Genomic DNA, 62291 nt, shown 5'->3' on the forward strand with positions numbered 1-62291 from the left:
TGGGCCTACTCATGTGATTAAGGTAAGGCACATGCTTAAATGTGTCTCAGCCCCTCTTATTGTATTTGAGCTCTAAAAGGTGAGTGGAGGGAGCCAGACAACCCCTGTGCCTTGTACTCCCTGAGCACAAGAGGGCCAAGAAGGTGTCAGAACTGGCAGTATCCCTAGCTCCCCTGTCCAATCAGTTTTACTGACAAAAGTGCAGTGTAGACATAACCTCAGACCCTCTCTGACAGCCTGCTGCAGCACCCCTCCATGAACACTGGCAACAATTTCTAAAGCCACTGACGCAGCCCTTAGTTTCTAGTGTACTTGGGCTGAAGAATGTAACTACAGTAACTCTACAGTTACTTTCAATATAATCAGCCCATCCAAAACAATTTTTCAATCAACAAATAGATCAGTATTTCAAGCAGGCTACACCAGGGGCAAGATAAATTCACCCCACAGTTTAATAATCAAACCATAACAACAACAAGTGGGTATTCAATATAGAGAATCCTTTAGCATTACATTTTGCACTCCTGAGCTGGTAGAGGGATGATCATCTGTGTATCAATATTATTCTATACATTATTTGATTATTTAAATAATCATTTAAAATTATAACTTGGTTTTATTTTACCATAGATCTGTTATGGACACAACTCACCGGAGACTGACATGCGTGTACTAAATCCTGAGCTCCCATTATGACATCATCAGCTACTATGATTTAGGCAATCAGAGCTGAAAGCACGTGTGGTTCCAAGCCCTTGTTACAGGAAAATAAGCATGGTTAGATTCATTTCAAGCGATGCTTTTACTCTAATCTTTCCCTTCTTAAGGGCTTATTCTGCACTACTCTGCCAAGTGGGGCTGGGAGAACACAAGAACAGCCATACTGGGTCAGATCAAAGGTCCATCAAGCCCAGCATCCTGTCCTCTGACAGTGGTCAATGGCAGGTGCTCCAAAGGGAATGAACAGACAGGTTATCATCAAGTGATCCATGCCCTGTCACCCAATCCCAGCTTCTGGCAAACAGAGGCTAGGGACTCCATTCCTGCCCATCCTGGCTAATAGCCATTGATGGACCTATCTTTCATGAATCTATCTAGCTCCCTTTTGATAAGGTCTGCTGATGGTGGGATTTGCCATAGCCCTCAGGGGGAAATCCTGGCCCCACTGAAGTCAATGAGAGTTTTGTTATTGACTTCAATGGTATCACAATTTCACCCTTGGTGCTGGCTTAACTCAGCTCCAGGGGAAGTCAACAGGAGTTTTAATCATTGACAGAACTGTGCTTCCATGGAAGTCTATGTTGAAAATTCCACCCTGAGTGCCCTCAACAACCCTTTGATTCCCAATGGGAAGTGAGAATGCTCAGAACCGGACAAGACCCAGCTCTTAATCTGTCCCATTATTTTATACATAAGAAAAGCAAGATTCAAGTAGGACACAAAGACCCAAAACCCTGTCTTATGATTTTTAGTTACAAGATAAACAACCTGTACCCCCTAAATAGGTATTTCCATTTGTGAAAACAGCAGAGGGTATTCTCATTTATAAGTCTACACAGATAATGAAAATATTTCTGTTTTCTTACACAAACACAAGACCAATATGGGTAGGAGTAAATATATTGAAATTATAAACAACTTTCTCACCTAGAGTACATTCCTTCGGCATGGTCTGGTGTCATAAACAGATAGTTAAGGGTTAATGCCTCTTTTACCTGTAAAGGGTTAAAAAGTTCACCTAGCCTAGCTGACACCTGACCAGAGGACCAATAAGGGGACAAGACACTTTCAAATCTTGGTGGAGGGAAGTCTTTTGTTTGTGTTCTTTGTTTGGGGGTTGTTCGTGCTCGGGACTGAGAGGGACCAGACATCAATCCAGGCTCTCCAAATCTTTCTGAATCAGTCTCTCATGTTTCAAACTTGTAAGTAATAGCCAGGCAAGGCGTGTTAGTCTTATTTTTGTTTTCTCAACTTGTAAATGTTCCTTTTTGCTGAGAGGATTTTACCTCTGTTTGCTGTAACTTTGAACCTAAGGCTAGAGGGGGTTCCTCTGGGCTATATGAATCTGATTACCCTGTAAAGTATTTTCCATCCTGATTTTACAGAGATAATTTTTACCTTTCTTTCTTTAATTAAAAGCTTTCTTTTTAAGAACCTGATTGATTTTTTTTCCTTGTGTTAAGATCCAACGGGATTGGATCTGGACTCACCAGGAATTGGTGGGGGAAAGGAGGGGGGATGGTTAAATTCTCCTTGTGTTAAGATCCAAGGAGTTGGGTCAGTGTTCACCAGGAACTTGGTGAAAAAGCCTCTCAAGGCTTCCCAGGGAGGGGAAGGTTTTGGGGGGGACAGAAAGTGATCCAGACACTGAAATTTCTGGATGGTGGCAGTGTTACCAGATTCTAAGCTGGTAATTAAGCTTAGAAGTGTCCATGCAGGTCCCCACATCTGTACCCCTAAAGTTCAGAGTGGGGGAGGAACCGACAGGACACTCTTGACACTTCTAAGCTTAATTACCAGCTTAGATCTGGTTTCGCTGCCACCATTCAGAATTTCTGAGTATCTGAATCACTCCGTTTCCCCCCCCAAAACCTTCCCCTCCCTGGGTAGCCTTGAGAGACTCCTCCACCAATTTCCTGGTGAACACAGATCCAAACCCCTTGGGATCTTAAAACAAGGAGAAATTAACCATCCCCCTTCCTTTCTCCCACCAACTCCTGGTGGATCCAGATCAGCATTAACCCTTAACTATCTGTTTATGACATCTGGGTTACGTCTGTATGGTCTAAGAAATATAATATTCTCTGGTGAAATCTACATTTTATTTTGTTTCTGTGTTTCACAGTTTTTTTTCCCACCACCTCTGGCACTTTTAAAACAAAATGATACAGCATTAATAGTCATCAGAATACAGCAGATGAAAATTAGTAAATGTGTATTGACCCTGCATGCACCTCCCAGAGCCAGTACATCTGAAACAAATGCAATGAACTGTGCACAGTTTTTGTTTCTAAGTACAGAAGAAGAGAGAGTTTGAGGAGGGGGAAAGGGTAGGTAATTCGGGAGCTTAAACCCTGACAAATTATTAATTCAATGGGTGAACAGAACTGTGAGGGAAATAGAGGAAAGGCAAGGTATTTTAAAAGGACAAGGCTAAGCACAAAAGGGAAAAAGAGAAGAGACCAGAAGCAGCATTTAAACCTAGAAAGGCTATTTGAATAAGCAGAGAAGTCCCACCATATCTTGTTACATAGAAGATGGCTTCAGTAGGTAGCATGTGGTGGAGACTGAATTCTGACCTAAGGACCAGCACATCATCATCTGCTGCAAGTACCGGTATAAACTGAGTGTTCTTCTGAACTGACAAGAATAGTGGATGCAGAGATTTTTGTTTTTGTACACGAATCCAGCTTGTCAGAAGGCATTTTGGAATAACTTGGGAAAAGCCACCAATTACAGACAATAATTAAATGTTCTTCCGTATTATCGTTTTATATACTGATGTCAATTACCTGGACAGCTGTTATTTGGTATATGCATGGATCCAAAACATGAAGTCATCACTTCCTTAATACCAAGGCCATCTGAATGAGGGTTTAAGTCAATCATGGGAAGCAGAAAAGCCCTACAAGAGTTCTCAGCAAAGAATCAAACCAGAATGTCAATTACCATGTCAAATTTTAGCTCGCTTGCAAATGAAATGTGTAATGCTGAAATTCTTTGGATAAGAATTAGAAATTGGACAAAACTAAAATCTCAGATCCACACACAGACTTTCCTCCTCCCAACACCAGTTAAAAATGAGTTTCACTTAGTCTTAGATGCAACCAATCTCATTCAAAAGCCAAAACATCTGGAATGGGGAGGCACCGTTACTTGTGTGGCTTTGGACGGAGACAGATGAAATCCCAACAAGGTCAGATGATTTCCTGGGATCCTGGCTTAATGAAGTCTGCTGTGATGACAGAAAGGGCCATGCTAGTGGCAGCAGCATGAGAGGACGGCAGACTGAGAGCATTGGGCAGGAAAGCAGAAGGAAGGGTAAAGCCAGAGGATTCTCTTCATTCAATGGGACAGTGACCTAGCGTTTATCTTATTTTAAAAAGTCCTGTTGTGGTAACATGGGCCAACAAATTTACCCTAATTGTAAGCTCAACTGTGAAAGCTCAGGAGTGAACGCTCCTAAGATGTCACAATAACCTATAACAATAAATGTTGATGGGAAAAGGCACAAAAAGAGACAGAAAGGACTGAATTAGTCCAAACAAAAAGACTTTGGGAAATAATTCAAGGACTTTATTACAATCATGCCTGCTAAACAAGAACAGTGTGAGACCAGAAATCAATGAACCAAAATGGGTGTGTCAGAAAGTAGGCCTAATTGAAGAGGAAAAAAGTCCCATCGCTCCCTTTTGGGGTTCTTAAAAAACAAAGACTTTGTGGAAGAAACAGACAGAGGCAACGTGACACTGGCCATAGGAACTGACTCCGTTGGTGCTCCGGGGCTGGAGTACCCATGGGGAAAAATTGGTGGGTGCTCTGCACCCACCGGCAGCCAAGCTCCCCGCCCCTCCACCCCAGCTCACTTTGCCTCCGCCTCCTCCTCTGAGCGCGCCGCGTCCTCGCTTCTCCTCCCAGCGCTTGCTGCCGCAAAACAGCTGTTTTGTGGCATAACAAGCTGTGGGAGGGAGAGGGGAGGAATGGGAACACGGCACGCTCAGGGGAGGAGGCAGGGAAGAGGTGGGGCTGGGGCGGGGATTTGGGGAAGGGGTTGGAATGGGGCAGGGAGGGGGCGGAGACTTTGGAGAAGGGGTTGGAATGGGGGTGGGTCAGGGGCGGGATCGAGCACCCAAGGCCGCCAGCAGAAGTCGGCGCCTACGACACTGGCTGACTGAAAGAAGGGGAAGGCCATCTCAACTCACTTATTCTCTCTTCCCCCAGACAGGCAGTTCTTTCCCTCTGTAATACCATATCAGAGACTGTCAAACCATGGGGGAGGTAGGAACTTTCTTCTTAAAACTCTCTCCAGCTGAAAGGGAAAAGGGGTGTTGTTACAACGAAAGCCATCTTTAATACCTTACATTTGAAATGCTTTAAACTGTTCTCCCTTCTTTTCTGTATCTTTAATAAAAGGTTAAAGGATTTTTAATGATGTGTTTGCTATGGTATTAAGCAGGCTAAGGTCTCTGATACCAAACCTTGTTTAAAACAGTTTAATGCTGGATGGTTTCAGGGTCATGTTAACACCTTTGACTCTTTGAGCCCATATATTCCACCTAGTTAATACAACATTCCCCACCTTCACAGAGTATTTGATAATGAGGCAGGAAATCCTCTTTATTAAGCCACTACATACCCCAATATGGACTCCTACCACTTCACAGAGCTCTAAGATGAAGTGGGAATTAGCCATTTACACAGGGAATCCTGCACTGAGCTAGAACCTCCTGCACTAGCAAAAGGGAAATTGGGGGCAGCAGGAAGACATTTTTTGTTTAAAGGGGTGACAGTACAACAAGCAAAGCAGTGAAGCCAATTGTAAAAAGAAAGCTTTAGGAAGTGATCTACGAGTCCAGATTCTCAGCTTTTTATTTTCACTTATTTTTGCCTATTTTAACAACTCGTAACTTCCCTGAATTGTTTTCTTCGTCAAGGTTTTGAATTGCAGCTACATGTATTTGAGCAGAAATCACTTGTTTCGTTAGCAATCAGATAAACACCACTATTAAAAGCCTTCTCACAGAGCCTACATTCCCACACTATTTTCAGCCCCAAACATTTTTTCAGGAGGTGTTTGTGGCTGCTGCTACGTGCATACAGGAGACCTGTAGCCAGCAAAACAGGAAGTCACACAGGCTGTTATTTCCAGCAGACCGTGTGAACAGTATGTGCATTCCATTCAAAGCCTCTTTAAAGGAACTTTCCCAGTTTGTTTTACCCAGGTTTTCTTTTTTAATGAAAAGATGCTTGGAAAACTAGTCCATATGTTGATTGGTTTTACTTCAAGGTCCAGTAGTGGGCAGCCTCCACCTCTTCTTCACATACTGCATCGACTGCAGCATGCAAGTACCTTGGTGGTGGAGGACATTCCAGTGGGGGCAAGAATCACCTCTAGCAGGACGGGCTATGGTTTTTGAATGTTAGGTTTTACTAAAAGCCTTGCCATTGACATTGACAGTTACAGCTGCTAGGGGCCTGGCAAAGATCATCATCTACTGTGTTATCTGCTGGAAGGAAGGAATCAAAGCAGGGAGTGAAGAGAAGCTTCCAATGGGAATTAAAATGCTTCAGGAGCATGACAGGCTGCCGCTCTAATGAGAAAACTCATTACCCACTGTGGTAGGAGAGGAAATGAAAGCAGTTGGGGGCACAGTTCCTTCTCTACCTCTGTACTGGAGATCATATTGCATAAGGCAGCACACAGAGAATAGCAGTCACTGCGTTCTGGATCCCAAAATCCCAGTACTCATTTGGGCCCCAAGTCAGCAAGGTACTTACATGTTTAAAGTTAGGCACATGCTTGAGTACTTTGCTGAGTTGGGGACTTGAAGAGCAGGAATCTACAAAAAATTCTTGTAAAAGGAACAAGAACAAGCTGATCATGTACTGTACCCCACATCACCATACATGGTATCAGTAGGTGAACATTAACAATTCTTTAGAACTGACTATGCTTTTGTATTAGCCATTTTTTAACCTAAAATATTTCCCAGTTTAAGTACTTATGGGTAATAGCAAAAAAACTCAAGTATTGGTTTGCACATTTTTGTTTTATATTTTCCGATGCTTTTTTCCCTGCATCTGAAACCACAAAAACATCCCTTATAAAACAATTAAAATGACAAACAATTTGGCAAGGGGGGGAAGGGGGAGAGCAGAAGTACTCCAAAGCTAAACCAAACTGTTTGCTAAGTTTCCACCTGGAAAAGATATTAAGTTGAGACCTTCAAAAATTGAGTTTAACAAAAATGCTCTCAGAGACTTAAATACAGGAACAGTACCAAACAGTAATGAAAGCAGATACAGAATGGTTGATGCCAGAGTATCAAACTGTTTCTAAATACTATTTCTCATTTTGAAATGCCATGCTCAAAAGAGCAGTGCTAAGGAGAAAATGAAACATATTTTTAAAACCTATCTTGAATTAGAACTTCTAATCAGAGCTAGAATTCACACTGCATAGATGTGGACACAGGAAATCACTCTCCTACTTTCTAATATATTTGAGCCGTGGAGGTGGGGGGGGTGGGTGGAGGTGGGTGTGTGTGTGTGTGTGTGTGTGTGTGTGTGTGTGTGTGTGCGTGTGCGTGTTTCACTTGCAGTGACTAAATCAAGGTCAGCACCAGCTGCTTCTCATTAAAAACTAAGTTGATGAACCTAAAAGATGTGATTTTCAGGTCTTCTTAGACAATACGAATTCAAAGTTGTTGTACTAAATGTGTCATTCTAAGGGGCCCTCCCACCCCTAATCCTGATTCTGCACTGATTTCAGAAGTCACAGTCGGATGCAATGTAAGTTGTGAGTGCTTAGCACCCTTGAAAACACCAAATAAGGTGCCTGGTGTTAGGCACCTGAGTTTGAAAGTTTTGGTCATAACCTGTCTCAGATTTACCCATTTGTAAAAAGGGGATAACACCTAGCCCTGTGCTCCCCTCTGTTTTAGACCATATGGGAGCAAAGCACCCTCCACCTCCACCACAATAGGCAGGGCTGGCTCTAGGCACCAGCTTGGGGTGGCACTTTTCCAAGGGGTGGCACTCCAGCCCCCCCCCTTTTTTTTTTTTGCTTGGGGCGGCAAAAAACCTGGAGCCGGCCCTGACACGAGGGAATAGAGATAACATGGTATAGTCCCACCTTCCACAAAGCTCTCACACCCCTCTGCACCTGGCTCCCTGCATTAGAGACTGTGGCTTATCAGAGGCAGTGCTGAGAAACAGCCTCTCAGCAGCATGCTGCCCTTCCTGAGACCATTCTTAGCAGAAACAGAGCCTACCATGGGTTTGACGGACCTTCCAATGCAGCGCTACACCTGCTTCCTCTGGGGAATAGATCTCCCAAAAGCTACGGCTTCAGAGTTGGATAGTTTGACATATTTCCCTCCTCCCAAGAGGTTTTCCAAAGGAAGATAAGTACATACTTGGGGTGCATTTCATGGGGCTGACTATACACTTTCTCTACCTCACTGGAGTGATGTTGGATTAATGTTTATACAATGCTCTGACAATATGACATGCAGAGAATCATTAGTTTGAGGTTAGAAAGTTATTCCACCCTACAATACGCACAGAATAAAACAGGTTGGATTTTTAAAAGTGCCCCTGTTCCCACTGAAGACTATGGAAGTGGGAGCAAAGTGAGACAGATGCAAAATGTTTTTTAAAATCTTGCCCCCAATAGTCTTCACTCTTGGCTGAGATACTCTTTGCCCACCCAACTCCCAGGCCAAAACTCTGTTATACATTTTATACTTGTTTAACCTGCATCCTCCCCCCTGTTAAAAGCATGGCAGATTTTAAAAACCAAATGCAGATTCTAATTGTGAGATGTGTTTGTAAAACATTTTTCTAGTTTATTAAAACTAGACATGGAAGGATTAGATTTTCATTGGTAAATGTCAGTAAATGACAATTTCATATAAATGAATGGAAAATTATTTGTCAATAATCAAAATTACTGCTTGAGAATTTATTAGTGATTTAAGGACATTTACTTTGTATATTTTGACATGTAATGTTGACAATTTGTGTTTTAACAGTTATACTGCAACTCAAAAAAATTAAAGCTTTATCTACTGTCATTAAAGAATTATCTGACCCCGCCCCATACATTTCCACAGGAATGAACATTTAAATTATCCAAAAAAGAATCTTAAAAATAAAAAGATATTTTCCATCAATATTATTAAAAAATGTCTAATTCTGCCAAGCCTAATTAAAAGTGTTAAAAGCTGCAATGACAATGAACAAACTGTGCTCTATTGAGTATTTTATAACTTCTTTATTATTTTTAGAATGGTTTTACACACAATTAGAGAGCATTCATTTTTTAAACTGAACTTCTGCGTTAGTCTGAAGAGGCTACTTGGCACTGCCCCTTTAAAATTAACGTCAATGTTTTTATGCAGGTACTTCTACGATTTCAAAATAGTCATTAGGTAGAATCACATAGCCTTTTCCTGACACTATGTCTTTTTCCTTCTGAAACTGAACGATCTCTCGCAGTTTTTCAATCTGTCTTTCCTGACGTCTGCATCGCTGCTGCGCTGTCTTGAGCTTCTTTCGCAGTTTTTCAACTTGTTCTTCCAGCTGCTGAATTCTCTTTCTTTGATGTACTGTATCCTCTACGGTATAGTTGTGATCACAGAAAACGGCAAGATTATTAGGGGTCTGGAGAGGAGGCATTAATAATCCAATACTTGGATCTACCAACCTTGCATCTATTTGAGACAAAGGAAAGGAAGGTTGTGGTGGGGCAGGTGGTAGCAGAGGAGGGGGTGGTGGAGGGGGTGGTGGTGCTGCAGACAGATCTTCGGGTTGCTCTGTAAATTCTTCAGTCTAAAACAGCAAGACAGAAAGTACATTTTAATCTGTTTTGTGAACAGCATTCTAATTGCCACATTGTAATCTGTATGCAACAGTTGCAGCACCCAGCTGACAATGCACTACGCATTGCTGAAATTAGTAAATGAAGGTGATAATCACCCCCCTTTTTAGCATTAATTCTGTTCATGAAGTTTGATGACCTACATTTTCAAAAGTGATTGGGATTTGGGGGGAACCTCAGTTTTCAATGCTCTGTTTGAACCACCGTAAAAGCTTTCAGAAATGCTGAGCACCCACCTTCTTAAAAGTCTCAAGCTGGACACCTAGAAATCAAGGCAACCAAAATCTCTAGTCACTTCTGAAGACTTTGTCAAAACACTTATAAAATTATAAACTGTCCAGTCTTTAACTCCACCACATGGTTGAAGGGTTATCAGCTGCAAGAACGCATTCACTCACTTTAACCTAGATACACGTAGTGTACTTATCTAGCCCAAGTGCCCCCAAAACAGGTAATGAACAGAGGGAAGACTTAAAACCTTTCTGCCCCATTCAGAATTGCATCTGTTTGAACTCATGAAACACTGCTCTTGAAACACAACAGTAAGCATATCCAGTATGTAGCAAAAACAGCTAAGAACTTCTTGGTGAAAGATGCATTGAGCTAGATGTCAATTTTGTAACTGTCTGCTTTGATGGTCTCAATGCATTTAATGGCATTAACAGTGTCAGAGACACAGGGGCGGCTCTAGACATTTCACCGCCCCAAGCACGGCGGCATGCCACGGGGGGCACTCTGCTGGAGGCGTGCCTGCGGGAGGTCCACCGGAGCCGCGGGACCAGCGGACCCTCTGCAAGCACGCCTGCGGGAGGTCCACCGGAGCCGCCTGCCGCCCTCCCGGCGACCGGCAGAGCGCCACCTGCGGCATGCCGCCCCAAGCACGCGATTGGCGTGCTGGGGCCTGGAGCCGCCCCTGCAGAGACAGAGATAGAACATCAAGGTTGGAAGGGACCTCAGGAGGTCATCTAGTCCAACCCCCTGCTCAAAGCAGGACCAACCCAGACAGATTTTTTCCCCAGATCCCTAAATGGCCTCCTCAAGGATTGAACTCACAACCCTGGGTTTAGCAGGCCAGTGTCCCCCCTCCCCCCCCCCGATACTTGCAGATTACATAACCTGTTGCCAAATCCTCAGAGCACAAGGTTCTAGGGGTATGTTTATACAACATAAGTAGTGTAGACGCTTCCTACATCGACAGAAGAGGTTTTGCCATCAATGTAGATAATCCATCCCTCCAAGTAATAGCCACAAGCGATCGAGCTAGATCTAATATATAGGTGTAGAAGACCATGGAAATACAGCACTATCCAAGACATCCTAGCCAAGCAATTTAGTATCTGTTTTTAATCTACTGCCTAGACATTGCTCCTGCATAGACTATGATACTAAGCAGAGTGTAACTGAAAAGTCAGTTTTGCTTCTGGTGTTGATTTAAAGTTTCTTGTAGGTGCCCATGTACAATCAATCAGTATACATTAGCACAACCTCAATCTGACAATCCCAGTTGTGTGCCTCAGATAAAATAAACCTATGTTTTTGTCACAATGCATCTTTTAGCCTCACACATGAAGATGTCAAGCATTTTGACCAAGTCAAACTTGTACTAGTCAACCGTAATTCTCAGAGCCCCCTTCATGGGGAAGATTGTAAGGGAAAGAGGAAGGGGAAAGCAATTCACCCTCCTTAGTGCACTTGGGACAATCTGACAATTGCCAGACAACTAGACTTGCAGAAATTGGTATCCTCCAATTCTAGTCTCCCCTTGTTGGCTGATGGCACATGGCATCTTTCATAAAAGATCTCCCTCTCAGTATACATGGCCTGCTCCCTTGGTAATCCATCACTGACATATTATGGGCAAATTCAAAGCATTTCTTATACCCAATGAAGTTTTTGTCCCAAAGATCCTACCAGGAAAAAACGGCAACAGGTATTAAAATAAACAGTATTGCACAGCCTTTTACATCAAGATCATCAATCTGAACCCTGCTCTGAGAGTAACAGTTACCACTATCTATGGTCATTTAAAAACCTCTGCAAATGAGCTGGTAATATCACAACAGCTCCGAGTGAACAGCTGTGCACATCGCCAAATCCACCTCCACAACTGACACTAACAGGCATCCTTACTAACAGTACAAAAAGAGGGGGCAAGGAACGAATGAGCAGAGAGAGAATTACACTCTGCTCCCTAGAAGTGGTCCATCCACATGGGTTGAGGCACAGTGGCCAGATGAAGGAACCTGAACTGCCACTGATCCTGATATATTTGTCCTGTGGCATGGGCAGCAACTTAGTTAGAATATTCTGCATCTCACCCTTTCTCTTGTGTCTAATTTGGCTCCCACCATACTCATCTTTTCTATCGGGAAACACAATCTGTGTATAAAGTATAAATAAAGTGTATTTACCTGAAAGTTGCTCATCTTTTCTTGCATATGCTGTGTCTGTCTTTCTTTCTTACTAGCTGCCTTCCATTTTCCACTTACATTCCCTCTTTATTACCAGGCTATTTTCTTGATTTTCCTACTCTCCTGTGTGCCACTCTTCCTGTATGCCTCTCTCCCCATCTTTTTGCCCTCTGTCAGCCCCCCATATCTCTCTTTGAGCTTTTTTTGCTGTTCGTCTGCTATTCTCACCATCCTCTCTGTTCCCTTCTCAAAGGGGTGAGAGAAAAGAGACTTATTGGTGCATGGTTTATCTCCCTTACAGAAGCTAGGAATCCTCCAAATCACTCCTGTTCCGTGCATTCAGTGTGCCGAAGGGGGAGAATTGAATAACCCACTCTAGTCCCAAGGGTAGAGCCTGGGTATGTAACTTGGTGGTGCAATGAAGAAAAAACACACCTGCTCTGTCAGGAGGAGCTACATTTGATGTTTGGAGGCAGTAACACTGTGAATGTACCAGACAAGGTGTGTGAGGGGTGGGGAGCAGGAAACGCAGAGGTAATATTATGTATACTTCTATTACACTCCACTTTTGCTTGCACTTCATTTTACCGCTCTGCTAAAGCACAGGCCAGGGTGGGTAACACTCTTTTCTGAAAAGATAGAAGAGTTCAGCCTCAGAGCTAAGGGATCAAAAACCCTGAATGTAGGAATCAGGGCTGGCTCTAGGGTTTTGCTGCCCCAAGCAAAAGATTTTTGGCTGCCCCCGACCCCGGCCTCTCACCCCTCCCATCAGTGCCCCCTCACCTGCACCCCCTGCTGCCCCAGTGCTGGGCTCTGCCCCCCACCCCACCAGCACCCCCTGTTGCCCCAGTGCTGGGCTCTCTCTTCCCCCACCCACACCCCCTGCCACCCCAGCCCGGGGCTCTCCCTTCCCCACACCCGACCCGCACCCCCTGCCGCCCCAGCCCTGGGCTCTCTCTTCCCATCCCTTCACCCGACCCGCACCCCCTGCCGCCCCAGCCCTGGGCTCTCCCTCCCCCGCCACCCGACCCGCACCCCCTGCCGCCCCAGCCCTGGGCTCTCTCTTCCCTCCCCCCCACCCGCACCCCCTGCCGCCCCAGCCCTGGGCTCTCTCTTCCCACCCCGTCACCCGCACCCCCTGCCGCCCCACCCCTGGGCTCTCTCTTCCCACCCCTTCACCCGACCGGCACCCCCTGCCGCCCCAGCCCTGGGCTCTCTCTTCCCTCCCCCCACCCACACCCCCTGCCGCCGCTTCCCTGGGCTCTCTCTTCCCACCCCTTCCCCCACCCGCACCCCCTGCCGCCCCAGCCCTGGGCTCTCTCTTCCCACCCCTTCACCCGACCCGCACCCCCTGCCGCCCCAACCCTGGGCTCTCTCTTCCCACCCCTTCACCCGACCCGCACCCCCTGCCGCCCCAGCCCTGGGCTCTCTCTTCCCTCCCCCCACCCACACCCCCTGCCGCCCCAGCCCTGGGCTCTCTCTTCCCACCCCTTCACCCGACCCGCACCCCCTGCCGCCCCAGCCCTGGGCTCTCTCTTCCCTCCCCCCACCCGCACCCCCTGCCGCCCCAGCCCTGGGCTCTCTCTTCCCACCCCTTCCCCCACCCGCACCCCCTGCCGCCCAGCCCTGGGCTCTCTCTTCCCTCCCCCCACCCGCACCCCCTGCCACCCCAGCCCTGGGCTCTCTCTTCCCTCACCCGACCCGCACCCCCTGCTGCCCTAGCCCTGGGCTCTCTCTTCTCACCCCTCCACTCGACCCGCATCCCCTGCCGCCCCAGCCCTGGGCTCTCTCTTCCCACCCCTTCACCGAACCCGCACCCCCAGCTGCCCTAGCCTCTCTCTTCCCACTCCTCCACCCGACCCGCACCCCCTGCCACCCCAGCCCTGGGCTCTCTCTCCCCCTCCACCCCACCTGTACCCCTGCCACCCCAGCCCTAGGCTCCCCCCAGTGCTGACTCCACCCGCTCCCCCCTCCCTCCAGCCGGTCCAGTGCTGGCAGGGTCGGGGTAAGCAGTGGGGCTGACGGGCTGCGCCTCAGCCCAGGGTCCCTCCAGACAGGGCTCCCGTCTCCAGGACCGGCCGGGACCCAGGAGGGCAGAGCCGGGGGACTACTCCGGCAGGGGGCTGAGGAGCTGGGGCAGGGCAGCCCCAGAGAGAGTGGAGCCCTGGAGAGTGGGATGCGGGCCCCACACGGCAGCACCCCGCCCTCTATGGCCCCGCTGCTGCTGCTGGCTGCCCTGCCGCAGTCCCTGGGCAGCTCGGGCCGCTTTGCTCAGCCCCAGCTGCGGCGCTGGGGGGCGGCCGCCCTGCGGCACATGCAGGCAGCTCCGTGCGCCCCGCGGGGCAGCCCCAGCCTGAGTGTTCCCCGCTCGGAGCCTCCCTGACCCAGCCACAAGGTGCGGGCGCGGCTCCCCCTCGGCGCAAACCGCAGTGGCCCCAGGGCGCCCCCAGCGCACGACGCACTACTGCTGCCAGGGCCGGCTCTAGGCTTTTGCCACCTGAAGCAAAAAAAAAAAAAAGATGGCCACAATGCCACCCCTGAAAATGTGCCGCCCCAAGCAAGTGCTTGGTTTGTTGGTGCCTACAGACCGCCCTGGTAGGAATTAATAAACAGTAGAGCTATCAATGAGCGCACTGTTAAAGAATACCATTTATTTAAATATTTTCGGCTGTTTTCTACATTTTCAATTACAGCACACAATATAAAATGTACAGTGCTCACTTTATATTTATTCTGATTACAAATATTTGCACCGTAAAAACAAAAGAAATAGTATTTTTCAATTTGCCTAATACAAGTACTGTAGTGCAATCTCTTTATCATGAAAGCTGAACTTACAAATGTAGAATTATGTCCAAAAATTACTGCGTTCAAAAGTAAAACAATGTAAAACTTTAGAGCCTACAAGCCGGAGTGTTGCTCTTTTAAGACGTCTGAAAGAACGCTCCATACCTCGTCCCTCTCAGGTTTTGGATGGCACTTCAGATTCTTAAACCTTGGGTCGAGTGCTGTAGCTATCTTTAGAAATCTCACATTGGTAGCTTTTTTGTGTTTTGTGAAATCTGCAGTGAAAGTGTTCTTAAAACGAACATGTGCTGGGTCATCATCCGAGACTGCTATAACATGAAATATATGGCAGAATATGGGTAAAATAGAGCAGGAGACATACAATTCTCCCCCAAGGAGTTCAGTCACAAATTTAGTTAACGCACTATTTTTTTTTTAAATGAGAGCCATCAGCATGGAAGCACATCCTCTGGCATGGTGGGCAAAGCATAGGAATGTTTACTATATCTGACACACAAATACCTTGCAATGCCGGCTACAAAAATGCCATGCAAACGTCTGTTCTCACTTTCTGGTAACGTTGCAAATAAGAAGCGCGCGGCAGTACCTCCCTTAGATGTACACAAACTTATTTGTCTTACTGGAACAAGAAGTAGGACTGAGTGGACTTGTAAGCTATAAAGTTTTACATTGTTTTGTTTTTGAGTGCAGTTATGCAACCAAAAAAAAACAAACTACATTTGTAAGTTGCACTTTCACGATAAAGAGATTGAACTACAGTACTTGTATGAGGTGAATTGAAAAATACTATTTCTTTTATCATTTTTACAGTACAAATATTTGCAATAAAAAATAATAATATAAAGTGAGCACTGTACATTTTGTAATCTGTGTTGAAAGTGAAATCAATATATTTGAAAATGTAGAAAAACAGCCAAAAAAATAAATACATTTCAATTGGTATTCTATTGTTTAACACTGTGATTAAAACTATTAACTGTGATTAATTTTTTTTAGTTAACTAAAAAAATTTAGATTAATCAGTTAACTGCGATTAATTGACAGCCCTAATAAAAGCAGAGAGAGAGAGCGCTCTACAATTCCATAGTGAACAATTAATACGCATACAGACATTTGCAAAATGTAACAGGAATACTTTTGAATAACTTATTAAATAAACTATTAGGCAGTAAACCTTTTGGTGATCCTTATATAGGCTTCCTCACTTAAAAACATAAGAACAGCCACACTGGGTCAGATCAATGCTATCTATCCCAGTATCCTGTCTCCAACAGTGGCCAGTACCAGAGCTTCTGGGGGGAGTGTACAGAACAGTTAGAGGGATCCATCTCTGTCTTTCCTTCCCAGCTTCTGGCAATCTGAGGGTTAGGGTCATCCCAAGCATGAGGTTGCATCCCCAGCCATCTTGGCTAGTTCTTTTTTAACCCAGTTATACTTTTGGCCATCACAACATCCCATGGCAATGAGTTCCACAGGTTAATTATGTGTTGTGTGGAAAAAGTATTTCCTCTTGTTTGTATTAAACCTGCTACCTACTAATTTAATCGAGTAACCCCCGGTTTTTGTATTGTGGGAAAGGGTAAATAAAAACTCTCTATTCATTTTTCCACGCCATTCATGATTATACAGACCTCTGTCACATCACCCCTTAGTCATCTCTTTTCTAAACTGAACAGCCTTAATCTTTTTAGTATCTTCTTGTATGTAAGCTGTTCCATATCCTTGATCATTTTTGTTGCCCTTCTCTGAACCTTTTTCATTCCACTATATCCTTTTTGAGATGGGGAAACCAAAACTGGACACAGAATTCAAGGTGCAGATACACCAGGGATTTATATAGTGGCATCATATTTTCTGTCTTATTTTCTATCCCCTTCCAAATAGTTACTAACACACTGCTACCCTTTTTGACTGCTGCTGCACATTGAGCTAAAGTTTTCAGAGACCTATCCAAGGTGATTCCAAGATCTCTTTCTCCAGTGCTAACAGCTCAATTAGATACTCCATTATATATGTGTAGATGGAATTATTTTTCTAGTGTGCATTACTTTGCACTTAGTGTTGAATTTCATCTGCCAGTTTGTTGTTCAGTTTTGTGAGATCCCTTTGTAACTCTGCAGTCAGCTTTGGACTTAGCTATTTTGAATAAATATGTAGCAATTGCTGCCATTTCACTGTTCACTCCATTTTCCAGATCATTAATGAATATGTTGAACAGGACAGCTCCTTGACAGAACCTCTCCCCATTGTGAAAATGGACCATTTATCCCTACCCTTTATTTCTTATCTTTTAACCAGTTATTGATCCATAAGAGTCTCGTTATTCCAGGACTATTTTGTTTCCTTAAGAGCCTTTCATGAGGGACCTCGTCAAAGACTTTCTGAAAATCCAAGTACTTTACATCACCTGGATCACCCTCAAACAATTCTAATAGATTGGTGAAGCATAACTTCCCTTTACAAAAGCCATATTGACTGTTCCCCAACAAAACATGTTTATCTGTGCACCTGATAATTCTGTTCTTTACTATATTTTCTACCAATTTGCCTGTTACTGAAGTTAGGCTCACCAGCCTATAATTGCCAGGATTGTCTCTGGATTGTGTTTTAAAAACTGGTGTTATATTAGCTATCCTCCGGTCATCTGGTACAGAGGCTTGTTTCAGCAATAAGTTACATACTATAGTTAGTAGTTCTGCAATTTTGTATTTGAATTCCTTCAGAACTTTTGGGTGAATGCCATCTGGTCCTGGTGACGTATTACTGTTTAATGTATCAATTTGTTCTAAAATTCTATTGATGCATCAATGTGGGACAGTACTTCAGATCTGTCATCCAAAAAGAATACCTATTGAGAGTTATCTCCCCCACACCTTGGTTTCTTTACATACATTTCAGTGTAAGTCTTGCAACAGAACACACACTCTTGTGAAGGCAGTGTGTATATGTGTTAAAGTGTACATCTTCTCATTTTTTAATATGGCTTCAAAATATGCCTGTGTCACCTGGATTCTCCAGAGCATGAGAAGGGCAGCCTCTCTCAGTTCCCTCCAAAACACATGAGAATCTCCTAAGCAAAAACAGCAGTTCAAAGATTCTTGCAGTCAGCAGCTAATTCCAGTCCCTGAGCTAATAGTTGACTGCTTAATTGGTATCTATGTAGTGTTGTTGTAGCCACATTGGTCCCAGGATATTAGAGAGACAAGGTGGGTGAGGACCTACTTCAGTTGATGAAAGAGACTAGCTTTTGAGATTACACGGAGCTCTTCTTCAGGTCTGGGATATGTACTCAGTCCCTGTCACAGCTAAATACAAGGTGGAACAGATTGTTTAGCATAAGTATTAACACATACACCTCTACCCCGATATAACACTGTCCTCGGGAGCCAAAAAAATCTTGCCGCGTTATAGGTGAAACCACATTATATTGAACTTGCCAGAGTTCACAGCCCTGCCCGGCGCGCTGCTTTACCGCGTTATATCCAAATTCAGGTTATATCGGGTCGCGTTATATCAGGGTAGAGGTGTATTTTCAAGGGACCATTGAGGATGAGGACTGAGAGGTCAGATATAAAGTGATCGCTTTATGAAAAGTGTTACAGGTGATATGGTGTTTTTGTTATTTATCAGTTTTCTGTGTGGGTTCATTCAAGTGTGTAGTGATTGTCTCATTTCACCCACATATTTGTTATTGGGACATTTAGAGCACTGGAGACATGTTAACAGGCTACTTCGCCTTAAATGGTCTCTTGAAAAATAGGTTAACTACTTATGCTAAACTACCTGTTCCACCTTGAAAACTTGTCTCTCTCACCAACTGTTGGTCCAATAAAAGATATTACCTCACCCACCTTGACTCATTGGTTTCTAGCAAGATAGGGAACCTATACCTGTATCCAAAGTTGTAGGAACTTTACACTTCTTAAGCACTAAGGGGGTAGGAAGACCGCCCCCGGATTTAGAGCGGCTGAAGTGGTTCCCCCCCCCAACATCCGATCAGGAGACACACTGATTAAGCGCCGACCAGGCGTTTACCACTGGAACACGCAGTGCATAAAGCACCAATCAGGAGAAGGGGCGAGAAGTTGGATTGAGTTAGTACATGCGCATAATAGGATGATTTATGTAACCGATTATAATAAAAGGACGTGGAAAACCCCCGTTCGGGGCGCTCCACTGGAACAGACTGACAGACTTGGCTTCATTTATTGCTACATCTGGTGACCCCGACGTGATTCCCCCTGCTCACCGGCTGGAATAGCCTTCGGTGCACCGAACCTCGCCCCGTTCCGTGAGTATGGGGGGGGAACTGTCAGCTCAGCAGAAAGTTCATGCGAAAGAGCTGCAGGCTATCATACGACAGGCTGGCAGGCCAGTCTCCCTGGGTCAGTTAGAACAGCTACTTGCTGAAATCAGTCGCCAATGTCCTTGGTACCCGGATCACGGGTCACTGTCAGTAGATGATTGGATAAAGATAGGGGCGACACTGCACGCGGAACCTCGAGCCGCGGTGCAGTGGCTCCTGCTTTAGCAGCGATGTAAGGAGGCTCTGGAGACAATCGGGATTGGAGCGTCCTCCAGGGCTATCCTTCTCGCTCCCGCGCCTTCGGCCCCTCCCCCTTACCCTCGGATCTTGCCCCTCAAGCCGCCTGAGGCGGCACCCGAATGCCATGATGCATGTCTGGGCGCGGATGGCTCTTCACAGCCGATTTCTCGGCTGTCCCCTTTTCAGGCAATGATACAGAGGGAAAGGGAGAAGGGAGAACTGAAAGGCGAGGAGATAGGGGAGTTATTGGCTGCGTTCCCAGTGACACATCGCCCTGGCAACGCAGAGAGGGAGGTTGAAGTGGAGATTACAGCCCTCCCCTATTCCGTTCTCCGAGAGGCGAGACGGGCGGTTACTGAGTCGGGATTGAAATCCACCTTCACCCGAGGCATGTTAGAAGGGATTGCAAATGGATATAGCATGCTCCCCCAAGATTGGAAGGATTTTTGTAGGATGCTTTTAAGCCCCGCGCAGTATGTTATTTGGGATAGTGAATTTCAACAGGAAGCATTACAACAGGGGCGGGCATCGGGGGGGGCCTATACTCCCGAGCAGCTGTATGGAGCAGGACAGTTTGCCAGCATACGGGAGCAGGCTGCGAATATCCTTCTCGTAACGCTTCAAGTTGTGGGGCGTTGTGTTTTAAGGGCCCTGTTTAAAGTACCGGTGACGGGAAAACCCTCCCGGTCCTTTACCGTCACCCGCCAGGGCCCTCAAGAGTCGTATGTGGAATTTATTAACAGACTACAGGAGGCTATTCAGAGGCAGGTAGATAATCCTGATGCCCAGTGGGAATTAATGAGGAAACTCGCTTATGAGAATGCTAATGCGGACTGCCGCAAGGTGTTACAGTCCATTGTGACCAAACCGGAGTACTCTCTGGCAGAAATGCTAAAAGCGTGCACAGATGTTGGCACCCAAGTGCATCAGATGAATTTGCTGGCAGCAGCCATGCAGAAGGGGTCCAAACCCCAGGGAAAGTGTTTTAATTGTGGGAAACCAGGCCATTTTAAGAGGGAGTGTCGGGCCCCTGGGGGGGGGGGCAATACCGGGACGCGACAGCAGTCCAATAAGCCAAGATCTATTTGTCCCCGATGTAAGAAGGGTTACCACTGGGCAAATCAATGCCGTAGCAATCCCCCGCTCAACGCCCAACCTCCAGGAAACTGGGCCACGGGCGATCCCCCAGCCCCGGCCCAAAGGTGGGAGGAGGCACCGCCTATGATACCCCGGTGGCCACCCTAGGAAGTGCGGGAATTGATTTGTTGTTGCAAGAAGATAGGGAGCTCACTTTCCCCGGGGAGGTGGTGGCGATTCTTACCCAACTTTCTGGACCCCTGCCCCCGGGCACTATGGGGCTAATCCTCCCTCGTTCCCATGCCGGAAAATATGGCATTCAGATAGTCCCCGGGGTAATAGATAGTGACTATAAGGGAAGTATTTATGTCCAAATCTGGGCTCATATGCCAAAACAGCTGCATCGAGGGGATTCATGGGCCCAGATGGTGATCCTTCCCTTCTGTTTGCCCGCAGGGGGAACAAATGTGACCCGGGACGCTGGGGGTTTCGGGTCCACCTTAGTGAAGGCCCATCCTCAGGTGGCGGCGATCACTCAAGCAATAGGACGAGCAAAATGTAAGCGTACCTATTACTGCAATGGTATCCCCCTTGAGGGGCTGGTGGATACTGGTGCTGACGTTACAGTCATCTCTGCTCGGCAGTGGCCGTCCACCTGGGACAAATCCGAAGTGCCAGCCATTTGGGGAGTGGGCGGATTGCAGGCTGCTCAACAAAGCACCCGATGGATTGCTATAACTCCGCGAGAAGGGGGAAAGGAGATTCTCCTTAAACCCTATATCATGGATATTGCTGTATCCCTATGGGGAAGAGACTTGTTAAGCAAATTTGGATCGCATCTTACCATTTATGACTGAGTTTACTGCCCTTCCCTTTTTGGCTAACACATTTTGCTACTGCCTGGCCGAGTTCTGCCACTCTCATAACTGCTTTTTTTGGCTGTCCACCAAGCCCCCTTTTTCTTGGCTGTCCGCCAAGCCCCCCTTTTTCTTGGCTGTCCGCCAAGTTTTAGCTGTAAGCGGTGTCCTTGACTGTGGCCAGTGTCTTATCTTTAGCTTTTTTCAGTTAACCCATTCTGTTCTTTTCGGATCCCATTGATAGTCATGCATTTTTCATCAAAATGCTAAATCCTTGGTGAAGCATTTTATGATCCCCCTAATTCAGGCCCAACGTATTGTTCAAACCTGTAATCATTGTGCAAGTCTTCATCATTATCCCGAACTGGGTGTTAATCCCCGCGGCCTTCAATCCAACCAAATTTGGCAAATGGATGTCACGCTCTATCCCCCTTTTTCTCCTTGGAAATATTTACATGTTACCATTGATACCTACTCTCATTATATTTGGGCCATCCCCCAATGGGGCGAACAAGCCAAACATGTAATTAATCATGTTCTTGCTGCGGTGGCCGTTATGGGCCGCCCCCGACAGATAAAAACCGATAATGGCCCCGCCTACATTTCTCACAGATTTGCGGATTTTTGCACGCAGTGGCAAATTAACCACGTTTTTGGTATTCCGTATAACTCCACAGGTCAAGCCATTGTGGAACGAGCCAATCGTACACTTAAAGAGTACCTAAAAAAGCAAAACAAAAAAGTGGGGGATGATGGGCCATCCCTGGGCGCCAAGCAAAATCAATTTGCGATAGTATTGTTTACCCTAAATACTTTAAATATTTTTCAAAATTTTACAGCCACTGAACGACATTTTAAGACGGAAACCCCGCTCCCACGCCCATCTGTTAAATATAGGCAGAGCCCGGACCCTAATTGGTATGGCTCCGTTCCGTTGATAACCTGGGGACGGGGGCATGTCGCTGTGCTTACTCCCACAGGTCCGTTGTGGGTCCCTGCCAAGAACGTGCGACCGTGGCACGATGACGTGGCATCAAAGCCCCAAGAACCCGATACCCAACTTCAATCTGAACCTAACCGAGACCTTTCAAGCGTGCCGAGCCACAAAGACGGCACCAAAGGTTACCTGGGGGCAGGTGAAGCGACTGGCGCAGCAGGCTCAGCAAACGCTGGAGAATAACAAGGCTGAGCCTACCCCCGAAAATTTTACTGCTGCTATTTTTGCCTGTTTGACCGCTAATTCTTTTATTATATTGTTGTGTTGTTTTTGTGTGTTACCGGTTGGGGCCGAACCCGAATTGCATAGCCGCATGCGTTATAATATATGGGCTCGACTTGCGATCCTTGCCAATTAATTTTCCTTTTGTTTACAGCAGGCCCCTGAGATGCATGGCCTGTTGGGCACCTGCCTGGTCCCAGTATGTAAGGCGCCAGGCAGTGCTGCACATGCAACGGGGATGTTTAATTTTATAAATGCCACCGAAATTCAATATTCTTCTATGAGCCTATGGGGCCAGGCCACTTATGTGAAACCCGCAAGTGCCTTGTCCCTCTTTACCCCACGGGTAGCCAATCACGCCAATTTGACCTGTGTACGGATGGTTAATTGCACACGTCACAGGCCCCCAAAAGGATGTTTGCGGGTGGGTACCCCGGAATGGAATTGTACACATTTTCAAAATGTGTCCAGCAATTACGGGCACATTTTGTTACCAGAAGGTTGGTTTTTTACGCGTGGTCAGAGGACCTTTAATTATATTCCGGCCAATATTTCAGAAGCTCAATGCTGCCTAAGCAGGCTCACATTGATACTCCCCACAAGGTCAATGTTGACTGGCTCCCGACGCCGGCGAAGCTCAACCCCCATGAGATCAGAATGTAATGCCAATGTCAGCCTTTTCAGTCGGGCTGAGTACATCTCTCTGGCTGTCTCCTTGGTGGGTCTCCCAGCTTTGGGAGTAGCCAATCACCAACAGCTTAGTCGATTGGCATGTGCCTTAGCGAAAAATATTAATTATACGTCTGCCGCCTTGGCCTTGCTGAATCAAGAACAGGAGGAGCTTCACAATGCCATATTAGATAATCGAGCGGCAATTGATTACCTGCTATTGCTCAGCCATGTGGGTTGTGAGGAGGTATATGGCATGTGTTGTTTTAATCTAACAGACAATTCTAAACGGATTCAAACACACATAGATAACCTCCAAGAATGGGCACAACACATTCAGCAGGACAGGAACCCATCATGGTGGGATGACCTTTGGGCGTGGCTGCCATCCATGGGATGGGTCCGAACTGTTTTGCAATATGCTTTGATTGTTATCGCCTGCTTGATTGGTTTTTGTTGCTTTGCTCAGTGTATTCCTAATATAATTAGGATGTGTTTTACACCTGTCGGCGCAAACCCCTGCCTACACCCCAAGCCGTCATGTATGCATATAAAATCATGAAACATGCGGACCAGGCACGGGTCGACAAAACAGAAAAGGAGGGGATGTAGGAACTTTACACTTCTTAAGCACTAAGGGGGTAGGAAGACCGCCCCCGGATTTAGAGCGGCTGAAGTGGTTCCCCCCCCAACATCCGATCAGGAGACACACTGATTAAGCGCCGACCAGGTGTTTACCACTGGAACACGCAGTGCATAAAGCACCAATCAGGAGAAGGGGCGAGAAGTTGGATTGAGTTAGTACATGCGCATAATAGGATGATTTATGTAACCGATTATAATAAAAGGACGTGGAAAACCCCCGTTCGGGGCGCTCCACTGGAACAGACTGACGGACTTGGCTTCATTTATTGCTACACAAAGTGAGACAAGTATTGGAACACAGCCTTCATGTCAGAAACATCTCTTTGGCCCTGCATCAATCGGCTGATGACTCCAATTCACATATTTATAACCCTTTCCCGAATGCCAACTGGCTCAGCTCTCAGGTGGTGATTGTGTGGAACCGCAAGACCGCTTGCTCTTAATGGAAACTTTCCATATAGCTTCACAAAAACAGCCGAGCATTTCTAGTTGTTACCATACCTCTCTTCTACATGTCTCGGGACCCTTCTAAGTTCTCCTGCTCTCTGCACATGTGCAGAAATAGACGATCAGACTTAAATCCGTATCTCCTTAACACTGCTTCTCTCCCTTCTTTGCATTTTAAAGAAATATATACTTATACTGCAGTATTTGACTATGTATACATAAATTAAAGTATGTATTATAAGAAAGAGTTTTCGTGTTTACCTTTACCTTCTCACTGGGTTCAGTGTAACAAAATATTGTGGGCACGGCATTTTCTTTCAGTAGCTTGTTGTTGCACTCTCTTTTAAAGCAATCTGGAGTAAAGTGTTCTGAACAAATGCTGCTATACTTTGTTGGTTTGAAGTTTTTTCTTTTAACAGCAGCTTCCCATTTTTTGCAGAGATCAGGTCTTGTGAGAGGAAACCTGCAAATGAAATGGACCTTAGTTACACCTGGAAGTGTAACTAAGGCTTGTGTCTACACTGTAGGGTGACCAGATAATAAGTGTGAAAAATCGGGACAAGGTTTTCTGAAAAAAGCATTTCAAGGTTTTCTAAAAAAAGCAATAGCACTGTAGACATACCTAAGACACTTAAGACAAGATATTGGTGTAGCATCTAGAAACACTATTCATGGACCAGGACCCCCAGTGTTAGCTGCTGTAAAAACAAGGAATAAAAAGGCCCAACACTGCTTAGAGCCTGATTTTGCAAGCTGATAAACACAGCCATCCCTTTGCTGGGCACAGGGGCGCAATGGGGAGGCACAAGGGGTCACCTTCATGGATCAGCTGACAGGCCAGAGCCCAGGGGCAGGTTTTCGCATTACTCAGGGGAACTGAAAAAGCCAGGCCACCCAAAGAACAAGTGGCAATGAGGATTTCAATACAGAGCGCAAGGCCTCAAACAAGCATGTTCACAGGACACCTGCAAAGTGCGAAGAAACCTCAGGCTCCTTTGCAAGCTCTCCTACGACGCTCAAACCAAGCGGCACATATGCCTGGAGCCAGATCCGCTGATAGGCGGGCTCGCGCAGCCCCTCATTTGCCCAGTGTTTACGTCCCCTGCAGGCTAGGGCTGTGCCACTGAGCTGGCCAGCCCACGCCAGGCAACGGTGCTGCCTGCTCCGGGAACCAAACAGGCTCGTGACCCAGGGTGCCTGGGCAGGTTCGTCCCATTCCCCAGGAGGGATGGGGCAGACTCTCACCAGCTGTCTGTACAGCGCCGGGCACAGCGAGGCCCCACCTCAGAAACCCCTCCCCTCACGCGGGAGGAGCAACGGGGACAGGCCCCACTTGCGCAGGCCTCCCCCTGGGTGAGCGCGCGCCCCAACAGCCGGTGCGCTCGCGCTCTGGGCTTCTCGCCAGTGACAGTTACTCCCCGCGCCCCCAGCGCGCACCCTGGGCATGGCCCCTCCCCCCGCCGTGGCGCGCACCCCCCCCGCGCAGGCGCGCACCAGCCCCGGCCACACTTGTGGAAGGAGATAGGCTTCTCTTTGTCGTATCGGTTCCGGCAGCGGTAGGCGGAGCAGGACTGCACCATCCTCCCCCGCCGGCGGCCCCCTGCTCCGCTCCGGCACCCACAGAAGAGGAGCGCAAGGACCCAGCTAACTCAGTCACTTCCCGGCCCCCATCCCCTTTTCTATTAGCCCCTAGGAGCAGAAAAGGGACACGGCCTCTCCCGACTTCAAGATGGCGCTGCCAGCTTCAGCTCAACTCTCGCGATAACGGCATATCGCTCTCTTCTATTGGCCGTTCCCCTACGCGTGGGTGGAGTCTTTCCGATCAGCCCACCAATAGGCGCAGAGACTCCGAGCGCGGCGCGGGCCCCAATCGCCCCACCCCCTCCCTGTTCTTTGCCCTTGCTCCGCCCCCTTTGCTCGCACATCTGGACGGGAGCCGGCAGTACCTCCCTGCACGCGTTCCAGCTTGAGGCCACCAGCGTCACTCAGTTGCTGATAGGGTGGCCAGACAGCAACTGTGCAAAATCAGGACATGGTGGGGGATAATAGGAGCCTATATAAGAAAAAGACTCAAAAATTGGGACTGTCCCTATAAAACCAGGACAGCTGGTCACTTATTTGCTGAGTCCCACTCTCCTGCCTTTGGCCAGCAATTCTGGCCCCTCTGGCTGCTAAGGGCTGCTCTCCTGGGTGAGGTGGGAAACATCAGGCAGGCCAGGGCTCCTTCCCTCTTGGGGCTGCTTCCTGCCTCCTAGCTTCTCTCCCACCTGCTGTTTTTCGGGGCAGAACAGTGAGAGGGGAGGCGCAGCAGCATAGACCACTGCCAGAGCGGAGAGCAGTGTTCCTGGAAGTGTAACTAAGGCTGTGTCTACACTGTAGGGTGACCAGATAGCAAGTGTGAAAAATCGGGACAAGGGGTGGGGGGTAATAGGAGCCCATATTATAAAAAACTCCAAATATTGGAACTGTCCCTATAAAATCAAGACATCTAGTCACCCTACTACACTTCCACTTTCAGCGTTAAAACTTTAGTCGTTAAGGGGTGTGAAAACACACACACACGAGCGACAAAAGTTTTAGCACTGAAAAGCACCAGTATAGACAGCGCTTGATAAAGCTACCACCACTCGTTTGGGGTGTGGGGGGGTATCACCGGGAGAGTTCTTCCCCAGCAATAAAGCGCGTCTACACTGCCCACATCACAGCGCGGCTGTGGCCACACTGTAACATGGGCAGTGTAGACATACCCTAAGCCATGTGGATACGGAGAAGCTGAACAGGCCAGCATCCTGTAGAGGCCCTGGGGGAAAAGGAGCTTGGTTTGGAGGTGCAGGGACAGAAGCACTGAAATGTGCCAGGCAGGGGCGGCTCTAGGAATTGCACCGCCCCAAGCAGGGCGGCACGCCGCGGTGGGGGCGCTCTGGCGGTCGCCGGTCCCGCTGCTCCGGTGGACCTCCTGCAGACGTGCCTGCGGAGGGTCCGCTGGTCCCGAGGCTCCGGTGGACCTCCCGCAGGCATGCCTGTGGATGCTCCACCGGAGCCGCGGGACCAGCGGACCCTCCGCAGGCATGCCTGCGGGAGGTCCACCAGAGCCGCCTGCCGCCCTCCCGCGGCACGCCGCCCCAAGCACGCGCTTGGCATGCTGGGGTCTGGAGCCGGCCCTGGTGCCAGGAAGCCGGCTGAGTAGATGAAATGTGATGGGAAGCAGGGACGGAGGAATTCCTTGGTGGGGGGGGGGGGGGATGACTGGTGGATAATAGGGGCAGAGGGAGAATTGATATATTAATGGATCGGTCACTAAGGCCTGAGGTTCATTCATTCAGCAAGCTGAAGATGACAAGCACTGAGTAGCTCAAAAGGAGCTATCATCAGCTTGGTCAGGGCCACATTAATACCCCTGACCCAAGGAATTTTAAATAGAGATTTTAAAAATTTTTAAATCCCCCCCATTCTGTTAATCTATGACACAGTGCTCTTACAGCTCAAAAATACAATACGTAATTTTCCCCCTACAACCTTGAACCCATTTAGCATTTTCTACTATTTTGTTGTTGTGATGCTCTGTACCTTGAGGGGGAACACCCTACACCCCCATCTTCATCTTTATAAAATGATTGTGTAGTATCCAATGCAAAGTTTGTCATGTTGGGTGTCTTCAGAAGGCTCATGATGCACTGGGCATGGCTGTTATAGTGATGTTATAGTAATTATCACAGTAATGTTATAGGTTATAATTTCATGTATATAGTTATGAGACTGAAAATGTGTCCTCATGGCTTAAAGCAAGCCCATGCAAATACTCTCCAAGAAGAGAGAGGCAGTTTACACCTCATCAGGGCATGGATGGGACAAACCCAGCCCAGCCCAGCCTCACAGGAACATGAACACTGGCTTAGGCAGCAACAAAATAATCTGTTAGACCCTCGAGGGAGTCACCCCCTTCCTTTGGGCAGTTTGGGACTGTGATGAGGTAATGCTCACCTGACTCTGAGGGGGTGGGGCAAAGCCAAGAGGGAAGAAAGAACATGATAAAAGGGAGAGACATCTGCCAGGCTCTCTCTCCTCCACCTATGAGGGGGCCATTTAGGGATCTGGGGCAAAAATCTGTCTGGAGATTGGTCCTGCTCTGAGCAGGGGGTTGACTAGATGACCTCCTGATGTCCCTTCCAGCCCTGATAATCTAATCTGATCTACATCTACAGCCACCACCACCAAGCGACTGAAACGCTGATCAAAGGGGAGAGCCTGACTGAAAAGTAACCAGCCAGCCTGTGGTGAGAAGCATCTAAGTTTGTAAGGACATTAAGAGTGTTAAGATCAGCTTAGAATGCATTTTGATTTTATTTCATTTGACCAAATCTGACTTGTTATGCTTTGATTTATAATCACTTAAAATCTACCTTTATAGTTAATACATCTGCTTGTTTATTCTACCTGAAGCAGTGCGTTTGGTTTGAAGCGTGTCAGAGGCTCCCCTTGGGATAACAAACCTGGTACATATCAATTTCTTTGTTAAATTGACAAACTTATATAAGTTTGCAGCATCCAGCGGGCATAACCGGACACTGCAAGACGGAGGTTCCTAGGGTTGTGTCTGGGACTGGCGATATTGGCTAGTGTCATTCACTTGCAAGTAGCCGGGAGCAGCTTACATGCCAGAGTCTGTGCGTGAACAGCCCAGGAGTGGGGGTTCTCACAACAGAGCAGGGTAAGTCTGGCTCCCAGAGTCAAGGATTGGAGAGACCTAGCAGATCACCGGTCCAGACAACACCAGAGGGAAACGTCACAGTTGTACCCTGTGTATAGTAGATAAAGAATTCATGAGTCAGTTGCAGGGCCGGCTCTTAACATTTTTGCCGCCACAAGCAAAAACAAAGAGCGCCGCCCTGCCTCCTGAGTGTTGCATCGCCCCACCCCCCGAGCGTCGCATCGCCCCAGTCCCTGCCCCCCCGAATGTCGCGCTGCCCAAGTCTCCGGCCCCCCAAGCGTCGCACCGCCCAAGTCCCCTGCCCCGCAAGTGTCGCGTCGCACAAGTCCCCCACCCCCCCAAGCGTCATGCTGCCCAAGTCCCCGCCCCCCCGAGCACCGTGTCACTGAAGCCCACCCCCGCTGAGCGCCGCGCTGCCCAAGTCCCCACTCCCCCAGCACGGCGCCATGCCTCCCAAGCCCTGCCTACCCCCAGCACTGCCCGGCCGAACCAAAAAAACCAAAAACAAACCCTGAGTGCCGCTCCGTCCCCAGGTGCCGCCCCAAGCACGTGCTTGGTAGGCTGGTGTCTGGAGCCGGCCCTGGTCAGTTGTATACAAGGTAGACATTGACTAAGGCAAGATATTCTGCAAAGCCCTAGCCCAGGGGTTTTCAAACTGTGGTCTGCGAGATCCATTCAAGTGGTCCACAGATAGTTCCAAGGCAGGGGTCGGCAACCTTTCAGACATGGTGTGCTGAGTCTTCATTTATTCACTCTAATTTAAGGTTTTGCGTGCCAGTAATACATTTTAATATTTTCAGAAGATCTCTTTCTATAAGTCTATAATATATAACTAAACTATTGTATGTAAAGTAAATAAGGTTTTTAAATGTTTAAGAAACTTAATTTAAAATTAAATTAAAATGCAGAGCCCCCACCCCCCCCAGACTGGTGGCCAGGACCTGGGCACTGTGAGTGCCACTGAAAATCAGCTCGTGTGCCACCTTCAGCACGTGTGCCATAGGTTGCCTACCCCTGCTCTATGGCAATGGTTTTCAAACTTTTTTCTAGGGCCCAGTTGAAGAAAATTGTTGATGCCCACAATCCAACAGAGCTGGGGATCAGGGGCTTGGGGTGTAGTAGGGGCTCAGGGCTGGGGCAGAGGGTTGGGGTGCGGGCTGTGGGATGGGGCCAGGAATGAGGGGTTCAGGGAGGGGGCTCTGGGCTGGGGCATGGGATTGGGGTGCAGAAGGGGGTCAGGGCTCTGGGCTGGAGGGGCTAAGAATCAGGGGTTCAGAGTGTGGAAGGGGGCTCTGGGCTGGGGCAGGGGTACAGGAGGAGGTCTGGGCTCAGGGACGCAGGCTCGGGATGGGGGTGCATGGCACTCAGCCACAGGCACTGCCCCCCCCCAGCTCCCATTCACCAGGAACCAGCCAATGGGAATGCAGAGCCAGTGCTCAAGGCAGGGCAGTGCGTGGAGCCCTGTGGCCCCCCGACCTAGGAGCCAGACTTGCTGCTGCCCTCTTCCGGGGCACAGCACGATATCAGGACAGGTAAGCACTAGGCTACTTTAGCCAGGCAGCACTGCTGATGGGATTTTTAACAGGTCAGCAGTGCTGACCAGAGCCACCCTGACCCAGTACTGGGTTGCAACCCATGGTTTGAAAACCACCGTTCTAAGGTGTGCACCTGGGCGGCTGCACATGAGAGACTGAAGGGCCACCCACCTAATTAGCAGAGCCATGCAGGACCTGGAGAGATATGCATATGTAAGGGGAAGTGGTGGCCTTGGGGGGGAATAGGGGGCAGGTGGGAGGAGGCAGTGTGGTGAAAAGAGGGAATGGGGGGAATTTGGGATGTGCAGGGCTGCAGTGGCCAGAGAAAGAGGCAACTTTCCCCAGCCCCAGGGGTGTGGTTGCTGGGGAGAGACCCCCATCCTTCCCAGCCCAAGCTCAGGGGCTGCCATCGCAGGGGAGATCCAGAGGACCCCCCGCCTTCCCAGCCCCAGTTCGGGGGCTGCTGCGGCCAGGGAGAGAGGAGACATCCATCACATTAGAAAGGTAAGACTACTGATATTAAAATATGAAGTGTGTACTTTTATTTATAGAAAAACGTTAATTTATATATATATATTGCTTTTATCCAAAGCCCGTTATAATACTTAGCTAACTGTACAAACAACATTTGGAAAGATCATTAAGTGGTCCACCGAGACCCTCAGCATTTGAGAAAAAGTTTGCAAACCACTGCCCTAGCCTCTGTTACTGTACACTGAATACTAGGGGAGGGCACCTTCACAGCACTGCCTCATTCACTGCACACTTTGCAAAATGCCCTTTACAAGGTCATTAGAAAACGGTAAGGATGTTCTGCTGTGTTAGCTGAGACACAAGAAACCAGGCAATGAAAGATGGTGTCAGAAGGCAGGCTAATGAGGCACAGTTAGGGTTGCAGGTGGAACTTTCAATTCGGTACTTCCTGATTTTTCAGTGCTTAATTATGCAACCTGCGCATTCCCTTTGCAGACTACTACGCAGAAAGTATGCTAAGAGAAAGTCAGCTTACGGGGTGATGATTTCATCCCTTGTCCTCCCCCATAAACGCTGCACTGTATACAATCCCCTCCGCTGCGTTACTGGGTCAGTCTGTTCCCCGTGCCTCTCCCTAGTAGTCTAGAGGGATGCAAACAGGTCAAGCTAAAGACTGGTTCGGGAAGCTGGGCGTTACAGCCGGTGGGATAACGCGAAGAGCAGGACAAGCCCCTGCTTCTGTGTGCAAGGAAGGAGATGAAGAGCGATCGTTAATAATGACCCCCCCTCCCCACCACACACGCCCACAGCTCTCACCAAGGGGTAGCGCGCTGCCAAAACCCCTTTCCCAGCTGGCAGAGCTGATCAGCCCGCAGCAAGGGAGCGTGCGTGGGCGGCTGTGTGGGCAGCTGCCAGCGCGGAGCTGTGTGCGCTCCCATGCCCAGGCGGGAGGGAGAGAGCCGCGGCCGCCGGAGGGGCGGAGAGAGCGGGCGCGAAGGCGGCGCTGCTGCTAGGAGGGGGTTTGACATCAGTTCCCCTGTAGGAGTTTCAGTAAATGCCACAAGCCGAAGGCGCGGAGCCCTGGGCGGCGGAGGAGGCTGCAGCTGCCCCCGGTGGGAGCCGACCTGCCTGCCAGGGGTGAGGCCGCCCCCGCCCCCCATCGCGGACATCGCGCGGAGCAGAGCCTGGGCGCCCCGGGCGCAGGCAGCCCACCTCCCTGCCGTGCATGCGGCTCTGGATCTCCTTCCCCTGGGTGCCGGGCTGAGGCGGGCGGGGGCCCCCCGACCTCCCAGGCGAGCGACCAGTCCCCGCGGGGGGTCCCCTTGCGCCCGCTCCGGCCGGAGGCGGGGCGGCCCCCTTGGCCGGCCGGGGGGGCAGGATGAGCGGCGGCCGCAGCGGCCGGGCGGCGGTGAAGATGGAGGCCCCGTTCTACCCCGAGGAGGGGCTGGAGCTGCTGCCCGACTTCGTGCCGCTCCCCGGCTTCGGCAGCGGCCCCGGCGCAGGGGTGGAGGCGGCGGGGCACAAGCTGCTGCTCGGGGCCGGTAAGAAGCGGGAGATGGCGGCGGGGGCGGCCGCCTCCCCCTCGGCGCTGCCGGGGTCCTACACACTGCGGCCGCCCGGCGGCACCCGGAGCGGCGCGGCGCTCAGGCTCATCCCCGCCGCGGCGCCCCCGGGCTCGGCAGCGGGGGGAGGAGCCGGCGGCAGGGGCGGCCCGGAGGCGGCTCTGTTGGCGGCCGGGTCCCCTGCGGAGCTGCCGCTGCTGAAGCTGCCGCCCGCGGCGGACCTGGAGCAGCTGCTGATCCAAGGCAGCCCCGGCCTGGGCCCCGCCAGCCCCTGCCCCGCCGCCGCCCCGCCCCCCGCGGCCGGGCCCTTCCTCTACCGCCAGCAGGTGACGCAGGAGCAGGAGGGATTCGCCGACGGCTTCGTCAAGGCCCTGGCCGACCTGCACAAGCAGAACCAGCTGCTGGGGGCGCCGCTCTCCCCGGGGCCCTGCCGGCCCGCCGCCGACCCGCCCGCCGTCTACACCACCCTCGGCAGCTTCAACCCGGCCGGGCCGCTCAGCCCCGCGGGCGGCGCCTACTCCGCCGCCCCGCCGGGCCTGCCCTTCCCCGCCCCCGCCCCGCCGGGGCTGGGCAGCGGCCGCCTCCCCGCTCCCGGCGCCGCCAGGGCCCTGGAGGAGCCGCAGACTGTGCCCGAGGCGCCTCCGCCGGGCGAGGCGGGCAGCAGCGCCCCGACGCCGCCCTCGCTGTCGCCGCTGGACGCGGAGAGCCAGGAGCGGCTGAAGGCCGAGCGCAAGCGGCTGCGGAACCGCATCGCGGCCTCCAAGTGCCGGCGGCGGAAGCTGGAGCGGATCGCGCGGCTGGAGGAGAAGGTGAAGGCGCTGAAGGGGCAGAACGCCGAGCTGGCCGCCACCGCCAGCCTCCTGCGGGCCCAGGTCACCCAGCTGCAGGGCCGCGTCCGCAGCCACCTCTCCAGCGGCTGCCACATCAGCGCCGCGGGCGCGCCCGCCCCGCCGCCAGAGGGCGCCGCCGAGCCCGCCGCGCCGGAGACCAGCGCCTGCTGAAGCCGCGGCCGGAGCGGGACAGAGACTGCCCGGGAGAGGGGCCCAGCCGAGACCGAGGGGGCCCGGGCCCAGCCCCGCGCCTCAGAAACGTGCACTCGTCGCTGCCCGGAGACTGAAAGCGGAGCCGGGGACGGGAGCGGCCCCGAAAACACGTGCGAGTCTCGCGTGCCCCCCTGCCGGGGAGGAGCCAGAGGCCACCGGCCCCAGGCGCTGCCGCGGCGGCGGCGAACGAAAGATCGTCGAGTTTCCAGAGTCGTCTTCAAATATTCCGGAGTCGGTTGGGGATTTGATTGTGGGGGTAGCACTAGAACATTGCAGGGAAAAAAATAGGGATTCAAAGGTTAGGGATTATTGACCAATAGAGAATTTTAAGTACCTAGATTGAAGGTCCGTCTTTATTTATTGATGCCTGGAAAGGAAGCAAAGTACAGAAGTCGGGTAGTAAATGTCTTGTAAGGTATATTTATGTTGCACTGAGTACAAAAGATTTCTATATTGGGTATTTAACTTTTAAAGCTGACTTCAAGAGAAATTCCTACACTTCAAAGTGAAGAGTGGGCGTTGTTTTTCAAAGTTCCAGTGAAGAACTTGAGAGATCTGTAAAGAGTTCAGAACTAAAATTACCCGTTTACAGAAAGTCAACTTTATTTCCCTGCAAAAGGCGTAATTCCCAATACACCTTAATATAGTGTGTAGTGATGGTTCAATATGTTTATTCAGAGCTTGAAAAGAAGCTAAAATTATACATTTTTTTAAAAAGTGTGTGTATATAAAACAAAATGTGGCTATGGTATTTCTTGGTATTGAGAGGAATTTTTTAAAAAAAGATTGTTTTGCTGCAGAGTAGCTTTTAATTTGCAGCTGGCAGTTAAGACATGCAAGTAAAGCACTTGAATGGGTCTGGTTTTAAAATCTAGCCTTAGTTGATAGAGATTCTGCCAGGTAACAGGTTAGAATGAACCATATTTAATTACAGATTCAACTGTAAGAAAATACTCTTATAGATCATAAGCTCCATATTATTTCTTGTGCTAGTGCAAACTTGGAGCATTGGTATATATATTTATTTATTGAAACTTTGAAACTTTTTGGATGTCACCTAAACTTTATTTTTATAGCAAACGCATACTAGTGGAAGAAATTAATTTGGCAGAAGAGTGTCATTTATGCCTTTTCTTTCACTGTGCACATTCCAGTTCTGCTTGCTGTTTATGGGGTATAGTAGCAATTCAATGCTACCCAGAAAAGGGCTCAGATTGTTTTTTAGCTCTAACAGTTATTATGGTAACTCCATTGTATTATGTTTGAATAAATCATAAAAACATAATGGAGAACTAGATTTATTTTTTCAGAAGAAATATGTAAATAATATTTTCTTGTTCTATTTTATTCTAAAGACATTTTTCTAGTTGTTTAGGGAGAGGAAGAGTCAAAAGTCAGAATGTGAGATGAGTTTCTGGGTGGAAGAGTCTGTTGTGATTTATTTATTTTTGCCGAGATTTTACTAATAGGGGATAGGAAAGGAATGGTTTTCTCTGCTTAGACTTAATCCTTGCTTTTTGGGATTCTCTGGATAAATAGCAAAGACCATGTTATGGGCAGATTTTGCTTTTTTACTACCCTTTGATATGCATGTTTTGAGCACTTCTGCAAATCAAGGTTTATTCAGTCTTGTGGCTTGGTACAATTACATTTTCACTTTCAGCATGAACTCTAAAGGTTCACTCAACAAGAAACCCTGTCTTTGCTTAGGCCCTGATCCTGGATCTGCCCATACTCCAAACTGCTGAAGTCAGTGGAGCTCAGCATGAGCAGATCCAGTTGCAGGATGGGGCCCAGCATAGTCTTTGAAAATATCTTAATTGATATAGTTTGTTTTATAAGCATGATCAATTAAACGAATTCCGTAACTGTTTTATATCATCCATGTCCTCTTCTGAAAGCGACTTCAGCTATGCTTTCAAATGCATGAAGGGGAATTGATATGAATACAATGTTTTTTACTTGTGAGCGGGTTAATTTAAAATAGCATAGCTGTAAATGTAAACTGTGTGAGGCTTCACCTTGTCAGGCCTGGGACACACACTTAGCACAGATGATTTCAATGAGTAGTGGAGATGCAAACCACGTTAATCATTTAAAAACTGAGTAAAGTTGTAGCATAGCCAGAGCCAAAATGAATGATTTCAACGATAGCCTAAAACTCCCTTCTTCTGTCCTAAGAATTGTGTATTAGAAATACTAGCGAACAAATGCAATGCTGCTTAATTCTGACGAAGTAAATACAACGTAAAGATGTTTTGCTAAGCGTTCAGTTTCACCACACTAATAGAATTCAACCAGTAATAATGTGCCAAATCTGTGGCACAATGTGTTTAAAAATGAACCAGTGCTTAGTACATGGAAAAACTGTGCATGTATTTGCAAAGGTGATGGTGCGGAAGTAGAGAATTGATTAATTTTTCACACTTAAACACAAGCTTTATATAATGAAGGAAGGAGGTAACCCTACTTAGTAAACAAACGTGCATTGAGTGCTCTGCACTTGCAATGTTCCTACTTCAGTAATGGAAAATATACTAAGTATTTTGATGATACAGCACAGTGGTCAACTCCTGTAGTTTCAAATGAAAGTGGGGGAAGTGGGTGAAGACCTTCTAGCAGTACCCGAGGAAAAGGTTGAAAAACACCTGACACTGCAATCTGAGGGTACGTCTTCACTACCCGCCGTATCGGCGGGTAGCAATCGATTTCTCGGGGATCGATATATCGCGTCTCATCTAGACGCGATATATCGATCCCCGAACACATTCCTGTCGACTCCGGAACTCCACCAACCCGAATGGCGATAGCGGAGTTGAGATGGGGAGCCGCTGACATCGATCCCGCGCCGTGAGGACGGTAGGTATTTTGATATAAGATACTTCGACTTCAGCTACGTTATTCATGTAGCTGAAGTTGCATATCTTATATCGATTTTCCCCCGTAGTGTAGACCAGCCCTGAGTGGGGGGGGGATGGCTCAGTGGTTTGAGCACTGGCCTGCTAAACCCAGGGTTGTGAGTTCAATCCTTAAGGGGGCCACTTAGGGATCTGAGGCAAAAATCAGTACTTGGTCCTGCTAGTGAAGGCAGAGGGCTGGACTCAATGACCTTCCAAGGTCCATTCCAGTTCCAGGAGATAGGTATCTCTCCAATTATTATTAACCTAGTCCATTTGCTCCTCAGAAGTATTTAAAGATACAGCTTTAAATAAAGGCACTGTCTATCATTTCCAATAGGGATACTTCACCAATATCTAGAGAAGGGGATGAGCTCCACGAAGAGAAATCACAACCTTGCTTCCAAAATGGTGGCAGAATTATAACATGGGACCAGTGAGGAGCCCCCTCCAGCATAGCACTACTAGGGCTACAAAACATCACTTGGTTTCTCCAGTGATACCTCCGCAATTTGTGGAGCTACATGGCACGTTATTCTCATCAAAGTCTTACTGACCTCATCTTGAATATCTGCAGTGTTGGTTTTATGACTACCTCCTTAAGTCTGTTCTTCTACCATTCTTTTTAGCTTGTAATATTAAGCCTAAGCTTTCTTTACTTCAGTCCATTGTTGCTTGTCGGACCAGCTTTTAAAATGTTATAATACCCTGGTTATTTCCCCTAGTGTTCTTCTTAGATTATATATAGCTCCCTCAGTCTTTCATGTCATCTGATCCTTGTATCATTTTGGTTGCTTTTTGTATTTCTCCTAGTTTTTCTTCATTGTTCCTGAATTTTCAGAACCAATAAAGTATCAGAGGGGTAGCTGTGTTAGTCTGGTTCTGTAAAAGCAGCAAAGAGTCCTGTGGCACATTATAGACTAACAGACGTTTTGCAGCATGAGCTTTCATGGGTGAATACCCAATTCCTCGGCATCCGACGAAGTGGGTATTCACCCACTAAAGCTCATGCTCCAAAACGTCTGTTAGTCTATAAGGTGCCACAGGACTCTTTGCTGCTTTTGCAGAACCAATAAAGTACACAACAGATGCACCAAGTATGGTCTCATTAGGCCATTTTAGACCCTGATATCTGGTAAAATTTTCAAAATCACTTAAGTGACTTGGGTGCTTACATCCTGTTTTCAAAAGTGACAGGCACTTAGAAGCCTAATTCTCTTTAAAAGTCAGTACAATATTGACTTTTAATGAGACTTTATCACTTTGAAAATGTTACCCATCCTGCTAGACTTGTATCTGATCTCTTCACACTCATTCCTGATACAGACTGTTCAAGCAAAAGATTCTCATATTGCAATTTATCATCACTACCAGTCAGTCTTGCACTGTTTTCCAGACAGGTCCAATCTCTCATGGTCACTCTACCTGTGTGTTACTATTTTGTGTTTCTCATCAGCAAATTTGATTGCAGTGGAAACCTTCCTTTAGATCTAGCATATAAAAATATTATGCACTAAATGCACTAAAAAGCATTGGTCCATGGTATTTAATTAGTACTTATGTTTGGAATCTCTTTGTGTCTAGGTGCTACAGGAAGGTGGTGGTGGTTCACTAGATGACATTTATTCTTCTGATTTAGTGTTAAACCCAACATCCCATGGATGGTGGGAGGAGTACTTGTTGTTAGAAATTCCTATTCAATCCTCCTTTCCTCGGGCAGGGGGTGGGAGCTATGGGCAACTGATCTACTGCCCACGCTGACTTGGAGTATGGAAAACCTGTTCCGCTGCTAGTAATTTGTGGTTCCATTCCTAGAAGAGCTGTTTAATTCACTCCTCGTTCAGACTGTGTAGTGACATCGCCCAATTTCATCAGCTGGCCTGACCCATCAGCATGGTTGTTACAGGATTCCTGTAATGGGTTTTCCCCCTCTGATATAAACTCTTGATATAAACATCAAGCTCAGATGTGGAATCCAAACACCATTGGTATTCTAATGAACGTGTGTTGTTCTAGTTCTTTTCCCCCTGTTCTTTAGTTAAAAAGGAAATGAGTGAAAAGACTAACTGAACTGTGATGCTGGTAAATAAGTAGATGGCACTCTTCTCTCTCAGTTCAGTACTGCACTAATGTCACGGTGCATTGTTGGGATGCGCTGTTCTGTTGGAGGTCCTACCTGCCGGAAGAGGCATAAAGACAATGTTCTGAGTGGTACTTAAAATGTAGGTGGCATAGGTATAGTGCTCATAGTTAGGCCAACCAAACCTCTGGTGTAGATGCAACTAGGTTAATGGAAGAATCCTTCTGTCAGCCTAGCTTCTGTCACTCAGGGACCTAGAGCATCAGGAAAAACCCCTTTCAGTGCTGTAGGCTCCATCCACACTATGGGTTATGCCAGCATAGCTTCAGGGCTGTAGCTATGTTGCACTGTAGTCCCTTTTGTGTAGCTATGGCCTATGTCAGTAAAGATCTCATGGGGTGTCTTGTCAAGACACAGATGTTGAATTACAGCTTGAGCAATTACATTCTGCATACCTAAAATTCCTACTCCATTTTCAGTGATGCAGACTATCCTGTCATATACCAACATTGACTAGAGAAGAGCAGTGCTACCGCAGCTCTTATTTCACCTCCATGGTGGCTGCATTTCAGTGTTCGGGTGGAGTAGTCTCTAAATATCACTTTTATATCTTGGATTCAATGATCCTGTCTCATTGTAAAATGCTGTTTGAATAGGTCCCAATATTAAACCCTGAATTATCCCACATGATGTGATTGTCAACATAGCAATCTTGCTATGAACGGCTACTTCTCTTGTCTGGCAACCAATTTCTAATCTATGGTATGGGATTTTTAACTAATGGTATTTATTCAGTTATCCTATATGATTATTCTGGGCATTGATATTCAAATATACATTCCATCTCCTTTATGTCCTAATCATTAGTCACACTGCAGATGGTAGTTGGATTGCCATGACATAACTAAATTTTATAAACTGATTCCTGCCTGAATGTATTCCTTGTATGGATGCCTGCCTAATAAGCCAACAGTTTCTTGGTTTTTCCTTCATATTCTTAAAGTTAAATGACAAATTAACTTTTTCTTGAAGGTTATTTTGAGAGTTCCTGAAACTTCCTCTGTTGTTTCTTCAGTGCATTTTGTCAGGGCCTCCAGACTTATATATATGGATGGTGGGGGGAAGAGGCAGGGGCAGCTCTAGGTATTTTGCCGCCCCAAGCACAGCAGGCAGGCTGCCTTCGGCGGCTTGCCTGCAGGAGGTCCCGCGGATTCGGCGGCTTGCCTGCGGGAGGTCTGCCAAAGCCGCGGGACCAGCAGACCCTCCGCAGGCATGCCGCCGAAAGCAACCTGCTTGCCGCCCTCACGGCGACCAGCAGAGCACCCCCCGCGGTTCGCCGCCCCAGGCACGTGCTTGGCGTGCTGGTGCCTGGAGCCGCCCCTGGGGAGGGGGGAAGTATCACAAAAAATAATTACATAATACCTTTTCATCATTGTTTACACCTCCAACTACCGTCTCTAGCAATTTCACTGTTTCCTTCACAGGATTTTTTTATTTCCTTCCTCTTACCCCTTTTTCATTGATGTGAAGTACACATTGGACAAATACTCGATTTGTGCACTAGCATTGCCATTTTCCCAAGTATTTTTATTTGGTTAAATAGTGATGTGACCAAGAACAAAGTCACCTGGCTATTACTCTCCTCCTTGGTGCTCAGATTATGTTTGTCATCCGCGTTGAGCACAGTGACTTGATAGGCTATTCAGATATACAGAATCTGGCAGGCAGCCTCCCTTTCAAAAACATGTAGGAAGATGAGCAAGGGAAAGTGAAATCTTGACTGGGCAGCTTTCAGTGTGTGAAGATAATCCTGCAAATGCTGATTGCAAAGCCCCAATCTCTTGCTGCAATGCAACCTTGGGTACAATAAGTCCTAACTCTGTGGTACTAATTACGTGACAACTACTCCTGTGATTCACTGAAGAAACTTCTCGAGTTGAATTAAATCTTCTCAAAACTACAGTATTTCAGCAAACTTTGTTCCAATTGCCTCTTCAAAGAAGATTGTCAACAAAGTCAGAATTTATGGAGAGTCTCAATGCTCTGGGTGAGAAATGTTGCATTTAATATGGAAACCATATTCTATTGTGGAGGGCGAAGTGTGTTAAACTGCTAAGCAATCTTGTGCCACTCAAGTGTTTTCTATCATGCCATGCATCCCTTTTGTGAAGTGACTTGCAACCTGTTCATGTTGTTAGACTTATCAGACATAAAGAAGAGAGAGAGATGTTGGCTCAGAGCAGGAACATAATTTACTTTTGCACTGTGGGATCTTCGATGGCAAGTGCTGGTAATACAGGTTTCAGAAAACAGGAGGAAAAAAGAGCGTGAAAAGGTCCTGTGTAGTGTGTACTAATGGGACAAACATCCAAATAGCTTTAACTGAAATTTTACAGTTTGGACTGTCTTCCAAAACAACTTTGGATTGACCTTGTTTAGCCACTGGCCCCTGTTGGACGTTATGGCTGCTGGCTAGACGCTCTTTCTTAACTGCTTCTGAAGTTCATTGCATACAGAAAAGAGGCCTAAGATGGAACTCCACTTGTATGTTGAAACAACTCATACAAACAGGGCATGCATGTCAAGGAATCAAAATCCACATCCCCAATGGCTTTACAGTGGGATATTGCTAATGAGCATTGGTACACCTGAATCACTCGAAGCAAGCCAAGCTGGCATCTGTGTTTTGTTATTATCTGTGTCCTTTGAAAATGGACCTATGCTTAAGTCAGTGATTCTCAACTGGTGTACACAGAGGTCTTCCAGGGCATACATAAACTCATCTAGATCAGTCTCTCAACCTGGGGGTTGTGAGACAGGTTTAGAATGGTCGCAAGTGCAGGGCCTGCATTGGGAGTAGCAAGCAGGGCAATTGCCCACGCCCCAGGGGGTCCTGTGAAGTTAAGATACATGCTTAGCCCCCAGGCAGCGAGGCTTGGACTTCAGATAAGGCTTGCAAGTGAAAAACAGGCTCAAGTATCACACTACAATGTAAATACAGTATGTATATTCCAATCAATTTTATTATATGATAAAAATGAGAAAGTCAGCAATTTGTCAGTAGCTGTGACACTTTTGTAGTTTTAGGTCTGATTTTGTACCAAGTAGTTTTTAAGTGAGGTGAATTTTTTTTGGCGGGGTGGGGGACACAAGACAAATCAGACTCTTGAAAGGGGTACAGTAGTCGGGAAAGGTTGAGAACCACTGCACCAAGTTGTTGACAAAAGCATAAATATTACGAAAGCAGAAATACTGGATTTTGTCTCTTTGTGGTTCCAGCCGTAACTAATTCTAAAGTCAGGTCGTTTCTTGTGCCAGACATGTGCGTTTAAGTATTATCCCTTCAGCTCAGATATCATCTGTCGATGCCAGAGTAGCCAATAAATCAAAGCTTTGCTGAACAAATTTGATTAAAGCATGCAAATATCTATGAATTCAAAGCAAGAACTAAATACTTCCCTTTATCTAATCTACCCATCCAGGAATACAAAATTAAAGGAACTGCAGTTTCTTCAACTGTAAGGAACGTGACAGCAAAGTATGTAACAGAACTGTACATTCCATATTCCAGCAATCAGATAGTAGGGTGGAAGCCTGCATAATTATGCTAAATCTTGTTGTGATTGCAAGGTCACCTTTTAGAAGTTCTGCCAAACAGCATTTCTACCAAGAGGCAGTTCAGAACTGATGATGCAGAGAACATGGTTATTTTATAATGCCATTTATCATTGATACATTTTAAGCATGACAGGTCATGGCTGCAAACTGAATGGAAGGTCACCGTAAATAGTAGCTGCTCTGAATTAGCATTGAAATTATTGCCTCCCAGTGTTTGCTTTTTTAAATACAATGAAAAAAATCCATATTCACAGCATGCGTAGTTGTGAATTCAGTTGAACAGCTATTTCTGTCAGGTACTAATACTGCATGTTACACCTGTAAAGTAGCTAATAAAATAACCTAATTAGTACATACACTTCTGGAGAAATCATAATGGTTGCTATAGATATGCTTTGGCATGGTTCACTGTGTGGCTCTGATAAAAAACAGTCTGTAAAAGACTGAGAAATTTACACAGACAGCCTACCTGTGCAAAGTGGATTGTTAACTGTTTGCACTGTCTGATAGCTGGCTGAATGGCTTTTTGTCAGATCTCTAAAGCTGAGCAAACAATAACTGTAGTATTTTAAGATTTTGTCTCTTTAGAGTTCTTGATTATCTTGCTCATCCGTCCCTAATTTGAGTGTATTTAAGTTAATGAAGATTTTATTTATATATAATATATGTTTCTCAATATAACTGTGAGGTAGGCACTGGCTCTCAAATGAAGAAAGCTGGAAGATGCTAAATGCCAGATTTTTTTCAATAGAGCTCATGTCAGCACCAAAATGGAGTGGGCCAATTTTTCAGATATTCAGCAACCAGCAGTTGAGACTTTGCAGAACTATGTGGAATTCCTGCCCCGTCTTTCCTTTAGTCTTGAGGCCCAGCATAGGCAATATCCAGTCTGGAAACAGGGATAATTTTTGTATACATCAAAATGGTATGACTATAAAGTCAACTTATTTTGCAACGCTGTAGAGCTAGAAATAGAAGTTTACCTAGGGTAAGAAGAGATTCCCTAATGGGGAACACAGCACTCCTGTCTGACCTGTGAAAGCCAGAGAATACTGAACCTTAAGCTTGGGGCTTTTAGGTACAAATAGATTTCATGGCTGTTACTAAGCCCTGTAGAGTTAGTCTAAGGAGCCTGGCTTCCCAGGTAAAAGGATATGAAAGTCCTGGTTTAAAAAACACTCCCTTTTTTGGTAGCAGAGAATATATAGAACATATGATGGTGTGGTATGTAGTAAATACTTACTGGCCCGTAGTTGGGATAGCCTACTTAATTCACACAAGTAATAGCTCAGAATCATGCTGATCACTAGGGCACTCTGGGCAAAAAGAACTGAAACAGAGGTTCTGGATTCTCACTGAGCCACTTTTCCTATTTAATATCCATCACAAGAGGAAGACTCTCTGAAATGGTGGAGGGTTGTTTAACACTACCAGAGTCATTACCTACCCACCATTCTAGAGCCAATGTCATGAAATCTCATGACCACAAGCAGACAGGACTTCTGTCTTACATACACTCTGCAAGATTGCAGCTGTACGGCGCCCTCAAACACTCCTGGGGCATTAGATTGTTACTAACTCGGATCATTTTGTGCTAGTTCCTGAATCATTATTACTACTTCTGCAGCACCCAGGATACTTTCTGGGCTCCCAAACCTTGACCTGGCCCAGCGTCTGAGATGGCCACAGAAGCCCATATGCAATATGGTGCCACTTGTCCTCGCAGGTTGGGAAAATACAAGGCAACCATTTTTAAAATCACTTTGGGGAAGGAAGTCTGTAAAACAATAGCCTTGACATCTTTTTGACTAGTTTTGTAGTCTTTCCACAGATACATTTGACAATCAAATTTAGTAAAAGTTTTCTATACTGAATACAAACTTTCTACAAATATTTAGTCAAGACTAGATTGTGCTACTCATTTAAATGTTTCCCAAACTTGTTCTCTGGAAATTCTGCCTCTCCCAGCCTTGTGCCTGGAAACTTCACAATCTTTTTATCTGTAGCCATGGTAACCATCACACAAATGTGCTCAAGTAAGGTCCCTGAGTTTTGAATGTGACTCAGATGATGCAGAGCTTTGATCTGTAGAAATCTGCAGTAAGGACAAACTCCAAAAGGCAACTACTTTCCTGACTTTAAAAAAAAAAAGGCAAATCTCTAATTTAGTGGTTCTTAACCAGAGGTCCGGGGCCCCCTGGGGGCCTCAAGCAGCTTTCAGGGGGGTCTCCAAGTAGGGCCAGCGTTAGACTCTCTGAGGCCCAGGGCAGAAAGCCGAAGCCCAGGTCCCTGAGCCCTGCCACCCAGGGCTGAAGCTGAAGCCTGAGCAGTGTAGCTCATGGGGGGCCCTGTGGCATGGGGCCCCAGGCAGTTGCCCCCTAATGCCGGCCCTGGCTTTTATATGCAGAAAACCAGTTGTGGCACAGGTAGGCCATGGAGTTCTTATAGCATGTTGGGGGGGGGGGCTCAGAAAGAAAAAGGTTGAGAACGCCTGCTCTAGTTGAAGGGGGAGGGATAGCTCAGTGGTTTGAGCATTGGCCTGCTAAACCCAGGGTTGTGAGTTCAATCCTTTTGAGGAGGCCACTTAGGGATCTGGGGCAAAAATTGGTCCTGCTCGTGAAGGCAGGGGGCTGGACTCGATGACCTTTCAAGGTCCCTTCCAGTTCTAGGAGATTGGTATATCTCCAATTATTAAGGTTGGCTGTAGAAGGAAACAAGTTTTTGCTGGTCCCTTGGGTGTTGCCTTGTATTTAAAAGATTACAAGTATTTGGCTTATTAATCCCGCCCGTTGAAAAATCAGCTCTGGGGAACAGTGCTACTTAGTTGCAAATACTGTGTATTATGAAGACGTGTTTAGGGTAGTTCTGGCATATGAACAACCAGTTTCAAAGTACTAAGTACTGTATTTACACTGGAATAGCTTTACTACGCTCACATTTTTTAACTACTTTGGTGGTGGTGGGGAAATAACTTAGTAGTTTGTGGGGTTTTTTTTTGTTTTTTTTTTAAAGATGCCAGTATAGGGTTAGTGAAGTTACTGGCTTTCATGTGCTGTTTAAAAGTGAGCTAGTTTGCAGAGTGTGACATGAGAGATGAAATGTAAGGGCACTATTCAGCTGAAATTCTGGGCCTCCCATCACACCCTGTATTCTGAATGCATAGTTGACTCAACTGAGAAACAGGCCCACCAGCTTTGAGGCCAAAAAGGGAGGGGAGAAATAATGCCGTACCAGGCAGGTGTAGGGCTGTGTGGGGATGCAGAGCTTCTGTGACTGAGCATTTTGCTCAGTTATAGCTGCAAGGGAACTCTCTGTGTTGGGTCTGAGCATTTCCACGGCTCCAGGTTTCTGAATTATGACAACTGTGAGCTTGCAGTAACTCTCCATACAGGTTCAGCAGGGGAGTGACAACATTTGTTGGAGTGGGATCTCTCCCACCTCTGCAGGTATTTTGGGCTGTGATGGGGAGCAGGGGGAGGAAGGAACTGGCTGCTTCTCCTGGACAAGCTCTGGTTTTGGAGGTGTCCATCCAAGGTTGGTTGTCGTGCACTCTCTGAAATATCTTCCTGGGCTGACAAAGCTTCCTGTGTTGGAATGTGGTGTCCTGCTGTCATCCCAAGAGTCATTACTGCTGCTGCTGAGCTGGGTGCAGTCTGTGACTCTGTACAGAAGGGAACAGGTTTGGGCAGGCACAGACCAACCACACTGATGTATAATGCCAGTTTCTTCAGGGGGAGAGGCGGTACTTTGGGGGTGGGGGGAAGTGGCTGCCTATACCTAGTAGAATGGCCCAGCTGCTACAGAAGTGATGGGAGGCTGGATAGAGGCCTGAAATTCTCACCTATAGTTGTCGTCATTCTTAGTTCTCGTTAAGTTTATTACATTTCTTTATAATATGGAAAAAAATCTATTCTTAGCCTCAAACGTTTCAGCTTGGAGCTCTGTTAGCCTCCACTTGAGTTCTGTGGGTCCAATTCTCCATTCCAAGGAGCAGTATCACTTTACCTGCAAGCAAAGGGGATCAAAGGGCTCTCTCAAAAGGGAGAGGTAACTGCTGTCATTCTCTCTTCCCCCCCCCCCCCTCCCATAGCCACTAGCAGCCCCACCACCACAATGTTGCTCCAAAGCAGAACTGTACAAAAATCAGTCATTTAGAAACTAGAATCCCACGTTATGTTCCTCCAGGGGTTTCAGACATGTAACTAGAATGACCAGGCATTCAAGACCTAACATAAAGAAGAGTAGCTAGTAAACCTAAGCAACTCATCCCAGATTCCACTTTGCTGCTGCAACAATAGTGATAGATTTTATCCCAATTATTCTAAATTGTGTTTTTTGTCCCTCCCTACTTGCCACATTAACTTAACAGGTTGAGAAGAGGCAACCCTTCCTGAACCTCCCCGGCAGGAGGGATTTTGAAATTTGAGCAGGTACTTTTTGAAGTTGGTTGAATGAGAAATTTGGGATTTATTCCTACAAACAGAGCCTGCTCACATTGTAAAAACAAATTTGCTTGGATTCAGTATTACTTCAGGGTTTCTGTTTCTAGTGGAGTTTTGGAATTCTCTGTGTGTGTGTGTGTAAATTTCTGTTCTGGCTAGTGTATCATACTCAGACAGAGCTAGCTGATTAATTCTGTTGCTTCCTGACCCCAAATTCTCTATTTTTGTCAGAACAGCCTTTCCAAGATAATTTTCGACAGATTGGCTTTCAGACATGGTAACATTCTATACTTAAACTGGAGACTACAGGGCTTAATAAAAATGCAGCTGTGGATTATGTCTATTGGATTTTTTTTACATTGCTATTACAGACTGTAATATTAGAATCAAAATAATTAGTCCAAAGTGGAAAATATTGGTTGATAACTTGCACTTGATTAAATGTAAAACAGTTTATCTTAATTTAGTGGTGTGTAGGAGATACTGTATCTTTTTAAATTGACTTGAGTGGAAAATCCATGTTTACAGGTATACTCCTGGTTCCTACCAATTAATGGTAGCTAATTTAAAAAAAACAACAAAAACTGGAGGTTAAAACGTACTGCAATCTGCTGTCTTGGCATAGTGGTCTCACTCCTGCAGCCACTTATGGCACTGGGGATCTTGTTAGGGACTCAAACAGGAGCAAGATTGGATTCTAAGTCTTTGTTTTACATGCTTAAGAGAGAAAGGCGACTTGCCTTGTGCTCTGTTTTGTGCTCCTGTGTGTCGGGTATAATTTAGAAATACACTGATCAATTTGCAATACTAGCACCTCTATGGGGATTGCAGTTTGTTTGGGTTTTTTTCCATGGAGAGTTAGATATTTTGGAATGTATAACATTCATACCTGTGCTGGAATTGTTTACATGCAAAGAGATTAGTGTTTGATTTTTGTAATCTACAATGTGCAATTTTGTACATGCATTTTAAACTAAAAGAAGAGTTTATAAGGAAGATACGGTCTCTACTGGACTTGGCCATGAGTATTATTGCTTTGATATAAATATCTGAAAAAATAAAATTTCTTTATATTCATCTTTGTGTTATGTTTTGAAAATTCAGAAACTTAAACAAGTTCAATTGTTTAGCTGAACACATTTGGCATTGTCTAGATAGTCTGTATTCCTAACACAAAAGCCTAGCTTGAGCTCTTGTATTAAATAGGTTGTACTCCTGCTTGGTACTTGCTAGTTGTTCCATCTTCCAGTGCTAGCCACTTCCTTTGTTCTTCGTCTCTTAGCAGTCCGAGTTAGTGATGATTGGGAAAAGTCACTTGTAAAAACGTTGTGGAATTCCATCTCTCTGAATAACTTCCCACGGACCACTCAGTTCACAACCCAAAATATAAGTCTTCTGAAAAAGCTCCAGCCCTTATTTAACTTGATTGTTCTGTCTCTTACCACTAGCTTGGAATCTGAACAAGTTTTGTGAATCAGTCTCAGACTAGGACTGACAATAGCTGACTGGAATCTAGCTCACTATTAAGGTTCATATTGTCTCCGAGCTAACTAGTAAAAACTTGTTTTGTCACAGGCTAGTCTGACCTGGAGATGACCATGGCGCAGATCTGTTGAATAAGGCACTTTTTTTTCCTCCATAGTCACTCTGACCATTAATTAAATTTTAATACTGGGTCGTATGTAATAGTTTAGAAGTGTCCTACTGCATAGTACATTTGCCAAATAGGAGAGCTGGGCACAACTGTTTTCCCACCCTCCGAAAATCCGAGAAAAATTCCCATTGTGCATTGAGGTGAAAGATACAAACCAACTCACCCTGGGCTTGCTAATAACCCCGGAGTTAGAGCTCTCGCCTGGGATGTGGGGAATCTTTGTTCAAGTCCCTGCTCTGCCTTATTTGAAAGAGGGCCTTGAAGCTGAAGTTTCCCAGAACGGGCTCTACCCACCAGGCTTGACTAATTCAGGGGGATTTTTCTCTCTCTGGTTTTGAACAGAAATTCCACCTTGGACCAGAAAACTTCCTATGAAAAATTTGTTTTGTTTCAGCTAATCTGTATTTTCTGGTAAAACAGTTTTGAAAAATTCCCAGCCAGCTGTGCCCAGTAGTGACCAGCTATATAGTATGGCACAACTGACCGGCGTCACTCAGCCATTGCTTCAGTTGTTTGCTTACTAGTTGTAAGCACTTGGAGAGAACTCAGTGCTTGCTCTCTAGAAGAAAGATGTTCAATGAAAACAGACATAAGTCCCACTTGGAGAATTTCTTTCGTAACCAACCCAACCCTACTGCCAGGCTCCCCCTGGAATTAAGATGGTAGGAGAATAATAAAACGTCAAAGCCGCTAAGAATGCTAATAACATGCCTTTAAGGCAAATATAGATGCCTCAAGTATTGGGGCTTTAGACTCTCAGGTCCCTGGAGGATTCCCAACAAACATTCACACATGCATGTAACTGAACGGGGATCTTCAGTAGGTCTGTCAGAGAAAGTGTAAATACTCTCCACACACTGATTTCTCACGTGTGTATATGAACTTTAAGAACTATTCAACGTCAAAGTTGCAAAGTCGAGCACTCTAAAGGTAGAAAGTGCCACAATTAAGGTTTAGTGTAGCCTTAATTCAGCCCTCTTGTGCATCCGTATTATGATAGTCTTTAATTACATGATCAAACATTTTCCCCCCTACAGGATCCTCTGCATTGCCAATAGGCAAGCTTTATTGTGGGATTTCCTAAATTGAGTGCTTGACTTTGCAACCTTCAGTTCATTTGAGAGAGGGTGTAAAACAAAATGAAGGAACAAACATTCCATCATAGAGAACCATGTTGATCCTCTAAGGTGGGTGATGAGCAGGGTTCAGATCTTTAGAGAGAATCATAGAGTATCAGGGTTGGAAGGGACCTCAAGAGGTCATCTAGTCTAACCCCCTGCTCAAAGCAGGACCAAACCCAACTAAATCCTCCCAGCCAGGCAGGGCTGCCCGAGGGTGGGGGGAGGGCAAGTGGGGCAATTTGCCCAGGGCCCCACAGGGGCCCCACGGTGGTCCAGGTCTTTGGCAGCATTTTGGTGGCTGGGGGCCCTTCAGTGCTGCCAAAGATGCAAGAGCGACTGAAGGGCCTCCCACAGCCGAAATGCCGCCAAAGATCCAGACCGTTGCCGGGTGAGTACAAGCGCTGCAGCTCCCCCGCTTTGCCCCAGGCCCCCTGAATCCTCTGGGCAGCCCTGCAGCCAGGGCTTTGTCAGCACGCACGTTTACCATTTAAGATTGCTATCAATTACACAGGTAGGTTCTCTTTGAACCTGCGGGGCTGGGGTGGGGGAGAGCTTTAAAACCCACTGGCAAAGTATATTAGTTGATAGCAGAGGAATGTAGACACAGTACTCCCAGCTTCAATTCCAGGCTCTGGAGGGAGTGGTTAGTCCCCTGCCCCTAGCCTGTTTGTCTCCCCCGCCCCCTTGACATCAGCTCCTGTTCCCTTCCCCTTCTGCTGTCCCTCACCCTCGGTAGCTGCAGTCCCCCTCTTTCCCTTCCTTCTCCCAAACACGCACCCTTCCCTGCTTTGCATTCCAGTGTGGCTGCGGCTTCCTCACTGCCTGGACACCAGCAGACAGCCTCCTTGCTCTCAGGTTTGGTGCCCAGCACCATAACACCTCCTAGGTGGCCAGGAGCAATAATTGCATTGAAAGCCCTTCAGTCCAGTGATGGAGCATGCTCAGCACCCATGGAGTCTCCAGAGAATTTAGCTTCAGAACAAGTCTATTGAACATGGGTGGATTGAGGGGCTTTTTTGGAAGCTTATACCTTAGTCAAATTTGGGCAAGTTTTCACATGGATGCCAAAAAGCACATCCCTAACATCAGAAGTTCCTGCTCTAAAGCACGGGGGCCCAAGAGCTACTCAACTAAGCAGTTATAAGAATTAATGGGCAAAATATTTCCCTAATCTTGTTTCTAAAAGCAGCTCAACCATTTTAGCTACAACTTTATCCAGAAATTCAGCCTGAAGGAGGCACCTGCCATTGAAAATTTTTGCTCAAATGGTTAAAGTTTTGCAAAGTTATAAGCAACTGAAAGCAGTGTCTAATTCAAAATGTTGGGCAACCTTACCTATAGGTGTTGCTACCAGTTCCACCTATAACGGGTGAGCATACATATAGGTGTAACCCTTCTGCCCCTCTGAGTTGGCAGCAACAAGGGCTGGGTTCAGTATCCAGGGGTTCCGTTTCAATAACACAATGCAAAACCAGCTCGAGCCCCCACCCAGTGACCTGGGACAATTACATAACACGCCCGCCCCTGGGCGCCTCTAGGAGGCAATACTTCCCCTCTCGCAAGTCTGAGTGTAGCAAAATCCTTTTAATAAAGGAGGGAAACAATGCGGCATTATGTTGGGGAAACACCACAAACAGGATTCATAACACAAACCATGAGCAAAAGACCCACCTCCAAGTAAATTTGGCAATGTCCTTTTCCCCTCAGGATCTTAAGTCCAAATCACCCCAAAGTCCAACAACCCAAAAGTCTCTGTCCCTGGTCAGTGCCGCCCCAGAGTTCAAAAGTTTATCTGCAGAGTCTTACCCCCCCCAGCTTGGGTGGAATTGAGGGGGGGCACACAGGGTGTTAAGGGACACCTTACGTGGGCCGAGGCCGACTGCCCCGTCTCTCCGTGGAGTTCTGCTGCAGCCTTCACCACGAACTGTTCCACCAGCCGCTCCGCTCCTCCAGCCGTCCCTGCAAACTGCTCCGCTCTGCTCCACTCACTGTTCTGTGGGCCGCTCCAACAAGCTGCTCTGCTCCGCCAGCTGCTCCAACTGTCCTGCAAACTGCTCTGCTCGTCACTTAGCAATATATCTTCAGGCTCCCCCACTAGTTAACACAGCACTCAGTGATCTCAGCTCAGTAATTTTAGCTCTTTTAGTGGTTTCAGCTTGTAGTAGGGGAGCCCTAGTGCTGGTGCACCATTGGACCAAAGTGAATTCAGCTCAGCAGCATCTAGCTAGACTCCTAATGAAATCAAAATTAGCTCTGCTATTCAACAGTGGAGACAGAGAGAAGATACAATTGGTGTTCCAAGCTCTCAAAAGAGGCCCATATTATCAGGCACACATACCTGTCCCCAAATTCTCTCAATTCACTGGGTTTTGGAACCCATGTCCCTTGTCTAGCGAGTGCTATCTAGTTGATGGTGAGACCCTCTGTCATAAAACAGTCTCATAGTCCTTCATTCACATAATCAGGGTAACAACACTTTATTCCTCCTACCCCAATAAGTGACCATTCTTGGCTGCTGTGGGCTCATGCTAGGTGGGTGTGCCTATGCAAACAAGATCAGCCCCCTAAGTTCTTTTCCACACTCGCCATAATTCACCACCAGATGTCAGGGTAGAGCTCATCCTGACTCTGCTTACATAGATGTAGTATACAGTTACCATTAAAGGTCATTAGAAGGCATTTAGCTGAGAAGGGTAATTATCTTCTGGGCAAATTAAGGTTTATCATCTACCTATGTCTGTCAGATTCTTTCTGCCAACTTCCTTATGTTTACTTTTGAGGGTTGACTACCTGTCCCAACAGATGGCAAATGGGTCTTGTTGCGCTCCTTCAGAATCTCTTGCAACCCCCAAGGCTCATTCATGTCAGTGGTCACACAAGTGCTGCATCAGGTGTCTTCCTGGAAGGGTGACAGCCCGCATGTTCTTCTTGGCCTAATTCCTACCAGTTCACATCATGGTGGGTGAGCCACCTCTCATTCCCGCCCTGAACTGGAGATTGTTTCCTAAAGAACAGACATTTCCCCAGCTGCAGCCTCTTTAAAAATGCCTCTCTTTCCCTCAGCATGAGTCAATCACATATTACCAAGCTGAGCCTTCTCCCTTACCTGCGCTCCTGGTTGATTCCCAAGTTCTGGGCCACTACTTTGAGAAATAGTACTGGGTGCTAGAACCCATTTGTAAAACAGGGTTGACAGCTCTTGTCCGAGAGTAGCATTTCACTAACTTGCAACATGAGGCTAGTGCTTAGCTTGCTTAGGTACGTTTCATAGAGCTGTTGCTTTCACTGCAGGTAGGGAAGAGAGGATGATGAAAGGAATTCTCTAGCCCCCCGACCCCACCCTCCCAGCAGCTCGATACTATTCCCACTATGTGAACAGATCTGTCTTCTGCTCAGGGAGTGTTGGGTGAGAGCCTTCTCACAGGTTAGCTGGGGAGGAGATGGCCATTGTGGAATGGTGCTCTGGGTCTGGCAATAGGTCAGTTAGCAGGAGATAAACTGAACAGATTAGTTCCCAACTTGAGGATGTGTATAAAGCCTGTTCTGAGGAGCATGTACCTGTGTTCTGGCTTGGGTTAGTTACCTTCCCAAGGGTATCTATGTGGGAGAGAAAAGATACCTTGAAACTAAACTGCAAGCCATGTCAATGTTGTTTGTTTGTTTGTTTTTTTAAAAAAAACGTCTCTGTACCACAAGGTGGTGGCCAGAACACAATGCTGAAGCTGTACTGGTGTTCTCCATGCCACACACATCAAGTGGGGAAGTACACGACATAAGTCTCATCAAGAGATCAGAGCCACCTGAGACAAACTGCTGAAATTCCTCCCCCCCGCCCTCAAAGTTAGCAAATCTTAAATTTCAGTCCTAGAGGGACCATGGCAAAGACCAGACTTTTTTGTGTTAATGGATTGCCACTCTAATTTCAGGGAAGTGTCAGCATGAAGTGTGGGGATTACCCCCATATCAAATCTGGCCAGTCCTGATTAGTACCGGCCTTCAGTTTGCAAGGCTCACATTTCAATGCTTGAGACCTACCCTGCTGCACATGCCCCCCCCCCCCCCTTGTCAAAACTCAGCGGGACTGAACATTTACAGAAAATGGGACTATCCAGTTATAACAATTCTGGAAGGGATATAAAAGCTTCGGGTCTCAGCCATTTTAATGATCAGAGAGCAAGATGGAACCATGTTTGAGAGTAAATTACCCCACAGCTGGCTGCTGGCAGAGACCACATATTGGACCTTTGGTTCGATCTGCTCTGGCAGTTCTAATCGCCACAGAACAACATGATTACGAGGGCTGCAAAGAGTGAAAAATCTCTTAACGTTAAGCATGGCACTGGACAGCCATACCTTGCTGAGTTTGATCTTTAGAAACAAGCTGCTTTCGGTTAGTTTCTGTAGCACTTGTCACTTAGGTATCCAAAGTGCACTAAATGCTAATTTGTAGAAGACTTTACATCCTGCATAACTGTATCTTACTCAAACTTAAGCAAATAGCAGGGTTACAAATACAACTGACAGTAGAATGAAACACTGCAAAGCACTGGCTGTTGCAACTCCATTGGGCTGGGTGAGGATGGCTGGGAGCAGTCATGTAATTGTACCCCAAAAGCTGAGGATGGGGGGAGGAGCTAGTTCCACACACCAGCTCTGCCTCCCTCCCCCCACCCGCCCAGGCCTCTAGTAGCACCTTGCCCTACACTTAAGCCACACATGATAGATACAAACCCAACAATGTGTATTTCACTGTAACACAATTTTAAATATTAACTTGCTGTCTCCCTACCCTTCTCTCCCCCCTCCTTTTATTCTGTTTTTTCTTTCTTTCATTCACTCCCTCCTGCTGCGATCTGCAACTCACCATTCTCCTGACCCTAACATGGCTCCCTTCCTCCCTCCACAACTGGTGTGTCTTCCTTACCAGGTATGGGGGTCCCCTTCTTTACCCTCCAGCTCCTATTGTCCACATCCCTCTGCTCTCCCCTTTTCTGAGTCCAGGCTCCCAAATCATGGGAGGCAGAAGAGGGGGGGGACTTTCTAGCCTCATAGCACATCCCCCTTTTCTTAAATTATAATTTAAAAGTTACCACTAACCCTAGATACCTGAGCCAGTAAGTCAGGTACAGATTGGTCGGGTTCAGCAGTAAGGCTCTGCTAGCTAGCACTCCCCCAGCCATGCAAAGCAGGTGTAAACCTAGTCGAGCTGTTCGATGCATCCTGGCCCCTGCCACTGCCCAAGCATGGTATAAGGCAGCCAGAGCCTACTGATGAATGTGGCTGCTAAAACTTGGGTTTGAAAGCATCTAAGGCCAATGCTACGGCTGTTCGGAGAGATCACACGGCAACACTTGTTTAGCGTTTGGGTATGAAACTTTTAATAAGTACAAAAAACTAAGGATGTTCCCAGCCAGAAAGCTACATTCAGCTGGATCTAAATTGGAGTGTATATATCAGTTGTTTAAGGGGAAAACCACATACTATGAGAGAGAGAGAGTTGTAATTGTCCCCAAAACATGCATTACAAATCCAGACGTTTGAGAGTGAAGGTTAAATTTAAGAAATCCAGATGGATTAAGATATGGAAATTCACAGTTCGGGCACTTTAACTACCTTCACTCTGCCCTGTGGCAGTGCCAGACAATAACCATATTAAGGCATTTTGGTGTTTGTGGTCCTTGAGTAAACTATTTTTAAAAAAAGACAAAAGGAGAGGTCTTCATTTATCTTCATTGCATTAGTCCAGGGAACAAGATGAAGACTCTAAGAATGAGACCTGGAATCCTCTCAAGCCCTCAGGTTTTGGTGCGGGTTGTCCCTAGTAGGTGGCAGCCATTACTTTGAAATCTTTGCCTTGCCAAACACATCCAAGATTATTACTGTACTGCAGAGGTGAACTCAGGTTTGCCAGTCTGACAGAGCGCCCACTGGGAACAGGGCAAGGTCAGCTCCAGCAAGTAGCTCTGCAGGAGAGGGATCGAACTCTGTAGATGCTGCTGGACAATAAACCTGCTTCTTAAACAGTTCTTATGTCTTGTTTGTGTCCCTGCTCCAAGTGACTCACGCCAAGCTTCTCCCGAACGCTTAAAGGATTCAGTGTGTAAACAAGGCAAATGGGACTCGCTTTCATTTCCAGAAATGAGAAGGTAAGTGGTGGGACCTGCTCCCACTGTCAAACCCAAAGGTTCTGGGGTGGCAGAAGAGCACAAGGTGTGCGTGAAACCTCCCCATGTGTACCCTACTGGTGTGACCACAAGGAGGAAATAGCTGGGGTGGATTTGAACTAGGTCTCTTCTGGTTGATGACACATGTATGAAGTTTGGGCACTGCAAGAATCTTGGAATTGGCTGGTAGCTCACTAATAAGAGCAATGGAGGAATTTGCCTGGACATGTATTGCTGATCTTTGTGTTTTCGTTACAGGATGCAGCCCAGTGGGGGTCTGCCCTAAGCAGCACTGAAGGGGTAAATATGCAGCTTTCTTTGGCTGAAACCCTGCACATCTCTTTATCCTCTACTTTTAAAATGCACTGTCATAAATACCCCTCTACGGCTGAAACCCCTTCTGATTTTCTTAGGGCTTGGCTACACTTGCAAGTTAGTGCACATTGAATCAGCCCTGGCACCCTAACTCCTGAGGTGTCCACTCTGGCAAGGCATGTAGAGCACCTGGGCTCTGCAGCTGGAGCGCTCCTGGTTCTCCGCCTCCACGAGAAGCATAAAGCTTGCTGCACCCTGACTGAAACGCCTGGGTGTCAGTGTGAATGAGGTGTTGCGTTACTGCACTGTGATTGGCCTCTGGAAATGTCCCAAAATCCCCTGAAGTCAAGTGGCCACTCTGGTCATTGTTTTGAACTCAGCTGCAGGCATGCGGATATCCCCTTTCAAAGCTCCGTTTCTGACAGCCGGCTGCTTATCTGCTCCAGGACAAAGCAAACCATTAGTGTGGAATGCTGCTGCTGTGAGTGTGTGTGAGAGAGAGGTGGGGGTGGGGGGTCTGCTGCTGTCTGAACTTACAAGACAGCATGCTGACACACTCTCTGCCTCCCAAAACACACTGTTTCTCCCCCCATAGACACAACACAAACCCTGTCACACTCCACCCACCCCCATTTGAAAAGCACGTTGCAGCCACTTGCATGCTGGGATAGCTACCACAATGCACTGTTCTCTGTGGCCATTGCAAGAGCTGCTAATGTGGCCATGCCAGTGCGCTTGCAGCTGACAGTGTGAACGCACGGCAGCGCTTTCCCTGCTGCGGTCCCCGAGGGCTGGTTTAACTCACAGCGCTCTACATCTGCAAGTGTAGCCAAGCCCTTCGTCGCTGCACTGCCCCAAAGGAGAGGGGCTAGAAAGAGAGACGACTGACGTGTTGTAGTAACACACTTCACTTAAACACATGCTGGCTCTGCTTTGTTAAACCATGTAGCTTACCATCCCCCACTTGCAGCACTCCACCCACATGCCTTGCCAGCAACCCTGCGAGATGCAGGGCCCGCCTTCACAGACACAGCCCTTGTTGATGGAGGCTGATGTCAAACTCCTGCCTGGGGGCTTTTGCCTAATGTTTACCGCTGTGTGTGGATGCCCGGCCCGGAGTTCTTTTCAGCTCCTGTGCTGGTTTCCCCCAAAGAGGGGGATTGTGCACCACACCCTGTTCCTAGTGAAGTCTTGTCACTGAAAGCAACGTTAATGTAGCTGGAGCGTAGCTTTTTGGTGACTCTGCTCTTCTCCGCAGGCAAGTGCCATTCTCTGAAAATACACACACAGAACTGGGACCCATCTCCAGCTAAAAGGGAAAAAATTAGTTTTCATTGGCTACCAGCAGCATGAAGCCCTGGGAAGTTGGACTGAAGCAATTTAAGGTTTCCATTCAGTGATGTATCTACACAGAGACTCACTATAAGCAGGTTCCTGTGTATCCATCTTCAGCAGAAGCAGCTTAGTGCTGTATTTCCTGCTGTTTAGTTGTCGGAATTTTTCAGACAAGGCAGCACTTATTAGAAAAAAAATATCAAAACTCTGTTAGACAGAAGTACCTCAGAACCTAGCCAGGGCAAATGGCTCAGCCATCGCCTGTCCCTTCCCGCCCCTCATTCCCCCCTTTGCAAAGACTGCTAGAGGTAAGAACATGAACCAAATATATAGACAGCGAGGTCTGTAGCTTTATTTCCAGCTCAGGGTGAGAATGGGATAAGCACAATATTCAAAGTACTAAATTAAGAGCCTGTTCAAACAGGCATGAGGTAGCGTCTGAGACCATAGGACAAATATTTGTCTGCCACGCACTCTGGCAGATAACCGAAAGGCAGCCAAAGGAGGGTGGAGGAGTCCACCGGAGACAAGGCGCAGCGTGTTTACTCATCCCAGTGGAGAGAATTAACCCAGTACTGCAAGAGTCCTTTGGTAGACAGAGTTCCTTCAGAACCCGACAGAACCATCCCACTTAGATAATCTGAGCCCCAGGTGCAGGCCTGCTTGGTGATATCCTACTTGTGTGTAAGTCACCCTAAGAATACAGGTGACCCTCTCACAGCAGGTGTCCTTATGCCATCTGCCTGTGATCAACATACTTTGGAAGACTTGGAATATTGTGAGATTGTGGCAGCAAAGGACGCTTCCTTGTTTCTCCTTATTCCCTTCCTGTTGCTACACAAACAGCACGTTGCCGAGTGATGAGATTGTGGCATCAGATGCAAGTCATGCTCCCCGCTTCTTTCCTCATCCCCAAAATCAGCTATTTGCACAGTGTAATCCTATTGGCTGAAATGAATCATGTCAGTGGATTCATGTGCTTAAGGGGACCGTGTTAGACCAGTGGGTCTCCATATTTTCCCATCCTAACTGGGAACCTCTCTCATTTAGTGGTATGGGAAGGGCAGGCAGGTTGCAGCCCGCAAGTCGAGAACCTCTTTATTAGATGGAAAAGTCAGACATGGCATCACTTTATGGGGACACAGACAAAGTGAGACGACAATTTACTATTCTTGTTCCTTTGCTGAGTGGTAGCAGAATTTGGTGCCCTATATGTCAGGTTCCCATTTGCAGTAGAAATCCGGGATGTGGACTCCGATATTTTCTTAGTGTAATTTGTCCATTTATGAAAGGTGCACACATGCTGTGTCCTAGAACAGGGGTGGTGACGAAAAGCATGCATATATCTCCCTCTTACAGAAACCCCAACTTAGGCACTGCTGCCCTGTCTGCAGAAGCAACTACCTTGTGCCTCTATCTCTCTCCAGGGCTTCATGCAAATCTCATTGCTTAAACTCTGCCTCTTTTCCTCCCTCAGCCCCTGCACTTTTCTGCTGGGAAAACCCTAACCTAAGGCTGAGGCCACATGGCCTGGCAAGATAATCCTGGTCACGCCCTCCCTCCCCTTTTGTTCCACACAAGCAGCAGCTTGGAAAAGGCTAGCGGCCGGAACAAGGAAGAGTGCTACCCCACCAGACCCTTCAGACTCTGGCTGTCTTTAGTAGAGTTCCATCCTGGGGGCTTATATGTCAATGACCAAATAATGGACAAGCCATTAGCTCCTTATGATATTATATGTTTCTATTCCCTCCCCCAGAAACCTCTTAACATAGAGAGAAGGTTGAGAGCACATACCAGTAAGGCAAGGATCACACCTGTTCCAGGGATGTTGTAATTATCTCTTCCCCTTGCCCCCCACCCTATAAAACCAGCCCTACAAACCGAGCAATTTCATAGCTAAGGTGAAAATCAAAAGGAAGGAAGCCGTGTTAGAAAATGGAGCCCACAGTTTGGCACAGATACACCCATCTGCAGGACGATCATACTTCCAGAGTGAAAACTGGGACACATGACAGCAAAGGGCCATGTGCAAGAACACAATATTTATCCTTCTAGGACCCTTTCAGTATCTTCTCCTGGGCCAAGCCTCTCGCTTCTGAGATGCTCTTGCCCAGCTTGTTTTGAGAGACGACGACAGCAGCCCTGTGATGTTTTTATCCTGACGTTTCTGACGTGCACTATAAACCCTGACTGCATCTTAACATAGTTCTTACACATGGGCAGACCTAAGGCACTGACTGGTTGAATACCTGCTTCACGTGCAAGACCACTCAGCCTACCTATGGAGTCACCTCCATAACAAAGGACACAGGTTAAAACAAAGGCACAGAAGGGTGGGCACTAGTAGAACAATATTCCTCCCACCCTGCAAGTTAATTGTCTAATGGCAAAGCTGGTATTTCTCATCCTGCATCCCTCAACACCACTGGGCCTCTTGCTCCCCACCCTCCCTGGGAGAGCTTTCAAATACAACGGTGGGGTTTCCAAGTGGCTCACGTAATCCCCTTGCCACACTCCATCAGGCCTTTCTCTCTACATCCATCCTATTGTTCTGCATCACCCCCATACGACTCTCACATTGTGGTCCTCTCTGACACCAACAGCGGCATTCTCCCTCCGTCCTCACACTCCCTTCCTCATGGTCCTAGGAAAGCTTAAAGCCCGGCTCTCCCTATTGGATCTAGGCAAATCTAGTGTTCAGACAAATATAGAAATGTGGCTGGGTAAGAACTTGACTTTCAGGTGCTTCCTTCTAGATTTTTCTGCACTTTCTAGAAATCGAGCCACACCAAACTCTTACCACCCTGTTCCTTTGGAACTGCAAAATCTTCCGGCTGGCAAAAACTCACAGTCCCATAGAACAGGGGCAGGTCTGGTTACTGCAACTAAAACTGTATCGCCAGGCTGCCATGCTCAGAAACAGGCGTGATTTCCTCAGTATGAATGATAAGCCAGCGTGGATGCAGGATACAGCGGCAATGGTTCCTATCCAGGATCACATGTAGGCACCTGCTTATAGTTAATCACATGACTAAGTCCTATTGAAATCAATGGGACTTAAGCATGTGCTTAAATGCTTTCCTGAATTAGTGCCCAAGTGAGGTGTCCCCCCCTTTATAATATGGCTCAGGCACAAGGATGACGCCCATCCATCTGAACCCACCGTTTGGAATGAGGGGTGCTTCCAGCATGGTCTCTATACTGGGCACTACATTGTTATAGAATAATTACCACCTCAGACAGAGATTTAACTGCAAATAACGTACTTGCGTCCTTTCAACAGCTTCACACATAACATGGCCTTCCTGATAAAGTAGCTTACAAATGAGACATTGCAAAGCTGTCTGCCATGCCAGGATCCCCACTAACCCCCACACCAAGACTACACTCGTCAGCACACTCTTACAGGGCCAGATTTTGCTCTCAGTCACACCAGTATAAATGCAGAGCGTCTCCTTTAAAATGCAAATAATTACTCTAACGTTGTGCCAGTGGGACAGTGTGGAATTTGGACCACTCGTGCTGGTTATCGAGCTCCAGCACTGGGCTTAGAGGCCAATCCTGCACATGCTGGTGCCAGTGATGAGCTGCCAAAATCTTAACTGGTTCCCTATAAAAAGTTCTGATTTAAGGGGGGGGAATGGGGGAGGGACCGGGGCGGGGGGAGACATACCTGTGGGGCCAGGGGCCCCTGCAGGGCCTGGGGAAAAGTGCCCCACTTGCCCCCCCGGCAACCCTAGAGCTTGCAGCCCCCTCCCCCCTTACCTTGCCGGCAGCTCAAAGCAGCAGGATGACTCAGGAGCTCAACTGAGCTGCCCAGCTGGTGCCAGCGGCTGGCCCCGCAGCAGCTGGGGGGAAGTGGGGGAAGGGCCGGGGGAGCCTCAGCCTCCCCAGCTGGGAATCCTGGGAACAACAGGATGGTCCGGCCCGCGGACCAGCATTCTTTGCCCACCCCCTGGCCCTTTAACAACCGGTTCTCCACGGAGGTCTAATTTTAGCAACCGGTTCTTGGGAACCTGTGGGAACCTGCTCCAGCTGCCGAAGCCGAGGCCTGCTGACATCAGTAGCAGTCTGCCCATGTGCCACCAGTGGCAGGATTGGAGGTTTAATACTTAGAGACACTGCCATCCTTTACTGCCCCTAATGTCGGAACATTAGAGATTACTCACTGCAGTATATACAGAGAGAAAGCCTCCCAGCCCCCCAGATATTTGGACAACTCAAAAATTCCTAGACATAAACCCACACGAATTAAAATAAGCCCCCCAAACAGAGGCCCGAATTATGTTGTATTGACACCTGGACACAACACCTGGACAGAAATCCATACAAATCTTCACCCAGTGTGCTCCTATGCATTAGAAGAGCTGGTGCAGGGCTCAGAGTGCAGTGCAGTGCTGTGCAAGGCAGTGGGGAGCTCCCATGCCGCTGCAGCAGGGAGTGTGCATAGGCTGCATTTCACAAGATGCTGCAATGGGCTTCCTTCTCTGTTCTGCTGGCTGCTGGAGCAGGAGGAAATGGCCCCTCTTCTGCTTCCCCCTTAGCATGGGTTCTATCCCCAGGAGTGCTAGGAGGGAGCAATCTCTGTGCCCAGGAGAGTTTAGGGACAGAAACTATACCCGATATCAGGAGGGAAGTTTCTTGCACCCTCCAGTCCCCTGCACTAGCTAGGGCTGCTGGTTTTGGTTGGACATATTCCTGGAGGTTTCACTACATGACAATTTTTAATTAAAGAGTAATCTTTAATTCCTGGAGACTCCAGGATAACCCTAGCGCTAGCCCCGTGGTAAGCTACAGTCTGGTCACTTGCTTTGAACTGAAACGGCCTCTTTCCACACACCCCCAAAGACATAACCCTCCCTCTTCCCCCAGTCCCTTAGTTCAGTGGCTCTCAACCTTTCCAGACTATGGTACCCCTTGAGGGGGTCTGATTTCTCTTGTGTACTCCCATGTTTCACCTCACTTAAAAACAACTTACTTACAAAATCAGAAATAGAAATACAAGTGTCACAGCCACCAGGGGCGGCTCTAGACATTCGCCGCCCCAAGCAGGGCGTCAT

The 62291-nt window shown here is 47.3% G+C and overlaps 2 protein-coding genes across 4 annotated transcripts; one reads left to right on the forward strand and one right to left on the reverse strand.

Annotated features, from left to right (window-relative positions):
• Positions 1-9049: 9049 nt before the first annotated feature.
• On the reverse strand, positions 9050-26042 carry LOC123357014 (THAP domain-containing protein 1-like). Of its 3 annotated transcripts, XM_045000274.1 has the most exons (4): positions 25793-26042; positions 24551-24746; positions 9431-9437; positions 9050-9341 (listed from the first exon to the last, which is right to left on the reverse strand). In XM_045000274.1, exons 1-4 carry the CDS (start codon positions 25861-25863, stop codon positions 9118-9120), a joined length of 498 nt encoding a protein of 165 aa, XP_044856209.1. In that variant the 5' UTR covers positions 25864-26042; the 3' UTR covers positions 9050-9117. The 3 variants fall into 3 exon arrangements, with proteins under 3 accessions (XP_044856209.1, XP_044856207.1, XP_044856206.1); XM_045000272.1 differs by having other exon boundaries at positions 9050-9555; positions 25793-26038; XM_045000271.1 differs by having other exon boundaries at positions 9050-9555; positions 24545-24746; positions 25793-26037.
• A 6173-nt stretch (positions 26043-32215) lies between these two features.
• Positions 32216-33563, forward strand: LOC123357011 (transcription factor jun-D-like). The gene has a single exon (XM_045000267.1). It carries the CDS (start codon positions 32379-32381, stop codon positions 33561-33563), a length of 1185 nt encoding a protein of 394 aa, XP_044856202.1. The 5' UTR covers positions 32216-32378.
• Positions 33564-62291: the final 28728 nt, after the last annotated feature.

The sequence above is a fragment of the Mauremys mutica genome, unplaced genomic scaffold (assembly GCF_020497125.1).
Source record: "Mauremys mutica isolate MM-2020 ecotype Southern unplaced genomic scaffold, ASM2049712v1 000202F_np12_subseq_1:126871_obj, whole genome shotgun sequence".
Classification (NCBI taxonomy): Eukaryota; Metazoa; Chordata; order Testudines; family Geoemydidae; genus Mauremys; species Mauremys mutica.

Excerpts from the sequence above, each read along its gene's own strand:
- LOC123357014 (XM_045000271.1), bottom strand. The coding sequence starts at position 25,863 with ATGGTGCAGTCCTGCTCCGCCTACCGCTGCCGGAACCGATACGACAAA. Across the intron at positions 24,747-25,792 it reads AAGCCTATCTCCTTCCACAA|GTTTCCTCTCACAAGACCTG; the intron begins GTGTGGCCGGGG and ends TTTCATTTGCAG. Across the intron at positions 9,556-24,544 it reads AACCCAGTGAGAAGGTAAAG|ACTGAAGAATTTACAGAGCA; the intron begins GTAAACACGAAA and ends TTGCTGTTTTAG.
- LOC123357011 (XM_045000267.1), top strand. The coding sequence starts at position 32,379 with ATGAGCGGCGGCCGCAGCGGCCGGGCGGCGGTGAAGATGGAGGCCCCG.